The sequence below is a fragment of the Prinia subflava genome, chromosome 11 (genome assembly GCF_021018805.1).
Source record: "Prinia subflava isolate CZ2003 ecotype Zambia chromosome 11, Cam_Psub_1.2, whole genome shotgun sequence".
NCBI classification, from domain to species: domain Eukaryota; kingdom Metazoa; phylum Chordata; class Aves; order Passeriformes; family Cisticolidae; genus Prinia; species Prinia subflava.
In genome coordinates this window covers 4,640,957-4,696,828 of record NC_086257.1, presented here as the reverse complement: position 1 = coordinate 4,696,828, position 55,872 = coordinate 4,640,957, and the positions used below count along the sequence as shown (strand labels likewise).

The following is a 55,872-nucleotide window of genomic DNA, read 5'->3' as shown; positions in this document are numbered from 1 at the left end:
ACATCCCACACGTCCCCTGCCAGGCCTTCCCAAGGGAAGCAGGAGGCTGACACCTGAGCTCTCCACCTCCTCCTGGGATGGCCAGTGCAGCTGGATCACACCCAGCTGGGACAGGTCACGCTGAGGTGTCACCACCTTCTTCCCTGTGCTGTGGGGTTCCCATGAGCTCCTTGCTGTGGGGTGTGCCTCTGGACAGGAGCCTCCCTGGGCTGCTCAGGGTCTGATGTAGTCCCATGTCTCACCCCTCACACCCTTGAGTGAACAATCTCAACCCCAATCTCCCACCTCCTCCTTTAGCCAGCCAGAAGAGTTTCTCCTCTGGAATGTCTTGAGATAAAGGCCTCACATGTGACACCTTGGAGCTGGCATCTCCAAAAGTGCTTGGAGAGAAAGGAGAGGTGGGAAAGGGGTCACGGAGAGTGAAGAGTTGGCCCTCCCACCAAGTTAATCCACCCCTCAGCCCATCTCCAGTTCAGCTGAAGAGCCTCTGGTGCACCATGGCATTGACGTAACTGATGGTGCAGCTCTGCAGACCTGCAGGGATTTAGGACACTCCTACAGCCAGCAGCAGGTTTGGGTGCTGCTGGGTGCACCAGCTTTGCCTGCAACCCATTTTGAGGCAGAGGAGGGCCTGGAAAATCTGTGTCTCCAGGGTGTAAGTCCATGGAGGTGTAGAGGTTAGGGAACTTTACATAAATATTTGACTCTACCTTTCCAGGCAGCAGAATCCTTGCTTGGGGGCACTGTTCCTGAAATATTTACCATCTGCGCAGTTTATTGGCAGTGGGCAGAAGTAATTTAGATTGTCTCATCATGATCACTTGAAGCAATTTCAAGGAAACACAATCCTGCTTTGAATGGCTCTGTCAGATCCTTGTCTGCCTCCTTTAATTGCTTTTCCTACAGGATACTGATGCTTTAGATTGCAAATCCTCCCAGGCAAAGGCCGTCTCTTTGTTCTGGTGTGCAGAACACATCCTGCAGTGAAGACCGGGGCTCTGGCTTGGCTGCAGACATCTGGCTGCTTGAAACACCGTGCTCAGAGTGCCAGGAGAGTGGGAGGGCTGGGGGGGCCCTTGGGTGCTGGCTGACCCCTGGCATTCACGGCACCACACGTCACCGTCCGTGCTGGCAGCCGCCCGGGCGTGTGGCACAACGCAGACAGGCAGGGCGGGGAGCAAACAATCTCAACCTCAATCTCCCACCTCCTCCTTTAACCAGCCAGAAGAGTTTCTCCTCTGGAATGTCCTGAGATAAAGGCCTCACATGTGACACCTTGGGGCTGGCATCTCCAAAAGCGCTTGGGGAGAAAGGAGAGGTGGGAAAGGGGTCATGGAGAGTGGAGAGTTGGCCCTCCCACCAAGATAATCCACCCCTCAGGCCATCTCCAGTTTAACTGAAGAGCCTCTGGTGCACCATGGCATTGACGTAACTGATGGTGAAACACAAGGGGCCACAGAATGAACAGGAGTTACTTGAAACAGAAAAGGCAGAGGAAAAGAAAGTGGCTGTTTTAAGAGACACGAAGCACCACCAGGGCTCATTTAAGAGCATTTCCTCCATTCCCCTGTTAGCTCTTAAAAGTGGAGGAGATTCTGCTTTCCTCTCTGCTCTTCCTAAAGCATCAGCCTGCCAAAATTGCGACCTCCCAGCTTCCAGGCTCCACAGCCACCCTGCAGTCACAGCCTGGCAAAACCTGCCTTCCCATTTATTCCTCCAGAATGCACCTCGCTTCTGCTGCTGCCCTGCAAGAGGCTTGATTGCCTGGGTTTGGATTTGGGATGGAGTTGCTTGACGTATTTATTAGTCAGCATCATGGGAGGGAAAGTTTAAGGCTGGCACGCAGCTCTGCCCTCACCTCCCGCAGCAGCTCCCTGCCCCCCATCCCACCCCGACCTCACTCCTAATCCTGGGCGTAGCTCTGCGGGGCTGCTGGTGGCCTCGGATGGAGGGCAGGCAGTGTCACCTCCTGCTCTGGGGCTCAGCTGTGGCTTGTCCCAAAAGCCAGTCCCCTGTGGGCTTCTCCACCGAGGGGACAGCAGTGTCCCCTCCCTGGGGTGCTGCTGGATCTCCTGCCCCTCACTCTCCGTGCCCAGGACAGCCGGGCTGTGAGCCAGCCAAGCCTGTTCTTCAGGTACAGCTCTGCTTCCCCTGGGCAGTGTTCCTGCTCCAAATGCACACTGCTGGCAGGTCAAACCCAGCTCTGTAATTCCCAGCCACAGGCATTTGGCAGGAACCACCGGTGCCACTCCGGTCCTTGTTCCCCTCTGTGCCACACCACCAGCCCTGGAGAATAAATGAGGGCTCCAGGGAGGGGTTGGTGTGCTGCTCTGCACCCCCAGGGACTGGCTCAGGCAACTTGGAACCCTAAATCCACATTCCCAGTGCAATGTTTGTACTTGCAATTCTGAAACATCCTGGAGACCAGGGCCTTTGTGTTTGCTTCCCCAGCAAATTGATTTCCATTCAGTGGTGGCTGTCAGAGCACTCTGAGTTCTTCTAGAGGTGGCAGAACAGCTAAAGAAAATAATTTTCAAGTTTAAAGTTCAGAGAAGCTGTGGCTGCCCCATCCCTGGAAGTGTCCAAGGCCAGGCTGGACAGGGCTTGGAGCAGCCTGGGATAGTGGGAGGTGTGATGGTGAGGTGTGAGGGTATGGGACTGGATGAGTTTCAAGGTCCCTCCAACCCCATCCTTTCCATGATTTCTGTGTTTTTAAAGCCCAGTTAGCAACAAATAATTGAGCAGGACAGGTTGGCGATCCCGTGGAGGAAAAGTGAGCTGCTCCAGCCCCTGCCAGGTTGAAGGTAGGTGGTGAAGCAGAGTGAATCTTGTCCTCAGCCCAGGAAAGCATCAGCCCACGCGGTGGAAACTGAGAAGGGGGATGTGAGGAAAGAGTCTTCTCTTTACTTGTGCTCATGTTCAAGCAGCTTGACCCAAACACCTCCCCAGCAGAAGGGAAGTGGCTTCAGAGGGTTCTGGTGTTCTGAGAGTAGGCTGAGTACCCAAAGAGGGACTTGTCTTGGTTCCTGCACTGCTGCACCAGTGAGAGTTTGCTCTGGCCATTGGAAACGTGCAAGGTGGGCAGGTTTCATTGAAGACAAACCATTCCAGCAGTGGCTTGTTCTGGGGGAGGGAAAGGGCTGGGTTGGAGGATGAGCTGCTGGGCACATGGAGAGCTGTGGCCTGGCTCAGCCTTGCTCACTGAAGTTGCTGATTTCCTCAGCCAGCAGCGTGAGGGGTTCTCCTTCCCACTGATTCCTTGGCCAGGGGAGCGTCACTGCTGGAGGAGGAGCTCATTTCCAGGGCAGAGGGTGAAGCACAGCCCAGGAACGCTGTAAAATGAACCAAACCCTGCCAGTGTGGGATCTCTCCAGCCAGGCACTTTAACCCTATTGCCCTGACCAAGCATGATGAGAGGAACGTGAAACCCAACTCTCCTCCCCTTGCCAGGACCACCATAAATCACTTCCCTGCCTTGCATTCATCTTCAGGATGAAGAAAGTGAAATGCAGTAGAGAATCCTCAAAAAGAGGCAAGAGACCCCCATTTTCTCACGTGCAGCTCATTTTGTTAACTCCTGTTGCACAATCTGAAGCCCATGATTAAAAAGCAATGTTGCTGTAAGAGAGCTGGAGATGAACTCCTGTCCAAGGGCTGGAGTTTCTCCTCCATCAGGATAAAAGCTTGGGAGATGTCAGCAGTGCTCTCTGATGGTCGGAGATGACTGGACTTTAAATTGCCAGCTTTATTGTGTTACTGTGGCTATTTAAGCTGTCAGGGCTTGTGCAGTGCTCAATTCCATGGAAAAATGTTCCCTGGGAGCTCTTCCTGGAGCCCAGACCAGGATGTGGCGTGGGCTGGGTCAGCAGGGTGTGCAGCCCCTGGGGGTCCCAGTGCAATCCATGGCTCATGGCTGGGCATGACCCAGATGTTTTCTGGCCTTACCTATTGCAAGAGCTGCACATTGAGAAACACAACGGCAGCCTGGCTTGCCAGCATCATTTCTCCCTGCCCTGCAGCAAATCAGCCCCGCTGGGGCATCTCTCCGTGTCTGAGATCCAGCAGGGGCTTGCTGGGGTGGCCAGACCTGGGGAGGACAGGGGTGCCTGGGGGACAGGTCCTGTGCTGCTGAGCACGTCTGAGGCTGCTCCAGGCACTGAGTGGGGTGTGTTCCCACCAAGGACCTGCATCCATGAAGAGTCTGGAGCACCGGGAGCAGCAGAGGTATCTGGGAAAGGAGCTCAGCCTGGAGAAAAGGAGGCTCAGGGGGAACCTTCTGGCTCTGCTCAACTCCCTGACAGGAGGGGGCAGCCAGGTGGGGGTCAGGGAGCAGGGATAGGATGAGAGGGAATGGCCTCAAACTGTGCCAGGGGAGGTTTAGACTGGATATTGGGAAAATTCCTTCCCAGAAGGGGTGGCCAGGCTTTGGAAGGGGCTGCTAAGGGCAGTGGCGGAGTCCCTATTCCTGAAGGGATTTAACATAGGAGTGGATGTGGCACCTGGGGACACGGGTTAGTGCTGGACTTGGCAGTGCTGGGGGAACAGTTGAACTCCGTGGTCTTATAGGGCTTTTCCAATCTAAGCAATTTCAGTGGGGCAGCGACATCCAGCCCCCAGAGGTGTTCACCAGAGGCAGAAGCAGAGGATCCTGATTCTCTTTTGACCCACCAGAGCCTTTTGCCTCCCCTTGTGGGGCTCACCAGTCCCCCACTCATGGGGTGTCCAACTCCTTCCATGGCACAGGGCAGCAGGGCAGGGGAGTTTCCCTGCTGCCAGGCCGGGCTCAGGCTTGTCAGGCATCTTCCATGTTATGTTTTGCTGTAAGGAGACAAATCTGTAGGAAAAAGCTGGAGTCGGTGGCCAGAACAGCTGCCACGTGAGGAGGTTGTTATGACAAAGCTGCTGCAAAATAAAAGGGACGGGGAAGGTCAGACACTGCCTGGAAAATCAGGTCAGTGGCACGCTGGGCTCCCGGGGAGGATGGGAGAGGAGCAGGGATGTTGGTGTGCTTGAACTTTTCTCTTGGTGAGGCTGAAACTTCCACGTCTTGCCATAGAAGGATGGTGAAAAGGACTTGGCTAGCTCTGACAGGGAAGAAAAGGTCCCTTCATGCCCCAGATCTGGCAAATTCAGGGGTGGGAGCAGAAAAAGAAAGCTGGAGAAGAAGGATGCTTCTCCCAAAGCCAGTGATACCCACACGTCCTGGGACGGCGTTCAGAATCTGGGAAGCTGCACCCAAAACGAGCTCTTTTTATCTCAGCAGCGCTGTCACAGTGCCCTAGGCAGGGTCGGATCCCCGGGGTCCCCACCTGGGGGTCCCGCGGGTGGAGGGAGGATGGCAGCGCCCGGGAAGCGCTTCCCGCGGGTTCCAGGCACCCTCTCGTGGTGAGCGTCCACGGCCGGGGGTGCCACGGAGAGGGCTCGGTCCTCGGCACCACACACGGAGGAGCCGCCAGCCCTCCCAGGGGAAACCATCCCGGGCGCTGGGATTTATTTCCCCAGCCTCAGACAGCCCAGGGTGCGCCCCGCTGTTGGGGTGGGGTCCCCCAGCTCTCCCCACCTGCCTTACGCAGGGAAGGGGATGATGTGGGCTAAACAATTGAAGCTGGTTTCTCCTCCGGCTGGATCAACCTGCCCTTCTCCTTCTGACGCGTTTCCCGCTGAGAGGAGCTTGCAAAATAAATCAGCGCTTTGCATAAACACAGCCCCGAGAGGTGTCGGTGAGAAAACCAGTGCTCAGGAGCTTTACAAATGCAGCTTTTTCTCTGAAAACAAACACCGGAGGGTTTTTTTTCCCTCCAAACCCCCTCTGCCCGGGGAAGGATTTCTCCGTCTGGCCACGCAGTTTCCCCCTCCCACCACCTGAGAGCCAAATCCCAGTTGCTAAAGTTGCCTCCCCTTCCTCTCGCCCCTCCAGGGAGCCTTTGAATGAAAACCCCGCTCGTTTTCCCTGCGGGAAGGCTCCGCTGCCGGGGCCGTTCCCTTGTCCAGCCGCGTCCCGCAGCCTGGCACATGAGCACAGGGGCGGCCCGGGGCGCTGGGTGTCCCCAGGGGTGGGCAGGGCATTGTCACACCCCCACAGTCCCCGGTCCCCAAGGGTCCGGCTGGCCGAGCCCTCGCTCCCACCTGCCCCGTGCGCGCCGCCTCGGCTCCCTGCGACTTTAAAGTTCCCTCGGCGCACAAGGCAAAAGAGGGAGGAGAAAGCGTTTCATCATCGCTCCCGGGAGCCGACTTATAAAAACTTGACGCTCCCGCTGCCTGCCTCACTCGCAGCCTTGGAAGGATTTCAGCGCGGTCCGTGCGGGCCGGAGAGCGGCGGGAGCCCAAGAGCAGCCCGACAACCCCGGGCTCCCCGGGAAGCCCTCGCCATGGGAGTCCGCCCCGAGGTTGGCAAATCCCCGGTTGACATCCCCAAGAACTCCAGCACCTGCTCCAGGGGTATCTTCTGCAACATCAAGGTAAGGACGGGGCAGGGATGCTGGCGGGGAGGGAGGGGGATTCCTGCCTGGAGAGGGACCCCAGCCCGCCCCGCGCATCCCCGCGTCCCTCGCACGCCCCGCGGGGGAACGAGGGGTGTTGGATGATGCGGAATGCGAACACCGGGTCCTGGGGCAGGCCCGGGGAATCCTGCCCCGCTCGGTGCCCGCGGGTTCGGAGCGATGCCCTGCCCTCACCCCATGGAGCAGCTCTCCGTGAGCTTCCCCACGGCCTCTGGTACGCGGTGTGCTGCTGCTTGGGGAATGATTAACCACATCCTGGTGTGAAAAGAAAGCACTGCCCTGGAATAACACGCGCTTGCTTTAAAAACTCGGGCGAGCGGAGCTTTTGAGTACAGAAACAAAAGCTCGGTGGGTTGAGGTGGGTTTGCCGGGGCTGGCTGCCCCGTTCCTCACCTGCTGTCACCTGGGAGCCGGCCCCTGCCTCTGGAGCTCACTGCCACAGTGAGAACACCCCGCTCTCCCCGGCCGTGTGTCACATCTCACCCCCTGCGACCATCCTGGCTTCACACCACCCCTCATCCGGCTTTCCCCCCGCTCTTTGTCCCGTTTTTGGACGTGTACCGAGGCTGCTGCACATGCTGGTTCCCGTCCTGGGGATGTCCCTGGAACGGTGGCATTTCCACGCCTTACACACCGGCACCTGGAGCGGCCGGGTGCAGCTTTTGGGAAGGGCAGAGCAGCTCCGGGGCTGTGCCAGGGCACCGGCGGGCAGCAGCCCCTCCTGCCGGGCCGGGCTGTGTTTTCCCGGTGCTCCGGGTCCGAGCGTGCCTGCTGAGGTGTGTCAGCGCTTCCCAGCCCAGGCTGCTCGGGATGCGTGGCCGTGGATGAGGTGTCCTGGTCGGGATGGGTTTGGGGTTTGTTTGCCGCCGAGCTTCCCTCGCCCTGCGGGAAGGACCGCCCTCCCCGGGCTGTGCTGCGTTCTGTGGGGATGCTGTGGGGTGCCATGGGGCTGCTCCCCGGCGGCTGCTCCTCCTCAGAGCTCCCGGGGCTGGAGGCATGATCCCAGATGATGCCTCCCAGACCCCTACCCCTGAAGGTCTCCACTGCCCAGGCTGGGCTATTCCAGCAGGTGACTTGATGACACTTTTTGGCTGTGGGCTCCAGGAGAAAGGGCTTGAGATTACCCCGGGTGATTTGGGGCTGCCTCTGGGCTACACGGATGTTCCTCTGGAGGGGACTGCTGATCTGTCCCTGCTCTGCTGGAGGTGTCAAATGTGCCCCTAGTCCCCTCCAGGCTGCTGCAGTATTGACCCTGACTTGGGGTGAGTAAAGGCACCCAAAAACAGAGCCCTTCTTGCAGCACATGCTCCTTCCTGAAAACTGGCAGCAAGCAAAAATAGCCTGGGGTGAAAAAACATTGCCAAACCCTCTTGCAGGATGTCAAACTTGGGGATTAAAAAACAAAAGCCCCAACAAATAAATGCTACTCCATTTGTACACTCCACGGGCAGCTGCAGGGTGAGGGATGTGGGTGCCCCAGAGTCAGGCTGAGTGCTCAGCACCCCACATGCCCCGGGGCACTTGGATGGGACCTTCTGGGGGCATCTGGCCAAGGGCAGATGACTCAGGGGTGTCACTTTGCAAGGGGCAGGAAAATCATTGTCTGAAGAAAAGCTTTAAAACTGCTTTTTCTTTTAAAACTTCTAGTTTAAAATTGTGTCTGGTTTTAAAAGTCCATGGTCTGGCAGCAACACTTGCAAGCATGGGAAGGAATGGTTTGAGCTCTATCCAAAGGTGCTGGTTGGCATCAGAGGGATGATGTGCTCCACATCTGGGATGGTGGGCAGTCAGGACACCCATCCCGCAGAGAAATATTCCTGCTTTTAAGAGCAAATGTATAAATTGACAGGCAACAACGTCCCCCACCCTTTCCTGACCTATTCACTCTTCCTGTCCTGTGATATTTGCATTAAAAATGTATCCATTAACAAAAGAACTGCTTCAGGGTCAGAAAGCATTAGTGTGTGGTGTCAGCCCCCTCAGCCCCCAAAAAGGAGTAGGATGTCAAAGTGTCACAGTGGAATTTCCAGGTTTGGGGAGTTTTGGAGTGAATGCTCATCAGAGGGCAAGGCATGGTCAACATCTGGGTTTGAAAAGGTTTGTAGCTCTTATTTGTACAAGAAACCACTGGTGCTAAAAATGATAGATTATTACAAAAGCATCATACAGACCCAAATTTTATGGGAAGCTGAGGGCATCACCCTTCCCAGAGCCATCAGACACAACATCCTCATAGAGGCAATGGCACTTTCTGATGGGGATACTATTTCCAACACAACAAAATTCCCTGCTTTTAACAGGCTTGGAAGGACAGGATTAAAACTTGGAAGACTTAATCACGAAGCTCATATTTAATCCCCAAAGCCCATGTGATGGGATCATATTCAGGGTGTCTTTTGCAGGGTTGGGGCCAAAAAAATAAAGTGTTTTTCCATGTAAACCGTCTTGCCCCTCCGTGATCCCTGTGACAGGAACCAGACCCCATCTCTCTCAGGGTGTTTTCCAGAACTGGACCCATTGCCACTGAGGTTTGGAGGTGTGGGAACACAGTGGTGCCAGGGATGGGCGTCAGGGAGGGAGAAGTCCTGGTGGAAAGGGGCAGTTTGGGGGATTCTGTGGGGGTCTGAGGAGTGGGATGGGGTTGGAGTCATGGGGACACTGCTCGGGGTGCAGCAGGAAGCAATTCCCTGTGGACGTGGCCGTGGATCCATGCGGTTCCAGCTGCTCCCGTTCCCTCTGGAGCCCGGCTGTGACAGTTCCATGCGGAGCTGCGGAGTCACTGCCAGCCCCACGTGTGTGTTTGGTGGCGGTGGCCGTGGCTCTGGGCGGGCTGGCTCTGCTGATACTGCCGGCTCCGCCTGGCGCGGCTGCCGCCTGCCGTGCCTCGCACCTGGAACCAGCCCAGCCACCAGCTTTGGCTCTGAGGGCAGGGCTGCAGAGCCCTCTGCCTCTGCTGCCACCCTGAGCCCCCTGGAAGGGACAGAGCAGAACACAAAAGGCCTTCAGGTTCTGGGGCTGGGAGGTTTTGGGGCCGCTGAGCTCTGATCTCGGTCAGAAATTAGAGCAACCCCACAGCATTGGAGGGGATGGGGGTGATGATGAGACAATTTGATGGGATAGTGGGGAGAAATCCTTCCCTGTGAGGGTGGTGAGGCCCTGGCACAGGGTGCCCAGAGAAGCTGTGGCTGCCCCAACCCTGGAAGTGTCCAAGGCCAGGTTGGATGGGGTTTGGAACACCCTGGGATAGTGGGAGGTGACCCTGCCCATGGCAGGGGTGGGACTGGATGAGTTTTAAGGACCCTTCCCGCCCAAAACACTCTGCAGTTCTGTGATTTCTCTGATGAGCAGGGACACCCCCTGCTTGGACATTCCCCAGAGCTCCCGGGGCTGTGCTGGCTGGCACTGGGGTTTGGGGGATTTCCACCTGTGCTGCTCAGCAAATGCAGGATGAACCCAACCTTCAGGTGGCTGCCAGCTCCTGGTGGCACTGGGGATATCAAGAACCTCACAGCCTAAAGGATTAAAGCTGGTTTAAAAGGTGGAGAAGGTGGTTGGTCCTTTTCATACCCACCCATGGCCAAGGACCCCATCAGTGTCCCCCAGTCCAGAGCCCCAAACATGTGATTTAAGCTCATGTTGGGCTTGAGGATCTTGGAGGTCTTTTCCAGCCTTAATGATGCTATGATTCTATGTCCATTTTCTGCTCCCAGACAACCACTGGAAAAGGATTATTTCACAGGAATTCTCTGTTTACAGAGCTTGAGATATTTTGGCTTCTTCGCCTTTTCTGTCTCATTCGTGGTTTTCAACTATTTTAATTGATTTTGGGATCCCCAGAAAGATGACAAGGAGGAGAGCTTTATAAATATATTTTGATTTAGAGGAGCTGGAGTGGTTTCAGCTGGAAGCTGGAGAGCACAGAGGAGCAGTGTGAAAGTGTTGTGAGTGCAGGCAGGGAGAGGCTTTTTTTCCCCCATGCCTGCAGACTGCCTGGCATGAAAAAGGAAACAGGAGGACAACAGAGAATTATTCTCACTTATGTCAGCTGGAGGTGATCCAGGGAGAGATTTAAAAGCCTTAGGAGAGGTTTAAATTGGGTGTTGTACTGGGGCAAGGAGAGGGAGGAAATGGAATAGGGTAGGAGAGGGGACAACAAGGTCAGGAGGAGACTGGGGGCTCTCAGAGTGTGATAAGGCTTGAAAGCATCCCAGGGTGAAGGTGTTGGGAGCAGGGAGCTCTCCCTGGGCAGGCTGGATGTCTCCTGCAGAGGAAACGGAGCCTGGCCCTGGGGTCTGAGGTCCCAACAGCAGCAGGGCAAGTTTTTGGTCCCTTCCTTCCAAGGGACTGAAGGAATTTGCTGAGGAGTGTATTCCAGAAGCCTGGAGATGCATCAGTTGTGCTCTTATATCCTCTTAGAGAAGAATATGAATTGCTTTGTTTAGCCAGAACAGGAGATTCATCAAGTCACAGATCTGGAGGCAGAGTGGCTGTAGGTTTGGAGAGGGAAACACGAAAAGGAGAAAGTCATGGCTGATTAGAGCCATTGATTTAAGCAAGAAAATCAAAGCAATATTGCAATCCTGGGCACTGTGCAGGCAGGCATGAAGGGTTGGATGAGTGTTTGTGGCAAAGGAGGGTCCTTAGTGACACGAGGAGAAGGACCTGGGTCCTTCCAGCATTCGTGGTGGTGGTGCTGGCACCAGACAGGTTGAGTTTGGATGGTCCAGCACTGTGGCCACATCTACTTTTGGTGGGATCAGCCTCCAGAAGGGCAGAACCTCCCGGTCTTCACCAGCAACACCAGCAGTGGGATAAGGAAAAAGATGGGTTGCAAAGTTTAGTGGGATCAAGGTCTAGGAGGCCTGAGACAAGGTAATTTTATGAGGGGCGAGGTGGTTGGGTGCCCAAACAGAAGCAAGGAGTGGTCAGCGTAGATAAGATTATGGGGAGCAGGACGGGAGAGGAGTGACGCTGATAGGGAGCACGAGGCACGGCCGGCCGGGCGGGAGGAGTGTTTGCACACACTTCTGGGTCAGGCAAAGCCCAGCCTGGACCTGCCCTCAGGAAACCCTGAGAGGATCCTGATGCCCTGGAAAGAAATGAGACCTTCAGGAAAGAATGAAGGAAGAGCAACCACCCAACCTGCCGGAGGGAGGAAAGGCTGCGGGATGCTCGGCATCCTCTTTTGAAGGCGGAATTTTCCTGGGAAGATCTCATGCTGAGGGTCTGTCTCAGCAATCCTCTGCAGCCAAAAATCTTCATTCTGGGCAAAGCTGGGCCTTGCAAAGTCACTGGGATGGAGTGCCAGGAAATCCCAGTGTCTGTGTCTGTGTTTGTGTTGTGTTTGCAAAAAGAGCAAATATTGTCTTTGCACATGACAGCTGGGGGTGTAAAACGTGCATAGCTTGGCAGTAGACAGTCGTCATTCCATCATGCTTCAGGCAATCCCTGATCAGGTTGATTTTTGTAGTATTTTATTATTTGCAATAGAAACCCTACTTAGAAGTCAACTTCTGCCATAGGACCAGCCTCAGAGGTTCTATGCTAAAGGATGGGGTCTGTGCAGTGTATTTGGTTCCGTTTTTGTGGAAATGCTGTGCTTTTTTTCGTCTTTCATGGTACTTTTTGATCTACAAATCCAGGCAGCTGCCCATAGGAAAGTGATGCCAAGGAGAGATGTATTTCCCCACTCATCCTTACACTTTCCATATCCAGCTGAAATATTCCTTGTGGACTGAGTGACCTCAGCTGTCCTACTGCAGGGGGATCTCTAAGTGTAGTAAGAGTTGATCATATGAAAACTCTAAAATGAACACTCTGTTGTCTCCCTATTAATATTTTGGGGATATTCTTATTAATTAATTCCTACAGTTCCCCCCTCCCTTTCGTTTTTTTTGTTTGTTTGTTTGTTTGTTTGTTTTTGTTTTTTTTTTATTTTGCAAGCTCAGGAGATTAAAGTAGAGGGAGACTCCAGAGGTGGGCAGCTTGGAGTCTCCTGCTTTGGGAGGAATGTTCCCTGATTTTGGGAGGAAAGTCTTCTGACTTTCCACTCAGGTCAAACAATTTTGCCTTGGACTCAACTCCAATTGTACTCCGCATAGGGAAAGAACTAACAAAGCATCCTTACTCCTAGTCCTTTCCAAAGGTTTACTCCAGCCAGATTAATTTTGCTCTTGGCCATGTCCTACTTTTATCAATCACCTGGGAGCAATTGGACAAGTTCTGTGAGGGTCTCCAGCTCTCCAGGCAGTCCTTGTGTCCCTCTAATGAACAAAGCCCTGGCTCTTTCCATCCCCACTGCCATGGGAAAGGTGCCAGGCATGGAGACTAGCACAAGTGTCCTCAATATTTCCACCCTCTTTATCTCCAGCCAGGGCTGCCAAGGGGAAGACACTGAAAAATGAAGTGGGGGGATGACTTTGGACATGAGCTGTGGAAGCAGAGCAAGGAATTAACCCTTAACTCACTCCCCCAGGTGGAGGAATGGCCATGCCACACATAGCCAGATCCTCCCAAACCTGTGATCCCTGGAGGGCAGAGTTAGGCTCTTGCCTGGAAGAGTCTTATCCTGACTCCTGGAGATCCCTGGAGGCTCCATAGAGATGGTTCACTCCTATGAAATGAAACCTGAGTATTTGTTGGACACATCTCAGACAGAAGTTTAGGCTGGGGTTGGCCGAATCCTTGCCAGCTCCTGTTGTCCAGAGCATGGAAGGACCAGTCCTCCCCCTTCCCTGCGATGGGGTGGGTTTCACTTCCTTTGGAAAAAGCACTGCCCTGGGAGGTGCTGGTCTCCACGAGCTGGGTGGGGGCAGCAGCCTGCCTCCCCCAGGAGTTTGCTTCCCTTCTAAATGCAGCTCCTTTTGGAAGGGAGTCAAGTGCCTTGTATAAACAGTCTGGAGCCAGGACTGCTCTGAAAGAAGTACGGGGATGACTACAAGGGGATTTTGGGGGGTCCACGTGGGTGCACGCCTTTGGCCTTCCCATTCTGCTCCTGCCTGTCTGCAGTCACTCCTTGCCTCCAAAAATACCCCAGGCTCCCGTGGGAGCCTCTGCTCCGGAGGGTCAGCGCTCGGGAGTGCCCCCGGCTCCTCAACCTCCCACCGCGCCTTCGCCCCGGCGCGGCCTCAGCCAAACCTCCCTGCCAGGGAGCTCGGCTCCTCCTGAAGAACCCCTTCTTGTCAGGAGGGAAGATGGATTACGGCAGCTCCCTGCCCTCCCCGAGGGGCTGGGGCAGCACAGCACATCTGGCGCAGCTGGAAGGGCCCGGCCAGCGCTGGTTTCCGTGCACCAGCAGGTTGTGGGTGGTCAGCAGGAATGGGAACGCGTGGGAAGAGGGACGGGGATGGGAGAGACCCTTGAGGACCTGTGAGTCCTCAGTGGAGCCCCTCATGTCCGCCAGCCTCAAGGGTTGCATGAACTCCTCTTGGAGAGCCCTCCAAGTAAGGCCCTCTCCTAGTTTTTTGCACTCAGAGCCTTCAAGGTTAGGGATGTCCTTATTTTAATTAAAACGGAGGGGAAGTTTTGAATCAGGCCTCATCTCACCTCCAGGCACTTAGAGTGTGTCTGGAAAAGCCATGCACAAGTCCTGGAGCAAAGGCTGTTTTGCCTTTCTCCGGCTGCTTTGGGTGGCAGGCTCTTCCCAAGGAAAAAAATCACCCCTGCCCTTCCCCTCCCATCCTCTGGGCTCTGCACATCCGAGGGCTGAGGCTGCTGTGTGGTGTCAGGGTGGGATCACATCCCCAGAGCATCCGTCCGGCTTTGCTTTCCGGTTAATCCTGCAGATGAGAGCTGGATTAGAGGGACCCATGGGCAGGGGGAAGCAGTCACACCCCAAAGTTTTCCTCTCCCTTTGCTGGTGCTCTCCAGCTGCATTTCTCCCACCTCATCTTCCCTCCTGGCAGGAAGCCCCAGCTTGTTCCCAGGCATCTCTGGATCCAGGGCTCCATTTTGGCCATTCCAGGCTATCACCAAGGCATAAACACATCTCAGGCCACCTCCTGGCAGTTCTGTCTTTCCTTCCCTGCTCTCTCTACCCATGGCTTGTCCCTCTCCTCTCCTCTCCTCTCCTCTCCTCTCCTCTCCTCTCCTCTCCTCTCCTCTCCTCTCCTCTCCTCTCCTCTCCTCTCCTCTCCTCTCCTCTCCTCTCCTCTCCTCTCCTCTCCTCTCCTCTCCTCTCCTCTCCTCTCCTCTCCTCTCCTCTCCTCTCCTCTCCTCTCCTCTCCTCTCCTCTCCTCTCCTCTCCTCTCCTCTCCTCTCCTCTCCTCTCCTCTCCTCTCCTCTCCTCTCCTCTCCTCTCCTCTCCTCTCCTCTCCTCTCCTCTCCTCTCCTCTCCTCCCATGGTTCCCATTCTCCTTCCATGTCCATCTCCTGCCAACCAGGGTTGGCATTCCGGGGATCCAGGCTGCCTCTCCTCCCCATCTTCCCTCGGTGCCAGCATCCTCCCTGTCCTCGACACTCCGTGTCCCCATCTGCCCTGGGATGGGGCTGACATTTGCTGCGCTGATTTCTCCCTCAGTCATCCACCCTTTCCCCTCCCTGTTGGTAAACAGCTTTGCTCCTCGGGCTGGCGCCTGGCTCCAGGAGAGCTCCGTGTCCAGCTGCTCTGCAGCTCAGATGGTCCCAGGCTGCTGCTGCTCAGCCGGCTCCTCCTTGCTCCAGCGGCTTCAGTAGTGTCTGGTCAGAGCCACGCGAACAAAAATTGATGTTTTCTGGCAACCAGATGCCCTCTTCTGTTCCCATCCTCACAGGAGTCCCCCTCTGCTCCAGATCAGCCCACGATGAGTCCAGGTCAGCCTGGGGAAGGTGGTGGATCCAGCTTCCACCCACAGGATTTTGTCCTGGGATGGGATTTCGAGTGTGGGAGCTGATAGTGGGAGGGTGGAGAGATCACTCAGCTTCAAGAGTTTTACTGGCAGATATTTCACTTCCACTTTGGCCCTGTCTGGGAGGATTTCCCACGTTACACCCCGAATTCCTATTCTGCAGCTTTTTCTCAGGGCAAAGTCCCAGCTTGGGACTTTGTCCTCACCTGGTAATTGCAATGGCAACGCCAGCCTGATGCCAGCCTGATGCCAGCCTGATGCCAGCCTCTCTGCTCTCACCCCTCTGAGATGTGGGACTCTGTGATGGCAGCTTTTGCCTGTGATCCTTCATTCCTCATTTTTTGGGTGTTTGCCTTTCTCCTTTGTCTTCCCCATGGTCTCCACGTTTTTCCAAGCCTGCCCTCACACTGCCAGGGCTCCATTTTCTCCTTCTCCTTCATCTCCAGCCTCTTCTCTGCTGCTGTCTGTCAGCATCTCTCCCATCCCTTATGCTTTTAGATCCCCAGCCAGGTCTTTTGGCTGGATCTCTCCACCCTCGCAGAAAAGACTCCCAAGAAACCATTTTCTTGCCCATCTTCTTCCCAAATTCTGCTACAATTGCTGGGCCTGGCCCTGCATCATCCTCTGCTCCCAAAACACAGCTCCACCCACTCATGGAATTTGCATCCTCCAAGCTGGGTGGACAATTTTGGTCTTTTTTGATTTTTTTTAATCATTTAGTGGGTCAGGGCTACTGGTCACTACAGCCCTTCCAAAGAAATCCTCATCAGGACTATTGCTGCTCTCCTGGCCAAGGACACCAGGAATCTGTCAACCCTGCAGTACCTTTGTTCCCCCATCCATCATCCCGCACTTCCCAACGTTATCATGGAGGGACACTCTTCCGGTACTCAGCAAATATTTGATTTCCTGCGGATCTAAATAAAAAGACCTTCCCCCGTTTGTTTGGGTTTTTGGTTTTGGTTGGGTTTTTTTTTATTTTATTGATTTCAAAATAGTTTTGGCACCGTGTGGATGCATTCCATTCCAAGAAAAATAAAGGAAAGCTGTTCTGACTAAATATAGATCAAAAGACACTTGTGAGCTGCCTCTTGCATCCCTGGCTGAGAGCCTCTCCTCTCGCAGCCCACCCGGGCTCTTTCACCCAGATTTCTCCCTAAACTCTCTGTATTCCCTGCTCTGCCTTTGCCCAGCTTGGCTCCTGGCTTGGCTCACTGCCTGGCTCCAGGGAAGACACTGGGTTTGGAATATTATTTTGGAGTCTTCCAGCAGTGGGACCACGCTGTGCATATTTCATCCTCTCTCTCTGGGGCTTTTAACGCCCTTCTTCGACTTTTTCTAACAACACCCCTTGGAGCAGGTTGGGTTAATTGACTTTCCAGCTGAGTGAGCCCCAGGATGCTCCATGCCAGAGGAGCAGCCGTGGGCCAAGGCCAGCTGGAATAGGCTCATGCAGGATGTGGTCACCAGCAGTTACTCAGCAGCAGGGCTCTGTGGTCTCATATAGCCTCAAAGGGGGCATGGAGAGGCTCACATCGGATATCAGGGATAATTCTTCACTGGAAGAGTGGTTAATCATTGGAACAGGCTGCCCAGGGAAGTGGTGAGGTCACCATCCCTGGGGATTTCAAACAGCGAGTAGATGTGGCACTCCTCAATATGGTTTAGTGGGCATGGCGGTACTCGGCCAAAGGTTGGACCTGACGACCTTGGAGGTCTTTTCCAACCTTAATGAGTCTGCGATTCCAACTGGTCCTCACTGGGGTGGTGCTCTTTGTTTGCCCACAGGTGTTTGTGCTGTGCCATGGGCTCCTCCAGCTCTCCCAGCTCCTCTACAGCGCCAACTTCAAGAGCAGCCTCACCACCATCGAGAAGCGCTTTGGGCTCTCGAGCCTCTCTTCAGGTTTCATCTCCAGCTTGCACGAGGTAACTGGGAACACCCAAAGGCTGGCCTGAACCTGGGGGGCACCTTCCCAAAGCAGGGTCTTGGGGCTGTTCCCACCCAGGGCTTCCTCAGCCTCCGTGTGCTGGGGGGAGCAGCTGTAACCTTGTCACGCCTCATTCTGCTCTGACGTGTCCGGGGGGCACGGAGGGTCCTGTGTTGATGGCCCTTGGACAAGAGCAGACTTCCACTGGATGGAATTCCAGAATGGTTTGGGTTGAAAGGGACCTTAAAGTTCATCCCATCTCATTTCATCCCTTGCCATGGGCAGGGACACCTTCCATTATCCCAGGTTGCTCCAAGCCCTGTCCAACCTGGCCTGGAACACTTCCAGGGATGGGGCAGCCACAGCTTCTCTGGGCAGCCTGTCCCAGGGCCTCAGCACCCTCCCAGGGAAGAATTACTTCCCAATATCCCGTCTAACCATGCCCTCTGGCAGTTTAAGGCATATTACTGAGCTGGCTGAGGATTTTCTCACTTTCTTATTAAGAAATCCCTTGAAATAAGTTTTCTTGTTCACATCTTCAGGAATTCTGTCCTTCCTAGCAGCTCTCCAAGGCCTGGCAAAGGCCAGGAAGAGATCTGCTGGTGGAGACTTTTTTGCTGGCACCAAGTGGCCGCACACTTGTTCCTGAGCTCCCTGGTGAGCACATGGGATGCTCCATCAAGAAGCTGGACACTGGGAATCTTCCTGGATCCTTGGGGAAGTGGATGCCCAAGTCTTACCTCAACCAGCACGGACATTTGGGATTAAAAGGATGTCTCAGGGCCCTATGAGATTCCCTACTGTCTGTGACTGTGTGAGGTGCCCTGCCTGTCCAGGACACCAACCTTATTGCGTTGGTGCCTACAGCAATTCCAAGAACAAAACCCACAAAGAGACAAACAAGGGAGCCCACGCAAACACAAAGACAAAGTTTTCTTAGCCATACATAGAATCACAGAATGGTTTGGGTTGGAAGGGACCTTTAAAGGCCATCTTGCCCAACCCCCTGCAATAAGCAGGGGCAGCTTCAACATGCCACAGTTAAAATTATGTTTAGCTTGTCAAAGCCCATGTAATGGGAATTTTGTGGTGTTCACCCACTTGCCTGAGTGAGCTGAGTGGTTTCATGGCTTTCTAGCTGATGCTATCTTCAATTGCAAATGTCCAGGCTCATAAATATTTGCAGTGAGCTGGACTTTGTAGCAGGGCTCCTGTCTTAGTCACAGGGGCGGAGGAAATATGTTTCATTCCTTGCTGGTTTTGGAGGAATTGTCAGTTTATGCCACATTGGTTGATCTCTTCTCCCAGGGAACAAGGGACAGGATAAGAGGAAATGGCCTCAAGTTGTGCCAGGGGAGGTTTAGTTTGCGTATGAGAGAAAATTTCTTCACTGAAACAGCTATCCAGCCCTGGCACAGCTGCCCAGGGAAGTGTCCCCATCCCTGGAGGGGTTTCACAGATGTGTGGATGTGGCACTTGGGGACGTGGGTCAGTGGTGGCCTTGGCAGTGCTGGGGGAGCAGCTGGACTTGATGGTCTTGGAGGGTTTTTCCAGCCTGAATGATTCTGTGATGCCTGTGGGGTGGGGGGCAGGTGTGGGTGCTGAAAAAGCCCCAGCCAGATCACAGGGAGGCTGTGATATTGTTCATGCCAACAAGGGATGCCCAGAGGTGTCCGGGGCTGAGGAGCGACTCTCTGGCTGGAGATGAGAAGGGAGCACGCAGGGCGAGGGGATGAAACACCTCCTGATGAGAGACCTGTCCACCCACCCAGACACAGCCACGGGGTCTGGATGTCCTCCGTGACATCTTCTCACACTCCTCCTGCCTCTCTGTGCCTTCTCCAGATCAGCAACGTGGTGCTCATCATCTTTGTCAGCTACTTCGGCAGCCGCGTGCACCGCCCGCGCGTGATCGGCCTGGGGGGGCTCCTGCTGGCGCTGGGAGCCTTCCTGGTGACCCTGCCACACTTCCTCTCGGGCCCCTACGAGTACACTGCCCTCAGCACCGGTGAGTGCCACCCCTGTGCCCCACACACCCCGAGCCAGCTGCTCCGGGAGGGTTACCACAGCGTGACTGCCAAAAAAAGGGCACACATGGTTAAAGCAGTGCTTGAGGGCAGAGCCTTAAGGTGGGGGGTTGCTGGTTAAACCTGATGGCATCATAGCTTTGGAACCCCTTCTGAATGCAAATATTGCATGTGGGATTTCTTCTGCTTCTCCTGCACATGTTACTCCAGCTGTTGTTACAGAATCATGGAGTGGTTTGAGTTTGAAGGGGCCTTAAAGACCCAGAGAAGGCTTTGGGAACAACCTTGTGTGAATAATGACAGCTCTACTTTCTGTGCAGAATGGAATAAGCAGAAGAACCTGCATCACTTGCCACAAGACTGGCTTTGGTCTCTCCAAAGTGGTTTTGGTCCCTAAATCCTCAGAATGCTGATGAGCCTCAGGCTCCGTAGGGATTGCCACCTCTGAAACCCAGATCTCTGCTCTGACTTTTGACTTTGGATAGTAAATCAGGCATCAGATGCCAAGTTTTCCAGCAGCTTAAATTCATGCGTCAGGCTATGGACAGGTCAGAATTTGGGATGGGGGCTGCTCTTACTGCAAAGGAAATGAGGAAGGAGCAGGTATCACCCTGCTCCCTGCCCAGAGCCTGGCTCCCCGTGTGGGTGGATAGGTGAAGCAGTAAGGAAACTGGACAGGAATTGTGCACTGGTGAAGTAATGCTAATGCCCCAATTGCTCAGTGTTGTACTTGTGTGCAATCATGGAAGTATAACCAGAAATCACTGAAAAGGTTAAAAGAAAGTACCAAGAACTGTGTTTGACTCAGAAGTTCTGTACAGAGCACAATTCTTGCAGAACACCTTTGTTAAGCTGAGCGGGGTTAGAGGATGGACTGCAAAAACAGATGGACAGGGCTGAGATATTGACATAATGAGGATGGAAAAGGACACATCCATTCTGTGAACAGCCCTTGATACTTCAGTCCTGGCTGGAGTCTGGAGCAGGTGGAGACCCCCAGTGTCTGGGCTGTATGAAGAATCAAGGGCCATGCTCTGGAAGGAGCTGAGCTACTCCTGAGCCATGGGGGCAGCAAAGATTCAGGGCAGGGTGTCCTGAGGACACCACTCCCTATTCCTGCCCGGGTACCACAAGGGAACAGAGACCACAGACAGCAAAAATGGGTTAGGTCTGCCCTCATTAAACCCAGAGCGCCTTCATTCCATGGTGTGAACCCTTTAAAAGTTTGATTAAAATCACAGTCTGGTTGTTTGCTACTCTGACCTCAGTGTAATACTCCAAAGGAAGGGCAGGGTGACGAGCACTGCTGAATAAAATGAGAAATCCATCCAAAATCCAGCAGCTTGTGCCTATTCAGGGGGGTTGGGAGATTCCTGCTATTTGGGGATTTAGTGTGGGAAGAGGCAGGGGTTGTACCCAGTGTTGAAACGCTCATTTTTCCCCCTTCCAGGCAACAAAAGCCAGGGGCAGGTCGAGCTGTGCTATGCAGAGAGCAGATTTGTGTGCCCAAACACCACCCGGGACCCGCAGAAGGAGGCCAGCAGCATGTGGGCCATGATGGTCATCGCCCAGCTGCTGGCCGGCATCGGCACCGTGCCCATCCAGCCCTTCGGGATATCCTACGTGGATGACTTCGCAGAGGCCAACAATTCCCCACTGTATGTTGGTAAGTGCATTGTTCTGTCTCACAGGATCCCAGGACTGGGCTGGAAGGGACCTGAAAGCTCACCCAGTTCCACCCCCTGCCATGGGCAGGGACACCTTCCACCAGACCAGGTTGCTCCAAGCTCCAGCAGCCTTGTCTTCCCTCGGTAGTGAGGAATCACTGTTCCAATGAATTGTCCCCCTAATCCCTTAGAATTCTCAAATGTGCAAGGAAAATGAAGGAAAGAGGACTGAAGGAACCTGAAAGGCTCTGAAGAGGAAGGAAAGTGGGGCTGGTGTGTTGTTTGTAATACAAGTGCTCCCTTTAGGGTTGTGGGAATGTCTGACCGGGTGAATGGCTCCGGGGGGTCTGGGTTGCCTCAATATAGCAGAAATTTCATCTCTCCAAGTCCTGTTTCATTTTATGTCTGATGCAGCTCAAGCTCAGCTCAAGCTCTCCTTTTAAACATCTTGAGAAGGTTGTGTAGAGAGTTTCTCTCAAGGAGGGAACTTGGATCCTGTCATTGCAAACAAGTCAAAAGAAAATGTTCTGACCTTATGAGTTATCTGTTTCAGAATGGGAGGGTTCAGCTGCACCCAGGGTGGTCTGGTGGCCTTTTTGCCCTCAGAATCTTTCACTTCTCCTGGTGTTTGTACCAAATGTTTTTTCTTGGATCTGGGGATTAGGATGTGTTTGTTTCCTTGGCATCCTAGAGGCAATGAAGGTCTCAATCCCCTGTGTGAGCCCAGGATGTCACTGCCCCGCTGCTCCCTGCGGTTCATGAATGTCATGGATATTCATGGTGTAGCTGACAACTTGTATCATGTCAGCAAAGCCTTGGTGGCAGCAGAGCAGAGGGACTTTTTCCACAGGCAGCTGCCTTCCCCCTCCTGTTCCTGTCAGGTAAACACCGCCATCAGTGTCAGGGCAGTGGGGACCTTCTCCCCATTCAAAGCGTGATGAAGGTGGTTCCTCCCCTCTGTGTGTTGTGGCCGCAATTCCTGCGTCTCCTGGGCAGACAGAAGCCATATAAAATTACCATTCCCTGCTCACAGGGCTCTCTGCTCCCTTTCCCAGCCATCCTCTTTGCCATTGCTGTGTTTGGCCCTGCCTTTGGATACTTGCTGGGCTCCGTGGTGCTGCGGCTCTTCGTGGACATCGGCAGGGTTGACTCTGGTGAGTATTGCTCAGGGAGCAGTGGTCCTAAAGACCCTCTGTGGGCCAGAAGGTCACTGAGATGGAAGGTGACAGAAGCCACCACTCCTGTGACCCATAAAACACACAGCCCTGGAAATATCCAACCTGGAAAAGCACCCCCAGCATACTCCTCCACTCCGTAAGGACAGATACAGGTGATCCTGAGACCACCCCTGAAGCAGAGCCCTGGGGTCATTGGAATTGGACATTCCAATGCCCAAATCATGGTGCTGCTCTGGAGGTCATGGCTGGGGTCTGCCCACTGCCACCACACTGAGGAGTATCCCACAACCCCAGCATGGTGGTGGAGAGGAACAGGGAAATCTGAGGAACCCAGGGATGGAGAAGACAACCACAGAGCAGCCACTGCCCTATAGATACACATAGAGCTTGAGTCTGCTCATCCTCCTCCCCAGCACCCGCCACCAGCACGCGCAGGGAGAGGGGCTGAGCTGACGCCAGCGCAGGGATAATTTGCTTTATCCATGGCATGTGCTTATTATTTCTGGTAACTTAATCACTAAAGAATTCTCCCCAGCTCCATCATTAACATGGCTCTTCCTGTGTTTCCTTAGAGAGATCAGAGCCTGCCTGACATTTTTGTCCGGTGCCTGATAAGAATAATAAATGAACGTGGGCAGGAAACACCAAAAAGCCTTGGCCCGCTCCCCGCGGCGGCAGACGGATTTAGCAGCCTCTGCCTGGTCGCTCCATGATGAAGTCCAAGCTCCCAAGTGGAGTGGTCCTGTTTGGGAAGTGGGATGATTGTTTCAGCGGGGTGTGGGCTCCTCTCCTGTCACACCCTGGCATGGAGCTCCCACCTGGAGCTGGCCTCTGGTTCCTTCCCAGCCACCACATCCCGGCAGTGGGCAGCTGGGTCCCCACGCCAGGCAATCTGTCAAACCTCCCGTGAGCATCCCTTGGCCCGGGCAGAGGATGTGTGTGAGGAGACAGAGTGGCTCTCACCTTCTCCTCCTTTTTCCGGAGAAAGCGCCCGGAGTTTGGGCCACTCGGAAACCAGGAGCTTCTGCCAGCACAGGGCCGCCCCTCAGTCCCTGCAAGCAGAAGGTGACCAAGCCTGGAACAATGGGAGAGCAGCTTTTTCCAGGAAAGCAGCGTGCCCTTTCCCAGTCCCTGTCAGGCAGCATGGTCCAACCCGCTGTGTTCTCCAGGGAGAGGATGGAGTGGGGCCCCCGTAATCTCTGCCTCACTGGTTGGCTCAGGGGATGGAGTTGAACCTGTGCCACCCCCATGCTTCCATGCTGACCAAATCCATCCTGCAGTCCCCTGGGAGGCTCAGCACAGCTGGGATGAGTGGCAGTACAGGGCCCTGGCCAGGGGAAACACAGCTCAAACACAACCAGGGCTGCTCTTGCTGCCAGTGCTGGTGGGACCTCCCACCTCCATCCATTTGCTCTTACATGCCAGTGGAGAGACCCTTGGGCTGTGCCCACAGGGACTTTTCATACTCCCCCAGTCCATATTTTCATGGAGATTTGTCCCTTCCACCCTTGGAGCCCTTAGAGTGTGTCCTTGTGTCTTGCAATGCCAGTGGACCTGACGCCGAGTGACCAGCGGTGGATCGGAGCCTGGTGGCTGGGGCTGCTCATCTCCTCGGGCTGCTTGGTGCTCACCTCCATCCCTTACTTCTTCTTCCCTCGGTACATGCTGAAAGGAGAGGTGAGACCTCATCTCCAGAGGCTGGAACGTCCTGGAGCCAGGAGTGTGCTCAGGGAGGGAATACCTGTCCCCAGAGGAGAGGGGTGGGAGGGAGGAAGGCAGTCCAGCAACCCTTTCCCATTAAAACAAAACTTAAAAGATGGAAAATCATCAACATGAATCATTTTGGTGTTTTCAAAGCCAATCCCTGCTGGTTTTGTTACAAAAATGCTTTAGTTCTGTTTTGAAATTGTTTACTCATTGATTCTTTAAGGTAAAATCAAACCCAAAATATTTTACAGTTATGCCTAAAGATCTCCCCAGACCTGAGCTGAACTATCTCTATCTTTCATTTTCAGACTTTTTGTTGATTTAAAAGGGAGGTGTTTTGTCAGAGTTCAGGGGAGGAAGGATTTCCAGGTTCTTAAAACCTCCCAACATCAAGCTGTTGTCTTGCTGCTCTGCTCAGGGGCTGCAGTGATATTTGAGATAATTCACCCCTTTAATCACAGAATTCAGGACTGGTTTGGGTTGGAAGGACCTTAAAGCTCATCCAGTCCCACCCCTGCCATGGCAGGGACACCTTCCACTATCCGAGGTTGCTCCAAGCCCTGTCCAAGCTGGCCTTGGACACTTCAGGGATGGGGCAGCCACAGCTTCTCTGGATTCCCTGTGCCAATTCACCACCTCAAGAATTTATTTCCAAGATCCCATCTAACGTTAGTGTAAAGCCATTCCTCCTTGTCCTGACACTCCAGGCCCTTGTCCAAAGTCCCTCTCTGGTTCTCTTGGAGCTCCTTTAGGCCCTGGAAGGGGCTGTCCCCAGAGCCTTCTCTTCTCCAGGTGAACACTCCCAGCTCTCCCAGCCTGGAGAAGTGCTCAGGGCATGTGGGATGGGGCTCTGCTGAAATTCTCAGGCTTGGCTGGGGGTCAAAGGCCCCTGGGACAGACCCTGGCCCTCCCGAGGCTTCCTGTGCCAGCACAGTGCCAGCCCCTCTCAGCACAGGCTGCTCCTCTCTCCCCTCCCAGGAGCGGAACACGGAGGCCGGGATGCTCAGGAAGATGGAGACAGGCGCTGCTGAGGAGACCTCCCTGCTGGAGTTTGTAAAAAGTAAACTCCTGGCGGGTCCAGGCGAGGGTGGACGGGCATGCTGGGCAGTGCTGGGTGGGCACATCCACTCCAAGGGGGCTTGCTGGGAGTCCTTGGGAGCCCAGCTCTGTGTGTGGACCAGCTCCAGCACCATGAGGACCCACGGGAAGGTGGGCACAGCCTCCCCCTGACTACAGACCTCTCCTCTGTGGGGCCTGATCTGTTTCCAAATTTTGCACTGAGGACTTTAAAGTGGTACCAGTGTGTCAGAAAAGGGTCACTGGGAGGTTTAACCCCAGCTCCAGGAGTGGGCACGGGGCTGCCGGCGCCACCAACTCCTCTATGAGGTCACCCCACTGCTGCTGACACTGTTTATGTGGAGCCAAAACAGGCTTGAGAAGGATGTCACCGCTGAGGGACCAGATTAATGACTCTTAGCTCCAGGGGGACTTCTTCCCAGATAAAGCCCCTCCCTCCTTGCCTCTTCCTCCACTGCAGTCCTGTCCTGGAGCTGCCAGTTCCCTCTTCTCCTCTCTTTGGGCTTTAATGGATGCTGGCTCTCCACCACTCTCAGCTGTTTAGAAAACTCATAAGAGACCAAATAAACAGAGTTACTCCTAGGGCCCATCTGCCTCTGTTGACGGGGCCAGAGGACACAGTGTCCCACCAGGAAAACACATCCATGTCCTGCCAGCTGCTGGGATGCATTAGGGTGTCTTCCCTCCTGCTTTCCCATGCCCGCAGTAGATCATCATCATCATCTCACAGACATCCTCACTGGGAACAGGCTAAGGGTGGGGGTTTCTTCCCAGTACAGATTGCTGGCGTGAGGGTCACACAACTAAAAGACATTTTTCCTATGATTTTCCTGTAGGATTCCCAAAGATCTTCCTCAGGCTGCTGCTCAACCCCCTCTTCATCCTCCTGGTGCTGGCTCAGTGCAGCTTCTCCTCCGTCATTGCGGGTCTGGCCACCTTCCTCAACAAATTCCTGGAGAAGCAGTACGGTGCCTCCCCCTCCCAGGCCAACTTCCTCATAGGTGAGCATGGATGGAGGCAAAAAATATCCATCAGCAGGGAGCCAGCTGCCCATATTCCCCAGGCTTTTTAAACCATGGAGAAGAAGTCACTGAAAGTCACATTTTTGGATGAGACCTGGGGTTCACCTTAGGGTGGTTGGTGATTTTCCAGCTGCCTTGGGTTTGGGCTGTCTCGGACAAGAGTTGGATCTGCGGGTTCTCCCAGCTCCTGTGAGGTTCAGAGAGCTGCCCCCTGCCCGTGGAGGGGTTCTGGGCAGGCAGGACCCCCCTGAAGGCTCTGTTCCTCTGCAGGAGCTGTGAACCTGCCGGCAGCAGCCCTGGGGATGCTGCTGGGAGGGATCATCATGAAGCGCTTCTCCTTCTCCCTGCGGGCCATCCCGCGCTTCGCCGTGGTGGTGCTCGTCTTCTCCATCCTCATCTGCCTGCCCATTTTCTTCATGGGCTGCTCCACAGGGCACATCGAGGGCATCTACCACCCCAGGTAATATGCACGTGCTGCTCCCAGCTCCTTGTTTCTCCAGCTCTTATCCGTGGGGAGGGATGCACATTGGTGGAGAGGCAGAAGACATCACCATGCTGCTTCTTGCTCCTTGATCCCCACTGCATGGAGGAGATTGAGGTTCTTTACAGCCCAGAGAGCTTGGGAGGGTGTTTATCCATGATCTTCTGGGCCAAAGAAGCAGGGTGTAGTTTTTCACTCTGGATTTTTAGGGGAAAAATAGTCATATTGTGTCCACATCCCTTCACAAGCTCCCAGTGTTACAGCTGGACATCATCGTTCCCCTCACCTCAGCGGATATTTTTGGCTCTTACTGTGACTTCTTAAGATAAAAATGACATTTATATACAACCAAGGCTTGATGTCAAGTGCATTGAGCTCATTTCCCAGTGCCCTGCCAGCAAGGAAGAGATTTCTGATGCCATCTTCCCACAGGAGGTGGAGCAGGCCCCATCCCACCCTGCCCAAGGGCAGCTCCCCAGTACCACATTTCTGCAGGATTCAGGCTGTGTGACTCCAGCAGACGCACTCCTTGGCAGAGTGAGGGAAGACAGGGCAGATTTAGGTTTGTCCTCTTCGATTCCAAAGCCATCAGGCTTGTTTGGGAACATGCCCACTTTCAGTTTGTGTTCGTGTGGTGTTTCCAGCTGTGGCTGTTCACACATCTGCTTGTGCAGCTCTGGATGGAGCCCAGATCCCTTTCTCCAGGCTTTTGGCAGAATAATTTTCAGCTGGAAGAAAAAAAAAAAGTACAAAAGAGCAAAGAAGTGTGTATTTGTTTGTAGACATAACATAATTCCTGTGACATCCACTGCACGCTTCCAGAGGTACCTGCAGGGATCAGGGGCTGGCAGAAGGCCAGGCTGCTGCTGGCAGTGTCCCAGCCCAAACAGGAACAGGAAAACTGCTCAGCTAGTAAAAGGATTTTTTTTTTTTTAATTCCTCCTGTCCTATGTCTTAATTTTTTACCATTTTTCCCCCCTCCTTTCTGGCAGTACACCCAATTCCCAGCAGCAGCTTAAGGCACGAGTTGGGTGCCAGTGCTCTAAGCAGATCTTCCACCCTGTGTGTTGGAAAAACACCACGGAATACATCTCACCCTGCTTTGCTGGCTGCACCAACAGCACCACCAACCCTTCCAATCCCAGACAGCTGGTGAGTAAAGCAAGAGGTTAGCAAAGTTGTTATTCCTTGCTAGGAATGGTGGAGTGATGCTGCAGGAACCCAACAAATGCAATAAGGGGGTGGAACACTTTGTGCTGAGCCCTGGGAAGGGGCCGTGGAGAATTGTTGTAATGCCCTGGGAACCTGCTTGGAGGAACAGGGATGGTGGCAAATCCCATTACAGGCTGTGCCTTAAAACTGGAGCTGGTGCTCTTGTTGGAGTCCTGCACAGGGATGTGGGATGGTGGCTCACGAGAAACCTGCTCCTGGCACTGGGAGTCTGACGTCTGTTCTGTTCCAAACGTGTCCAACAGATCTACCACAACTGTTCCCTGAATGGGAACGAGCTGTTCTCCACCTACACGGGCTCCTGTCCAGTCAGCTGCTCCCATATGCTCCTGCCTGCCATATTCCTCATCTCCTTTGCTGCCCTGGTGGCCTGCCTGTCCCACAACCCCCTCTACATGATGGTGTTACGGTGAGCGGGGCTGAGGGGAGTCCTGGGTCCCGGGGGGGCTGATGTGATGGTTCCCCGTGTTGGGACCAAAGGCATGTCACAAACGTGTGACCAGCCCAAGCCTTGGCCAAATCCAGCGCCAGCAGCTCTGATCTCCTGTGGCTTCTCCCCTGCAGGGTGGTGAACCAGGATGAGAAATCATTCGCCATCGGAGTGCAGTTCTTGCTCATGAGACTGCTGGGTGAGTGCTCATCTCTGGATGAGGCCGGGGGTTTGCTGGAGACGCGGGAGGCGCTGAACCTCCCCGGGATCAGCACCTGACTCCATCCTCTCTTCCCTTTCAGCCTGGCTACCCGCCCCGGCCATGTTCGGAGCCCTCATCGACTCCTCCTGCATCTACTGGCAGCAGCAGTGCACCCAGCGCCGCTTCTGCGCCTACTACAACAACGATTTCCTCCGGAACAGGTACCCTGCGCCCCGGGCCGGGCAGGGGAGGGCTCCCGGGGCTCCTGGGGCCGGCTGGATGTGCCAGCTCCGGACGTGGCATGTCCCTGCTCTTCTCCCGGCAGATACCTGGGGCTGCAGGTGGGCTACAAGGTGGTGGGCACCGTGCTGCTCGCCCTCATCAGCTGGAAGGTGAAGAGGAGCAAGGAGTACAACGTGCAGGAGAAGGCGGCGGGGCTGGTGTAGCCCCCGAGGACTGACTGGCACCCCCAGCACACACTGCCACTACTTTGTCTTGTTTGGGTTTGTTTGACTTTCCGCGGGAGCGGCTCCGAGCTCCTCTCCCGCAGCCCGGGTGCTCCCGGCGAGGGGCGCTCCGGGCCAGCCCCATCCCGGGAACGGCATCTCCGGGATCCCTCTGCGAGGGACAGCCCCATCCCGGGAACGGCATCTCCGGGTGTCCCTGCGAGGGACAGCCCCATCCCGGGAACGGCATCTCCGGGATCCCTCTGCGAGGGACAGCCCCATCCCGGGAACGGCATCTCCGGGATCCCTCTGCGAGGGACAGCCCCATCCCGGGAACGGCATCTCCGGGGTGTCCCTGCGAGGGACAGCCCCATCCCGGGAACGGCATCTCCGGGTGTCCCTGCGAGGGACAGCCCCATCCCGGGAACGGCATCTCCGGGATCCCTCTGCGAGGGACAGCCCCATCCCGGGAACGGCATCTCCGGGATCCCTCTGCGAGGGACAGCTCCATCCTGGGAACGGCATCTCCAGGGTGTTCCTGCGAGGGACAGCTCCATCCTGGGAACGGCATCTCCAGGGTGTTCCTCTGCGAGGGACAGCCCCATCCCGGGAACGGCATCTCCGGGGTGTCCCTGCGAGGGACAGCCCCATCCCGGGAACGGCATCTCCGGGGTGTCCCTGCGAGGGACAGCCCCATCCCGGGAACGGCATCTCCGGGGTGTCCCTGCGAGGGACAGCCCCATCCTGGGAACGGCATCTCCGGGGGTCCCTGCCAGGGGCAGCCCCCGGCCCGCTGGAGCAGGAGGCAGAGCGGGCTGGAACACACGGACCCGGAGAAGCGCCTGCCGTGGGCGATGGCCCCGCTCCGGTGTGACATTCTCGGCTGGGACAGGAGCAGGGGAGGTGGCTGCCAGCCCGGGACACCCCACACGTGTTGGGACAAGTCAGCACAAGGGGTTTATCGCAGAACATCTGGGGTTTGATGCTCTTTTTATTTTTTAAATAAAGGTCACTTTTCCAAATGTGGTGCTTGCTTGGTCTCCCCCCAGCAGCAAGACGAGCCCTGGGGAGGCTGCAGGTCATGCCCGGCCCACGCTGAGCACATTCCAGCCGGGAAAGGGGACGAAATGGTGCCAGAGGGGGACATTCTTCTGCAGCTCCATCGGTGATGGGGGAGCTCAGGGCCGGGCAGAGAAGCCCTGCCTGCAGTCCCTTGGAAGCTGCCCAGCCCTGCCCGCACCTCCCTGATGGGCAGGGTCTCTGGGCAGGGGACTGCAGGCACAGCAGGTTTTGACCTGAGGTTCTCATCCCCCATAGGTTTGTTGGCACAGATCAATGCTGCTATTTGGCTGGCACTTCAGCGGAGGGACCATGAACAAAGAAATGTCTTGCAATTAATAAGTTTCATTCTCCCCCACCTCACATCACAGCACCATATCAGAGTCTGGGATCCTTCTCACTCCCTGTGAGTGAGAAGTGTGACTCACAGGGAGTGAGAAGGACCAGTATGAGGTCCAACACTCTCCCTGTGTTGCTGTTTTGGTTGTTTCACACCCCTCCGGTGGGTTTCGGTGGGTTCTGTTAGTCCATTCTGTGATGGGGTTGTTACAGAACACAGACCACAACCCGCTCCAGCATTTTAAAGTAATATTTTAACTTCGCTTTGCCTATTGCAATTATTAATGATCTTTACTATTAGTGATCAGATTGTCAGCTCCACGTTTCCTTCTGATCCATCTCTGCCTGGCACAGCACAGCCTTAGGGTTCACATCAAGTTCAACCCATGGCCCAACAAGTCCAGCTACTTATGTCAAGCAGAGAGCTACTTTAAAATCCTGCAATTCTTTCAATGCAGTGGGCTCTGGGCAGGGTACAGTGGGTCTGGGGCTTTCTTTCAGGGTTTTTTGGGTTGGATGTATTCAGGCCCTGCTGTCCTTACCCCATGGCTTTTCCCTGGGAGGAAAAGGAGGGGTTCATGAAGTCAAAGGAAAGGAGAGGACAGGAGGGGACCTGCCCTGGATTTGCTCTGGATCACCAAAGTTTTCACAAAAAAGAGATCCCTCCATGTTATCCCTATTCCTGTTCCACCTCCACCTGGCAGATCTTCTCTGAACACTTACCTAACATTCTCTAAGTTTTGCACCAGGCCAAGCCCCAAGAGGTGCTGTCCTTACTGCAGGACAAGCCCTAGGAGGGGCTGGTCACAAAGAGCACGAGGTGGCCCAAATGGGACCAACAGAAGCTCCCGGCCCTGAAGGTGCCAGGGTCGTGGCTCTGTGCACAGGGAAGGTCACAGCTGGAACACCTGCTTCAGGGAGCCTTGGAAACCACCCTTCAGGATGCTGATGTCCAGGCATTGTTATTTTTTTCTTTGCCTTTCAGCAATCTCTCCTCCTCTTTCAGGTTTGCTGCTATCCTGGTTATCACTGTGCTCATCATTCTCCTCCAAAAGCATCTGCCTTTTCCAGGGGAACAATTCAGAGTACAAGCCACAGGAAAAATCCTTGACCAGAAAAGCTTCAGCACAGTGAGGGCTCAGTCCCTGGGGATGTGTGAAGGCAGTGGGTTCCCAACTCAGGGTCAGGCAGCTGGAGCAAGAAGGGGCTGAGTTTATCACTTCCCACTGTCCTGCCAAAGCCATCCCCACACTGCCCTGCTGAGCTGCAGCCTCAGGAGCAGCACTCCTGGCCAGCAGAGCCACAGGCTGGGAACAAGGTCAGAAGAGCAAAGAACAAAGCACAGAACTGACTGGGGAATAAAGAAAAACAAGAAAACAACACTCAGAGTTTCCAGTTCTGCTCTTTCCCCTCAGCCACAGGGGAAAAACATCCACGAATATATAAATATTTAAAAAATCATGGAGTGAGGCCCAAGAAACTCCTGGAGTTCTGCTCTGTGCTCCAGCACGAGCAGCTCTGGGCACAGCCCCAGCTCGGCCGTGGCTGTGCAGCCACTCCCCAGCCTGGGACAGCTGAGGCTTCTCATCTCCATCCAGCAAAGCCACAGGGTGCCCAAGCCACCTCCAGGACAGAGCAGCACTGCTGTGTCACCACAGCCACCACAGCTGGCTGCAGCTTTCCTGTGCACATCACCAAAGAGCCTTTCAATTATCATTTGTGGGCATTTTCTGCTGTGGGATTATCAATTTCTCAATTAATCAGAGTAAATAAAAAGCCAAAAAAACCCAACCCCAAAGCCCTCTGTGTGCAGAAAACAATGTTTTTTGACAACACAGACCTGGCCACAGAGCAGGAAGGTGATCCCCAACACTGCTGAGCAGGAGCAGAGCCCCATCCATGGGGATCTGACACTGTTGGGAAGAGCCAAGGCAAACACACAGACTGAAACAAGACTTGACTACAAACAGTTAAGCAAAAAAGAATTTACTTAAGGAATACTTTTAAAAAGAATAACTTAAAACCCACCACAACCTCATGGTACCTTCCCCCCTTTAAGATGAGGCTGGTGCTTGGCTTCTGTGTCTTTGCAAGAACAATCACCCAAAGAAACAGCATTTTTTGCCCAAAATCACTTCAGCATTATGGATTCAAAGCAGGCAGCCCAAGACCCCCAGCTAGAGCAGTTCAAAGCATGACAAACATGTCCCAACAGGACTCTGTCTGCAGGAAACAGAAGAATATGACATGTTTGGTAAATATAACCCTCCCCACCTCTGGCAGGGATGGTTCCTGAGGGTGGAAATGCAAGGACCAGTTTCACTGCAGGCACAGGGCTTTGCTGAAGGCTGTTCCTGCTCTTCCCAACACTTGGCAATGCTGCAGGGAGGTAGGAAAAGCTCCAGAGAAGGAAAAGAACACAACAGATGAGTTGAGTGGTGAAGGAGGCATCAAACCACAGCGGGGAGGGGGCTACAAACTACAAAAAGGGTTTGCCAGGAGCCACCCACCCCCTCAACCCTAAAACAACAGGGGAAGCACAAAGGAAGGGAAAATGTCACTGCATGAGGACTCTGCAATGTGCACTGAAACACTCAGTGGGAAAATCTCCCATTTCTTTCCCCTCTTCCTCGAGCATCTCTGCCATGAGGAAGAAGCACACCCACGTGCTGGCAGCTCCTCGACTTTCCCTCTCACTTTGCCTCAAGTGCTGACTAATTAACTCCACACAAAGCAAGACCTTCCTGCAGCCACTGGAGCAGGAGGCAGCAGGAGATGCACAGCAAATGCCTGGCACGACAGCCCCAGAGGCAGGGACAGATCTGAAACTGTGCCCATGTCACAGGTTCATGCCATGACCCCCTGTAGCTCTGCCACTCTTTGAGTGTTTGCTCCTGGCTGTGGGAGGAGAGCCTGGAAGGAGAAGCAGAGTGAAGCTTTCAGGACACAGCCCTCAGCTGAAGAAAACCTCCCAGGAGCTGGTCAAGTGAGGAAATCACCAGACATGGGCACAGAGTACAGGGAGTAAAGCAGGGCAGGCAGTCTGGTTTGGGCATTTCACTCCTCCAGCCCCACAGAAATTGGGCTGCACCAGTTTGGAGCAATGGGAAGGCAGACACAAAGAGGAAACCACCTTTTACACTCTCTCAATGCCTGCCCAACTTAAGCAGCTTTGTGCAGTGCTCCCCAGCAGCCCCAACCATGAGGTGGTCAGTGGCTCTGAGAGGCAACAGGGGTCTAAACCACTGCAGGAAATGACAGGCACACTCCAGGCTCTAAAAATCTCCTGCCAGTGCATTCCTCCCTAATTTGCTTGGAAACTATTGAATGAAAAGCCTAAAGATTAAGGAAAAAGAAAAGCCCAGAGGAGGGCAAGGGAAGAGGGGAGAGGACAAAACCATTGCAGCATGAAGGAACAGTCAGAGGGAATCACACCAGCAATTCTCACATCACTCCCAAGCCCATGAGCAGCAGAGGAAGACACTACAGTGCTGACTTCCAGCTGAAGTTCCTTCTATTTACATCACGATGAGATTTGAGTGCTCCACACCATCTTTTCCCCTTCAGCCCCCCAGCCCTGTCCATCCCTGTTCAGGCCACCTTCACCAGCCACTTCTCCAGGCCCTCCAAGTCAGCCTCTCCCTCCTCTCCCTTGCTGCCTCGAGCACTGCACTCCACAAACTCCACCTTCATGGGCAGCTGGGAGAAGTCGAAGTCCTTTCCCTTCTTGCCCAGCTGGGCAGGGCCCCCGGTGGCCTCCAGGCTGGTGGGGGCTGCAGAGCGTGTCACCCGCAGAGTATTGCTGCAGGGAGAGAAGGGAAAGGGTCAGGAATGAGGGCCAGGAAACATCACCTGCACCACGGCTCTGGCATCTGGCACAAATCTGTTTGGGACCCTGCCAGCAGCATGCCAGCCACACCAGGGACACAAGGCCCAGCACTGCCCTGGGGGGCTCAGCCAGGCCCTTTGGCCACCACGGGCAGGGACAAGTGCAGCAGCTCAGGGGAGCAGGAGGGCACTCGAGGTGTTCAAACTGGTTTGGTTTTGTAATAAAGGACAGCACAAGTCAGATGATGATGATGATGTCCTGATCCCAATTTTCCCACAGTAAACACTGGGATAACAATGCCTAACAGGGCACAGTAACTACCCAGAAATCCAACACCAACACACAGGTAGTGGGCAAATGTTCAATATCAGAACAAGCAACCCTTATTTTCTTGGAGAATGTGAATATGTGGCAGCTAACTCGTCTGCTAAAAACCAGAAGGTTGGGTCTTCAGCCTGGAAGAGGCACAGCACAAACACCCCTGCTGCTGTCTGCTGGCCAAAGGGATTATAGATCCAGGGAATCATCCAGCTTGGAAAAGCCCTCTGAGACCAACTGTAAACCCAGCACTGCCAAGCCCCAGACTGAGCAGAGTGTTCCCAGCTCCACAGGGAACTCAGACACGGCTCCAGGGAGCTCACTGAGCACTGTAAGAGAGAAAGGGCAAGAGGAAAAGCTCAGAGGGATTGAGATCCCATCCATACTTACAGCTCTTTCTCCAGCTGTTGCTGGATGAGTTTTGCTGATTTTGCCATTGTGACATCTAGAGAGAAAAGAACATGCAATCAGCTCTCTGGTTGTCTGTCAGAATTCAGAACCTGGTTCCTCTCCCTACAGTAAGGCCAGTTCACACTGTGCAGCCACTGGAGTTACCAGGACAAGGACAGCTGTGCCTGCAGTAGGATGAGGGATGCTGGAGCTTTGGGATGGCAGGCATGAATGGGAACAACCCAACAGTCTGATACAAAGCAGGGAATTAATTTCTTCTTGCTGGGCAGGAGGATGCTCCAGAGGATGGGTTTGATGCAGCAGCACTCCCTCCTGTTCTGTGCTTTCCACCATGGGATGCAGAGCCATGAAGGCTCAGGCAGCTCCTGAGTTAGTGCAGGAAATAACTATAAAACCTAAATCTGATGCTGCCCCAAAACATCCAACTGCTAGAGGGACCCACACTTTCACTGCAGAATTTGTAGGGATCTGAAAATTGACTCTTTTCCTGTAGCTGGATGCTCCTGCTGCTCCAAACCAGTGAAAACATAGAACCTTGGCAGCTGAAAAACTCATTTTAACTTTGAAGCTGCAGTGTAGGGATAGTTCATTATGCTCCAGCTGATCCTATTTCCTGCTGCCTGGAGACTGGGGAACAGCTCTGCACAAAGCAAGCAGAAACAAAAAGCCACACAAAAGCCACCTGCCTTACACCCACCCCTAGAGCTGCAGCTCCCCCAAGCGGTCCTCCAAACACTCCAAAGTTTAAACCTAAATTCCAGCCTTATTTTGCTGAAATCCCAACAAGCTCAGCAGCCATGGCACAAAGCCTGGCCCTGGCAGGCGTGGCCAGCCCCAGTCCCGGGGTACCTTGCTTGTTGCAGGCGATGAGCAGCGCGGGCGCGTTCCGGAGCACGGTGCTGTCCACCAGCACCTGGTACAGGAATTCCGCCACGTCCTTCACCTCCCGCTGGAAGGCCACGCTGTCCACCACGAACACGATGGCTCTGGGGCAAGAGGGAAGCACAGGGGCTGGGCAGGAAGTTCTGCAGTCACCTTCTGCTGCAGGTATTCCAGCCTGGGCTGAGATTTCCACGGCTGGTCTCACCCAGCCCAGGCGCAGGTTCGCAGAATGTCCTGGCTGAAATAACAGCCAGCTACAGCAGGAATTCTTCCCCTGTCTGCCCCACATCCCCCAGACCTCCCTGCTGCAGTGGCTTTGCCTCCTGGTGCACTACAAGCACGGGTAAGTGGGGAATTCATGGTGTGATTTTTGGGATTGTCCTGTGCAGGGTCAGGAGCTGGACTCAATGATCCTTGTGGGTCCCTTCCTACTCAGGCTATTCTATGAAGGCAAAGCAAAAATTAATCAGCACCACCCCACAGCAGAGTTCTGACTCTCGGGGCACCACCAGCCCACCCCACAGCATTCCCAGCACAATTATTTGGTTTCTGCCTTCCCAAAGGGTCACCCTATCCTCCCCTGCTGAGCCCCCCCACGTTACCTGGCTGCGGCCTTGAACCTCTCCAGGAACTGCAGCCTCAGGCTCTCATGGCCTGGAAGGTCGATCAAGGTCACACTGGTGCTCTGGAACACAGGCAAGAAGGAATGAACAACCCCTCATCCAGGGGTTCCTGTGATCACAGACTGGGGAAAACCAGTCTGGCCCTGGATTTGTGTCCTGAAGGCACAATCCCATCTGCCCCCGACACAGAATATAAACCTACAGCCTATTCACACCCACCAAAGTCTCCCTAAATACACCAAACCGTGCTGGGAATAACACAAAAATGCCTTTTTTAACTGAAAGCTGCAAAGGTTTCCCTGCCCAGGAAAGGGAACAAGCAAAAGCAGGACCTGGGAGAGAACAAACAGCCCAGCAAGGCCACGTCACTGCTCTCAAGATAAGGCTGCAGCAGCCCCTTCCTGCCCACTGCTCTTGGCTTTCATTAAAAACCTTGGCTATGATTAAAAAAAAAGGATCAAAAAAGCAGCAATCTGCCTTGCAGCCTCACCCCTTCCAAATACCTGTCTGCTCAATTAAAGAGACACAAAAATGGGAAAAAAATTTTAAAAACCGTGCTTGTCCCTTTACCAAGTTTGTAACCTTATTATCACTGTTGTTAATAATGACTGAGAAGGTGAAGCCACAAAACCACCCTCCACTTTCACAATTCACCAGCAGTTCGAGTGCTGCCACCATTCTGCTCTCCCTGCCACGTGTGCATCCAGCACAAGAAAGAGATTTCCAGAATGAAAGAACTGGCAAAAGCTGAAAATAACCAGGTCTGTGGCAGCTCAGGACCTAAAAATAACAAAATTCTTTCTGAGACCATATAAAGTGCAGCTGGAGCCTCTGCTTAAACCTGATAAAGCTTTTTTATTTCAGGTTTTCTTGGAAGAAACAGAAATTACTGCCAAGTAAATAAACCAATGCAAGAGAACAGTGAAACCCCCAAATCTCCCTCCTGCTCCAACCCACAGGCGTGGTTTTCAGTCAGAAAGGTTTCACTATTTTAAAAGCAAAGGAAAAAGAACCTGTGGAGTCCAGCAGGATCTAACACATCCCAGTATCTCCCAACTTTCTCAGCATGGATAAATCCTGTCCTGCACTCGGACCAAACTGGGGCCTGAGCAGCACAAAAAAATCAGAGGTTTAGCACAAAGAGCGGGAAAAGGCTGCAGCCAGAGGTGAGTCAGGGCTGAGACTGTTGTCTTGGGTTATGTAACAAAAAAAAATGTGTATTCTATCTCACCTATTGAAAGCAGTTGGGGGATGGTTTTTTTCTTTATCTCTTGTAACTCCAGGGGGAGGAGGGCGGATGCCTTCTGATAACAGCCCAGCTGTTAAACCAGGTGGGGCAGGGTTTGTGATCTCTGTCACCACTGCCCACCCTCGGGGATATCTTCTGTTCATGGGCCATTGAGGCTCACCAGTGACTGACACATTCCATCATCCATTGGGAGATGCTGCACCCAGTGGGGAGGAGCCAAACATTCCCTACCCAGATAAAAACTGAGCTGTAGGAACACCAGGCAGCCTGTTTGTCACTGAATTCCTGGAGAAAGACCAGACCCATCTCTCCATCACTGGACCCTTTTCTACAGGATCATCTCTACTGCACAGAACATCTGTTACTCCAGGAGGATTTATTTGGACTGCTTCTAACACCCTGACAACAGAGTGTCAGGTTGTATTCCTGACTCTGTCAGGGTTTTCTAGGACTTCTGTTTGTTTGTTTTTCTGTACTACTGCATTTGTGTTTTTTAATATTCCTAGTAAAGAACTGTTATTCCCATATTTTAGCCTGAAAGCTCCTAATTTCAAAATCACAATAATTTGGAGGGAGGGGGTTTTACATCCTCCATTCCCAGGGGGGCTCCAGCTTTCCCTGACAGACACCTGTCTTTCCAACCCAATACTAACATTTACAGCTACCTGTGTGCAGGTGTTGGATTCCCGGGTAGCTGCTGTGCCCTGTCAGGCACTGTCACTGCAGAGCTCCCTGTGCACTCACCTTGTCCTGGCTGAGCCTGTACACGGCGGAGCTGTCGGTGATGGAGGTCTGGGTGTGGCGGTAGCGCCCCGACAGCAGCTGGGGGAACAGGCACAGCTTCAGCACACACAGCCCCAGGGGCCCACCCTCACCACCTGCAGCCTGCTCACAGACTGGAATGGTCTCACAGGAGTGATCGGAGAGCTGAGCTCAGCGTCCTGCAGGAAATCATGGCTGGGGTTGCTCTCCCTTATTAATTAAAAAATGGTCACTAGGAAAGTAAGTATATATTTATGTTGTGAATCTCTACTAAAAGGAGAAGAGGGTGTGCCTGCAACTCCTTTGGAGTTTTCCATAAGCATGGCCGTGCCCCTTTCCTTTTCAGACTTAACAGTAACAGAATATCCAGGGTTGGAAGGGACCCACCAGGATCATCAGCCCAACTCCTGGCCCTGCACGGACACTCCAACAATCCTCCCCAGTGCCCGAGAGAATTGTCCAAACACTCCTGGAGCTGTGGCAGCCTTGGGGCTGTGCCCATTCCCTGGGGAGCCTGGGCAGTGCCCCACCACCCTCTGGGGAAGAATCTTTCCCTGGTATCCAACCTAAACTTCCTTGGCACAGCTCCAGCCGTCCCCTCGGTGCTGTCCCTGGTCCCGGAGAGCAGAGACTGGAGCTGCCCCTCGGCAGGAGGTCAAGTGTCCCTAAACCTTTCACTATGACAAATCCAAACCAAAATGCAATTGCTTCGGACACTCCGTGGTAGACAAAACTCGGTCTCCATCCCTCCTTATATCTATAAACCCCACCTGTCAAGTTTCACTAAAAGATTAAAAACCGAACTAAAGGGAACTCCTTCACCTCCGTGAGGAGCCCCAGCGCCGCTCCCCGCTCACCCGCGCGAAAAGCAGCGTCTTCCCCGCGTCGCAGAGGCCCAGCAGCAGCACGGCCTTGCGGCTGCTCCTCCTGCCCTGCACGAACCGCCAGATCACTGCGGGAGAGAGGAGGATGAGGAGGGAAGGGGACACCCGAGCCCGCGGCGGGCGGCACCGCCGCCCCCTCAGCGAGCGCTGTCCGCCAGCAGGCCGCGGGGCGGGGGGAAAGGCAGGTTCCCGCAACTCACGGAAGGTGATGGCGACGGCGATTAGCGCGACGAGCACGGAGAGCACGGCGGGGCCGTGCAGCTCCCGCCGCAGCGCCTCCAGGTGCGGCTCCAGCCCGCCCGCCATGGCCCGCACACGTGGCCACAACACACTTCCGCTTCCGGCCGCGCGGCACGCCGGGAAGGGCGGAGCGCGGGGGCCGATGGGAGCTGTAGTTCTCCCTGAGGAGCTGGAGCGGGAGGGACCCGCCGGGGGAGCCTGCAGAAACATGGAATGGTTTAGGCTGGAAAGGCTCTCCGACCCCAGCGCTGCCAAGGTCACCAGTTAGCCATGTCCCGAACGGGCACATACACAGGGCTTTAAATCCCAGGCAGATGTGCCAGGGCTGGACAGCTCATTCTGGAAAGAAACTTTCCTGATGCTCAACCTGAACCCACCTTGGCACAGCTCGAGGCCGTTTCCCCTTGTCCTGTCCCTGTTCCCTGGAGCAGAGCCCGACCCCTCCAAGCTGCCCCCTCCTGTCAGGAGTTGTGCAGAGCCAGAAGGTTCCCCCTGAGCCTCCTTTTCTCCAGGCTGAGCTCCTTTCCCAGCTCCCTCAGCCACTCCTGGTGCTCCAGCCCTTCCCCAGCTCCATTCCCTTCCCTGGCTCGCTCCAGCCCCTCGATGTCTCTCTTGCTGTGAGGGCCCAGAAGTGTCCCCAGGGCTGGAGGTGCCTCAGAGGTGCCAGCACAGAGGGACAGTCACTGCCCTGGGCCTGCTGGACACACCGTGGCTGGCACAGCCCAGGGGCCATTGGCCTCCTGCCCACCTGGGCACACCTGGGCTCCTGTCCAGCCACTGTCACCAGCACCTCCAGGACCTGTCCCAGCTTTCCAGCCACTCCGCCCCACTCCCTGAGCATTCCATGGGGCTGTCCTGTCCCAGGCAGGTCTGTCTGTTTGTACCAGGCATCAGGAAGAATAGGCAGGCTGCCCACAGTGGTGCAGGGTGAGGAGTAACAGGAATACATTGAAATGATACAGGTTCCAAGAGGATATGAGAGGAATGTTCTCCTTTGGGGGCTGCCAGGAGCAGGAGAGCCTGCCCAGGGAGGTTGTGGAGTTGCCATCATTGGAGGTCAAGCCCTTAGCACCCTGGTTGATCCCTTTCCTTGAGCAGGAGATTGGACCAGAGACCCCCAGAGGTCATTTCCAGCTTGAGTGATCCTGTAGTGAGGTTCCTTTTATCCACACCTTTTACTTATGGGACAAGGGCTTACACCTGACAAGAAATGCTGATGGTGCAGCTTTTTGGGGAGAAAGTTTTCTATCTGTAGCCATACTGAGTCTGAGAAACAGCCTGTTAGAGGCACCAATTCTCTTTCTTTGCTAGTTTTGAAGAATGGATTAAAAAAACCACCTATCCAGTGTATTCATCCTATATAAACTGAGGGACTACATTTCATCTTTTCCTGTCATACTCTGCCAGGCTGGTGGACTTCTCACCACACTTACCATATGCATCTAAAAATCATCAAAATATTCATTCCCTCAAAGCCAGGAGCTTTGTGCTCTCAGCAGCTCCTCCATGCCTGCCTTGACAGCAGGATTGGGACACCCTGGATGAGCCCAGGCTGTTCCTCTGGAGCAGAGAGCTTCAGCAGCCCTTTTTGTCTCGCCTTTTTATTTTCACTGTGGCTCAGAATCAGGCAAAACAAACTACATTTTGTTATCAGGTCAGCAGTACAAAATCAGCCAGACTGCCAAAAGAACCACGTTTCTGAGCAAATCCTAGATTTTTCCAGAAAGGAAGCCTAAGCCTGGACTCCCCCCATCAATACCTGTATGTGTTCAATGAGTCCTGCCTAGTGGAAGGGACTCAGACCCAGCCAGCTGAGATCTGAGACACAGCATTTGCTGTTCACACCTCCCATTTTACTCCCATTATATTATTTTGGTTTGGAGTGGTTTCTATTCCTTCTTCATCCGTCTGCTTCCCCAACACAAACATTTTCCCTCTTCCTGTGTCCCAACCACCCAGGGGAACCCTCACCTGCCAGGGAGACAGTGGGATAATGTAGGCAAAGCAAAAGCATTTGTTAATTAGGCTCCAGAGTATATTCAGTCCATTTTGCTTTGGCAAATGGTGCAAGAAATTTTCCTCAGGGGCAGCAGTCAGTGACAACAGCCATGCTGGTACCTGTCGCTGTCCTGTGGTGAGAGATGTGAGGAAGGGATGGGCTTAAGGACCATTTGGAAAAACCTCAGGACACCTGTTTAGATTTGAGATTTTATTTTTTGCTGTTCTGGCAGCAGAGAATTGTAAAGTCTCAAAGAGCTACTTTCAGAGTGATGAGGGAGGGCAGAGAAAGCAGCGAAGGCAGAGGGCCCTCTGCGGGTCAGTGTTCGTGCTGAGGGCACGAGAGGAGTCATGGCTTGAGGTTTTCTCCCTCACTTTGAGGATCCTTCCCATCTCACTACTTGTCCTCAAGGAAGGTGCACACCTGGAGAAGATCTGGAAAGGGAAAAGACAGGGAGAAGTTCAGATCCTGTTTTTAAACACTCCTGTCCCACCAGCACACACCCAGCCATGCCAACAATGTCACGCCATGGAAAATCCACAGTGTGCCACAAAAAAAGGGCTTTAACCACAAATCCCACACTGATGTGTCTTGGGGAGTTCTCTGTGCCATTTCTCAAAGTCCCTGTATTCCAAAGGTGAGGAAAAGTCATTTATTCACATTGCTGCCAGAGCAGCAGATTTGAAGTCTGTTCTCAGTTCACTCAGGGAACTTTGAGAAAAGAATATTGGCATCCTCTTCCTTTAAAAGAATTGAATGAACAGTTCCAGAAAGAAACTGCTCATGCCTGCAAGGTAAGGACTGCAATCCAAGACTTCCTCTGGGGCTGTTCCACTTACCTGATGGATTGCAGGTGTTGAGGCTGGCAAGTGAAGCATAGTATTTCTCTCCGAGGAATTCCTTGTATGATGTTCCATCTTGGAGCTTGATCAGGCACTTTGTCCGGTCTTTAAACAGAAGATCCTTGGTTTCATATGCAAACATATTGAAATCTTTATTCCTGGTTCCTTTTGCTCCAAACAGCCTCTGAAATAAAAGCACGTAGAGGAGAGAAGTAGAAAGTTGGCCTTCTTCTTGTTCCTGGTTCTTCATCACCAGCCTGGGGAGCCCCAAGCCAGGCTCCAGAAATTTAGGATTGAACCTTCTGTCTGTATAACTAGAGGAGGGATTGCTCACTGGCAGGGACATTTTCTCCCCAATTTTAACATGTCCCTATGTGCAGAGATGCTGGCAGCAGGTCCTGTGACTTAACCATGAGTAGAAGAAAAAGACCCCAAATGCCTCTCACCAGACCCTGATGATGGAGCTGATATTAACGTTTGCAGGGAGAAAGAGAAGGTTTAGCCTAGTTCTGGTCAGCCCAGTATCAGTAGGACTGTGTGTGCGGGGAGGCTGCTGCTGGGCTGACCCTGACCCAGCTGTGGCACAGACCAGGCACCACAAAAGAGTTTCTGAAACACCCCAGCAAGAGCAGAGGCTGGAAAGGAGGTGCTAAACTCCTGTCACACAAGCGTAGTGTGACAGCAGCAACAACTGCAATCCCACTGCTACCTAAACGTGTGTTTGCTAAGGTGGCAGAGGAGAAAGAGCACTTGGGAGGGGATGGAGGAAGGGGGAGGCCAAGGGACAAGGCTGTCACCCCAAAGCAGTGAGGTAAAAGTTTCCACCTTACGTTGACTTGGGGAAAATCAGAGCAACCCGACAATATTTCTGCTGCTCTCAGCACTACAAACCTCTTGGTTCTCCAGCATCTCACGGACTTGCTGTGCCTTCTCAGGACGTGCCATCACAGCGTGGGTAGGGACTCTGGCCAGGTTGCATCTCCTGTAGTCCATGACATTTGCCCGCTGCCCATCAGTGCACAGCAACTCAAATTGGTTCATTTTCAGATCTTTGGCCCAGCTTTCTGTATTTTTGCCTTTAAAGAGAATGGGTTTGGAGATTCAGAGGTCTTGTGTAGCAGGAGAACATCAGCCTCAATACCACCTAAGCAATCATGCAGATGGGGAAGGCAACCGTGACCACATACCATCAGTGTTCTCCTCAACAGTGGTGTGCCTGATAAAGGCCACATCCCCCTGCTCAACCAGACACCTGGGAAGTAGAAAAGGAGGCCAGTGAAGTAAATGCTTGAATCCTGTCCCTTTCCCACAGATTTGTTTTAGACTTGAGTCTTATTCTGTACAATTAATCTCCAAGGACATCCAGGTCTAGGAGCCCTACCACAAAATTTTTAGATATATCTGAAACATAGTCTTTACACTCCTTATTTATGTTGAAAGAGGGGCACTTGTGCCATTCTGGGAGGGCTTGTGCCTCTCCAGGTTTGCCTGGAGGCACCAGGACATGAGTTTTACAGAACGGGGGTATTTTTCCTCCAGTTTCAGAAAGCAACAGAAAAGCATGCGGCGTATGCATAGTATGACTGAGATATAATTTCAGTGGTGTAATGGAGAAAAAGGACAGCTCAGCCAATTAGTGTCGACATGAGGCTGTACTTGAGCTGTGGCCTACCCTCTGTGGCAGCCCCAGGAGCCTGGGGCAGCCCGGGTGTCCCCAGCACGTACCGTAGAGCTCCGGTGTAGCCGTAGTACTGCTCGTGGCTGCTGGCCACGCACTTCTCCGGAGGGACCCCCCCGGAGCCCTTGCACAGCTGGCACAGCCGGGAGGTGGGAGGAGACCCGGGAGCACAGCCCTGGCTGAAGTATTCATCTGGAGGCAGGAATAGGAGAAATTCACTTTTCCTGCCCTGGGAAGTTAGGTTTTATTTTAATGACGCGTTCTCGCCCTGAGGTTGCGTTAGCGCTCACTGGGGAGATGGAAACGGGCTGGGAGAAGGAGCATGACTGAGTGGGCAGCAAATCACGTGCATCCAGCTTTGACCATGGAACTTGGGTCCTGTTATTGGTGATAAGTATTGGGATTGTTGCCCAGAGAAGCTGTGGCTGCCCCTGGATCCCTGGAAGTGTCCAAGGCCAGGTTGGACAGGGCTTAGAGCTACCTGGACTAGTAGAAGTTGTCCCTGCCCATGGCAGGGATGGAATGGGATGAGCTTTAAGGTCCATTTCCACCCAAACCATTCCATGATTCTGTGATTCTGTGATGAAGCAGGGCCTAAGGCTCAAGTGCAGTAGGCACTATCTTGACATGAAAAGAGAAATGTTTGCCCTGCAAACCATTCCCAGCTCCCAGCCCAAGGCTCCACAACCTTTATGGGTCAGCAGAGGTGCATTTGGCAGCAGTGTCAGAGCTCCTGGGGTAGAAGGGACAGTGGGAAAGGAAGGCAGGAGGATAGAGAAGCCAAGAATAAAATTTACTAACACTAATATCTTCATGTGGTTAGAGATTTCCTTTCAATATTTATATGCTTACTTTGTCTTGGTTGATAACATTGATAACATTTCCAAATTATTTTTGTTGGGCCATAACTCTCAGTGAATTCTCAGGCAGTCAGATCAGACTCTTAAAGTTTCTTGAAGATCAGCCTCTGTCCCTTATTCTCAGCCCTTCTCCTCCCTTTGAATTTCATCCTTTATCCCCACTCCACACCCTGCACAAGCACCAGGCCCATGTGAGGCAGCCCATATTCCCTTTTTGGGAATACCTCTTGGGCTGCTGCAAAAGGGAGGGGAGAGATGTGAAAAGAAAGCAAAGACCCCCAAAGTAGATGGTGTGCCATATCTTACTCTGAAGCAGACACCAAAAGCCTAAAATTTTGCTCAGTGAAACCTTAAATGACAGAGTCTTCTCCTTTTCCTCCCTCTAGGAGGGAATCTTTGAGGCACAAGAAACTTTGAAAACCTGATGAAGGATGGTAAAACACTTTTTTGTGAGCAGATTCCAAGCTCAAAGAAATGGATTCCAAACTGGACTCACCGAAGTTGCAGTTGCCTGTCCTGTTGTGGATCAGGCCCATGGGGATGTTCCAGCCAGCAGTTCTCCCCACGGCGGTGTGGCACGACTTCTTACCCTGCAGGTTGTTCCAGCTGATATCCTTGTCAGACTTCTTCACAACAGCCACAGCAAAGTAGGTTGCTTTCAGAAAATAAAATAGAGAAGAACTGAAACCTGACCCAAGGATCCCACTGTGATCCCTTAGGAGAGAGCACTGCCTTCACTTGGGAAAGGGCACCTACAAACAGCACGGAATTACTTTGTGCTTATAAATACTTGGCCAGGCAGCAACAATGGAAGGGTTTGTAGATGTGATGGATCTACTTCCACCACACTCCTGGGAAATTATTATACCTGACATTTCCCTGCCCTCCAAAACTCCAAGGTATATGAGAAGGCTGTGAGAAGGCAGGATACATGAAGATTTCATAGCCACTCCTGATTTATTATTCTCTCCTTAGCAAAGGACAAAACCCTCCCCTCCTCTCCCCCCTTTCCATTTCTAGAAAGAACAATTTCCTAATGCTGCAGCCCAGCCTCTTTCTCTGTTCACAGGCCTGCCACTGTTACGGTATGACCACACCAGTCTCTGCCAATATCAAATGACTCACCTTGATCTTATTGCAGTCCCTAATTTTCCCTCCAACTGCTAAACCTATCTCCTAAAATTCTAATATCTACACTGGACACTCTTTGGGTGGAGACTGGCCATTTATTGTCCACTGATGACTCATGTCTACTTTTCTGCTTATATCCCTCTGGACTGTTTTCTGTCCCTCTGTTGGCAGTAATTACCTGGTTCTTCTTGTGACCCGCAGTGATTTTCTGTGGGAGGGGAGAAGAAGAAGATGTTAACTTAAAGACATCTCAAATCCAAAAGAATCGAGCTCCCTAATTTCTGGAGAAACTCTCTTGTAGAAGTGACCATTTCAAGTAACACCTTGTGCATCAGCAAAACAAAGCCCAGCCTCCTGCTGCTCCTCTGAGCTAAAATAAGCAGTTTTACCAAGGCTGGTGCTAAAGGACCAGGGCATCCTAATTAAAAAACCAGAAGAGTTCCTGACTATCCATGCCTGCTCCACCAGGGCTGTTCACTTTTCATGGAAAGATAAGGCGTGCAGTGGTGAGCAGAGTTGCCTCACAGTGTGTTAGGTTGGATATCAGGAAAAGCTTCCTCCCTCAGAGGGTGGTCAGGCACTGACCTGGCTCCCCAGGGAATGGGCACGGCCCCAAGGCTGCCAGAGCTCCAGGAGCCTTTGGACAATTCTCTCAGGCACTGGCTGGGATTGTTGGAATGTCTGTGCAGGCCCATGAGTGAGACTGATGATCCTGGTGGGTCCCTTCCAACCCTGAATATTCTGTGCTTTCTGCAGGATGCAGCACTGCAGCTGCTTTGTAAGATTTCAGAATAAAACTGGCACTTTGGCACCAGCCCAGTCCCCACCACCTGGACCCTGAGACAGAGCTGTGCTTACCCTCGTAGCTCTCTGCCATCACTGGCACCAAGCCACACACGCCGGCAGTGTAGACAAAGCCTCCATCTAAGCTGATGGCATCTGCTTCACCTTTCTGCAAGAGAAAGGTGCAGAAATTAAAAGCTGTGCGTCCCCAGGACAGCACCTTCCAGAGCTCAGATGGTAAAAGAAGCACCTGAGAAGTTCACAGTGAGAAGGAAAAAAACAAAAGCTGTACCATGATCTTCGTGATGCATTCCTTGGTGTCCTCTGCCACAACGCACTCCACATCCCCGTTGCTCATCACGCTCCAGACATCACACTTCTTCTTCTCATCCCTGCCAATGGCACACCACTGGACCTTGCTGCCCCTGCGGCTGGGGGTCAGGCGATCTGCAGGGAAAACAGGGATCAGCCCTGCTCAGCCACGGCCTGGGAGTGAGGGACAAACCACAAACCACCTGTGCACACCAGCCTGCTGCTGCTGCCCAGGGCAAGGAGCTCTTGTTCATTAGGGCAAGAGTAGAAAAGGTGATTCTTGAGCTGAAGCAGGCTCAGAAATCAGATTCCAGGTCAGGAAAGTGAATTGCTGCATAACACAAGGCATAATCCAGGCAGATTTCTGTTAGCTGAAACAGCACAGCCACTAAACACTCCTGTAATAACAGCATTTTGAATTGCTGCCTGTATTATATCCCACATTTCTGCACTTCTCACAGCCCAGACAGCCATGAGACTCAGACCAGACTGAGCTCAAAAATGACAACCCAGTTATGTTTCTGTAAAACAGCACTTGAATTATCTGGTTCAGTGCTATGTGAAGTCCATTCACCCCCTTCCATAAATGCCACTTAACAGAAGTGAAGTACTTTAAATTGCACTGAATGAATTCTAAGTGGGTTTCAGAGATAATTTGTGGGGTGTTTGACTCTCTGAAAGCTACCAGAAAATGCTTGATGACTAAATGGAAATCAAGGACATTGTTTCCCTCAAGTGTCTGAACCTGGTGTCCTGAGATGTTCCTTCTTTTTACATCCCAGAAATGACTTTTCTAAGCAGCAGTATTGACCATGCTGAATAACTGGTGTAGAGTTTGTGTAGATTTTCCCTATTTGTCAGTGTCGTGATTTGGGGTTGAATACAACAAATTCCTTTGCTGATGTAAGTGAAGTTAGTGAAGGTTCTGTGATTTCACAAGAAATATTCTGCAGATGATAGTGTCTGTGTCTGAAAAGATCATGTTCCTCTTGCCTGGCTGTATTTGCCAATGCCAACTCTTCCACACAGCCCGTGCTGACATGACACTGGTGTTTGATGTCCTGCCTACCTTCCTGGAGGCTCTGGACAGCACTGTAATACTCAAAGCCCAGGTAGAGCTGAGCATCCATCAGTGACGGGATTTGCTTCAGCTGTACTGCAGAGTCTTTGAAAAGCAAGTCTTTGAGGGCTGGGTCCTTCTTGCCAGGTGGCCCAAAGAGGTGGAAGGTGCTGGTTGTGCCCACGCCATATTTTTCCTGCCAACAAAGGAAAAATAATGAGCAAATAACCACACCAAAACTCCTGGAATGCTGGAAAAAGCAAAAAAACCAGAGGGCAGGGCAGGTTAGAGGAAGGAAAGGAGAGCTTGGTGATACCTGTGCTTTGGAGAGGAAGTTCCAGATGTCATTGACCTTGCTGTCATCTCGAGCCACAACGGCGTGAGCAGGGACCCTGGCCCAGTGACAGGCCTTGTAGTTGTCCACGGGCTGGCGGGTGCCATCCAGACACAGCAGCTCGTACTCGTCCTTCTCAGCTGGGGCATTTTCTGAAGGAAGGGAGCAACCAGGAGTCATATCACCATGAAAACAGAAAGAAAGGCCAGTTTGGGAAGCTTTGTAATTAATTTATTTCTCCTGAAGCTCTGGCAGGAATTCTTTGCAGAAGACAGGCTGCAGGCACCCCCCTTACAAAATGGGCTTATGAAGGCATTTGAAGGCAATGCCTTTGGAAGACAGATCACCTCAACTTCTGCTGTAACTAACCCAACAGTACAAGGATTTATGCACAAAGGGATACAAATAGGTTTAAAAATCCCATACAGATGGATTGAGCAGGTCACGAGCTGCACATGGTCTGTGAAAGCCAGTAGGTGACTAATGTCAAGGCTGAAGACAAAACCCAGGACTGAGATCACAAGGTTACAGGAGAATTCAGGTGTGAAGGGACTTTTGAAGATCCCTGGTCAAGGCAGGGACAGAGCAGGATGTTCCAGGTAGATCTTGAAACCCTTCAAGGATGGAGAGTGCACAGCTGTCCTAGGCAGCCTGTTCCAGTACCTCACTGTCCTCAAGGGGAAAAACAATTCCCCTTGTATCCAGTCGCCAGGCTGATCAAGCCCATCCCACAGAGCACCTCCTTGCAGGACACTTATCCCTGCCCCACGACCACCTTGGTGAGCCTCCACAGAGCTCACTGCAGGTCCTGGGTGTGCCAGGCCATCCCTGGCCTCCACAGAGTTGGTGAACTCTTGCTGTGGGCTGAATTCCCTCCAAAATCCCTTCCAGAGGGAGAGGTGACCCGCTCAATTGCTCACATTACAGCTGGCTCTGAGATATGGCACCAAGCAAGTTTTCCAACTACAAAGAAGAACCTCAGAGAGGAAAAGGTGGATCCACTGTAAGCCCATTTCTCAATAACAGGGATGAGTCAGTTAACAATGTGCAAAACTTTTTTCAGGAGATGAAAGAAGCATTTGGGCCTGGAGAGGAATGAAAGCTGCATAGTGTAGACAAACTGCAGGATGTTGAGGCAGCAAGAGGTGAGACCAGAAAGAGGAGAAAGATCTTGCAGGTGTACCTTGAACAGTTGTGTGTTTCACGAAAGCCACTTCTCCTTTCCCATCTTTCAGACAGCTGCAGGTGGGAGGAACAGAAGGGAAGTTAGAAAAACTGATATTGTGACTCCCTATCTCCCATTTCAACAAATTATTTTTGGGATATATTGCAGCCATAGAGGAATGGTCTTCCCCAAAAAAGCTGTGCTGAAAAGGAAGAAACTAATGGCAGAGAAGTACTTCTGTCTCCTCAGGACATCTGATTCCAACACAGCCCTCCTTGGCATAAGAGAAACTTGCATGTGTCAAGGCTAGAATGTTTCCCCAAAGGAAAAATATCTCTCACTCACTGAAAAGCTCCAGAATATCCAGAATAAGGTCCTGTGCGGGACATTTTGGTCTTGGCATCGCCCTTGCACTGACGGTACAGTTTGGGTTCAGTGGTGGCACCGGGAACACAGCTGGCAGAGAAGAAATTGGCCACGGCTATGGACGAGAAGGAAGCAGTAATTGGTCAAAAATTCACTTTTAGGAGGACTGGGAAGGGAGAGGATCCACAAGAAATGCCAGAGGCCCCCAGAGAAGACTGGGCAACACCCCTTTCCCTGTGACACTCAGCTCCCACCACCCATCTCCCCGTGGCCAGCTCACCCTGCTCGATGGAGCCCGAGTCCTTGCCGTCCCACTCGATGTCGCCGCGGTGGGTGAGGATCCCGATGGGGATGACCCAGCCCGCAGACCGGCCCAGCCCCGTGTGGCACGAGGTCTTGCCCCGCAGCTCGTCTATGGAGAAGCCCGTTCCTTTCTTCACAACGGCCACCGCGTAGTAGCTGGTGGTGGAGCCTGCAGTGCAGGGTAAAGGAACAAAGCAATGAGAAGAGAGGACTTAGGAACATCTCAAATCCTGCTGAAGGCCCAGGTTCATGGAGCAAAGTGCTGGACTTCCAAACCATCAGTGAATTTGGTTGGACACTTGTGGTTTTCTCATTTTCTTGGGGGCGAGCTAATGCTGCCCATATTGAACTAATGCTGCACATTACAACTTACAGGAAGTGACCTGAAAATGCTATCACATTCAAGGTGCCATCGTTTTGTAAGGAGCTTCAACTAATCTTTTTGCACTGGCAAGTCTCTTCTCAAATGCCACTGCCCACTTGTGAGACTGGAACTCCATATTTAGTCTTTAGAATTTTACCCAGTCTGTCACATGCTGTATATGGATACAATGACTGAGTTTTGGGGGTGGTAGAGACATCAGCCTTTAAGGTTTAAGATCTTTTTCTTAGCTGCCACATTGGGAATGACTCGGCCACATTGCTTTGATCCTGAATAATGTGTACAAACAGGCTGAACTCCAGGGAAGAGGTCAAAAGAGATTGGGAGCTTTGGATGTGGTGGGGAAATAGCATCTGTTTGGCTCCCAGGAAAAAGATGGGAGAGATGAAGGATGGTACAATGAGTAAACAGGGATGGAGCCATGGATCTCACTCTGATCAGAAGGGATTGTTGTAGAGCCCTTTTTAAGCTTTTCTTTTTTCTTTTTTTTTCTTTTTTTTTCTTTTCTTTTTCTTTTTTTTTTTTTTTCCCTGGGGACTGCCTGCATTTCTTGCCTCAGTGATCTCAGCTGGGTGTCCCTCCCAACCACTACTAATGCTGTTGCCTCTCCAATAATTTTATTTTTTGTCTTGATGGCTGCACAGGGAATCACAGAACTTATCTGTGCCTCCCAGCTCCATGCTTTACCCACAGAGTTCAAGGGCACTGAAAGCAGAAGATCTCTGGGACCAGCATAATTTTTATGCCATGTTTCAGGAGGACCATGATTTCTGCTCATGGGATCAGAGACCTTCACTGCAGCAAATGACAAGAAATGGGGCACTGGACCCTGTGACCATGGGTGATGATTCTGAACTGCTCCCCCAGCACCTTCCCCTCTGGGAGCTGGAAACCAGGGGCAATATCTTGGACCCCCACCCAAAATATGTGGGAACTCTGCATGGAAAAGATGGCACTCTCAGGTTGTTAGCACCACTTGCCTTAAAAATATTGCATGGAAATTTACCTTCACTGTGTTCATAGACCTCAGCAGCAATGGGCTTCAGCTTGTAGGGAGCAAGGCCTGCCTCAAAAATTTGACCTCCATCCAAGCTAATGGCATCTGCTTCAGTATTCTAAACAACAAAGAGATTTCATCAATTAACAAAGAGCAGGAAAAGCGCTTCCCAGAGTCTCTCCAGGATCCTTGTGTGCAACAGGGGGATCACAGGTAACAATGAGTGACTGAAAGGAAACCCCATCTCCAGGTGTAACAGGCTGCTGAAACATCCCAGCAGAGGAATTTGCTGCCCACTCACCGAAATGGCTTTTATGCAGTCGAGGTACGATGCTTTCTGCAGGCAACTGAAAGCAAAGTTCTCCTGTTGCATGTGGTCCTTCAGGTTATTGCATTTTTTCTCTTCTGCTGAGGATATTGTGCACCACCTGATGCTTGGCTTTTGGGGAGCAGCAAAACACAGAGCTGTGGAAAGAACCAGAAGTAAATAGTCTCAGAGGGGTAGAAAGGCGTTGATTGGAGAGAAACAGCATCTCTGTGAGCACAAGGTCAATGGTTGCCTGTGAGCACAAGGTCACTGCTTCCCTGTGGTCACAGCTTTGGGTAATAGCCACATGCAGGATCTCCCAGGATCCTTTCTTGCTTTCTTTCTTGCCTGCCATGTGCACCATCAGGAACATCTGGGACAATCATTCCTGTCCCTGGACTATTGTGATTTAAGCAGCCTGGACTCACAGCAACATCCACAGGATTAGGAGAACAAATCCACACACTTCAATAGAAATCAAGCTCAAGCCTTTGCAAAAACGGAGAGGAAAGTTGGAACACTGAAGCAGTGCCTGTGCCAATAGCCCAGAGGGGGAGCAGCTCTGACCTGGCCAGGCTGTGTGCAGTGCACTGCCACTCTCACCTCCTTGGCAGCTCAATGATCTGATGTATTGAACTGTCTGTGTCTCACCTGCTCCACTGCACCCCGTGAGAGATGCCACAGCACCACCACAGTCCTTCCATGAGTCCCTGACCAGTAAAGGCAGCTGAGGGGGACCAGAACAAATCAAAAGCCCCAGGTGGATGCAGATTCAGTCCTCCTCCAGAAACCTGAACCCAGAAATGCTGGAAACCTGCAGTTCAAGGATGTGGCCAGCCTGTGCTGACACTTCACCTTCACTCTGCCCCTTCCTGGCAGGGCTGTGCAGACCAAGAGGCCACTTGCACCCCCGTCTCCCTCCAAACCATCGACGGCACATTTCATCCAAACACCTCCAGATTAACCTGTGTCATTTCCATTTTCTCTTTCATCTCAGAAATAGCCTGTCTACTTGATTTCTGAGCCTCCCAGTGGAGGTGCTGAATTTGACCATAGGGAGAATCCTTAGCCTCAATTCCTGTGGCCACCACCTCTTTTTTCATATATTTTTCAAGTTCATCATACATTTTTCAAGTCTTGGCTGCACAAAGGCATGGTCACCTTAATCTAATGCTGGCAAGCATCCTGCCTGGGGCAGAGGCTGGGTGGGGACCTCCTGGGGGAGTCAACCCAGCTGCACTGGTGACACTGGGAAGGGAATGGCAGCCTGAGTGACCCAGCCACTGTCACAGACCTTTTGGGTGACCTCTTGTCTCTTTCTGTGCCGGGGAGGAAGAGGAAGAACCATTAAAAAACATCTTTGCATGCTAATATTCAGCAGAGGTGCTGAAGGACTTCCAGAGGCACGGGGAGCACTTCCTACCAGAGGACATTAATCACCACCACACTTCATGGGGGGTCAGAAGGGACCTGCTGCCTACTCCAGGAAGGAGATCCCTCTTTCCCTGTCCTGGCATCAGTCCCCAGGCCAGGAGCAGCCACGGCTACCTGCCCATTGCCTGCCAGAGCTGTGAGCAGAGCAAGAGGAAAGAACGGCTCCAAGCAGAGCCAGCCCTGCAGCAGCACAAATTTGGCATAAAATAGGCAGGAGCCTGAGCGAAGTGCAGCTGCAGCAGCAGGATAGAGCAGAGAGGGAAGCACAGCACATCTTTCATTATTTGAGCTCTATTTTATTGTCACTGCCCTCAGGTTTAACCAAACACGTACAAGCTTGGCAGGCAGGTCTTGCAATAATTTCTTGCCCCTGGCTGAGCCCGTGCTCCTCTCCCAGCACAGCAGTTTGGCCGGAGGATGATTTTTCCCTTCACCCCGGACAGCGGGAGCGCGGAACCTGTCCCAGGCATTCTCCTCCGTGGCGGTGGGAGCGGAGCATCCTCCTCCTCACGGGCACTGTGGGGAGCTGCAACCCTCCCTGCACCCCACGGGCTGGCCAAAGCTGCCGACAGTAACTCTAAACACCGTCCTCCTTGACACATCCACGGCTGCCAAAGGGGGCACAGCTTCGTGTCCCCCCGGCTTCTCCTTAACAGGGCTGGCGAATGCCGCAGCTCCAGAACAGCCTTGCCTGGGGGAAGCCTGGGGTCCGCGGAGGTTTTGACCTCCTTCCCCCGAGGGCTGCTTGCAGCAGACACTTACCCACTATCCCGAAGGACAGCACAGCGAGGAGAGCGGGTTTCATGCTTGAGCAGGGGGTCGGGTGCCGAGGGAGGGGTGCAGCAGCCTTGGTCACAGACCGTCCCCTCCAGGTCTGTGATGGCTCTGGAACCGCTTTCCGCCCCTTTTATAGAGGAACAGCCTTGGCTGTGTTTGCAGAAGCAATGACCTAACACTGTTTGTCCTTCCTTGTTTCTCAATAGCTCCTAAATCGCCCCCCTCCCTGGATCAGCCCCTTTTTAGGAAGCCTTTCACTTTGGCACTGAACCCTTCCGCAGGCAGGAGTCAGAGCAGGGCGCAGCGCTTTGCATTTTACAAGGGGCTTCAGATGGAAAATTCCCAAGTTGTGACATTTGAATTCTCCTGCGGGCTGAAACGCCGCAGGAGGGGCGATTTTCTTTGTGCTGCCCACCCCCTGCCTTGCCCAGAACTAATCTCAGAAAGTCCTGTTGGATCCAGAGCCGAGTTTTGTGTGTTAGCCAGCAGCTGCTGCTGAGGTGCCCATCACAGAATGCCTGCCCGCTCCCTTGAGTGCTCCTGGCAATGGCAGCGGGGTTGAGAGGCAGTAAATGATTGTTACACATGATCTGGCCAAAAAAAATAAAAATAAATAAAAGCCAACAGCAGTGAGCAGACAGCTCGGTAAGTGCCCTGCAGACAGAAGAAAGCATCACGCTGCACTTTCAGTAAATTTTTGGGATGAAGCTGGGAAGAAATGCTGAGATTAGCAGTCAGCCTCCTTCCACTTCCTCTGCAAACCTTCTCCATCCGATTGTGCCACTCCTGGCTTGTCCCCCTGGGGCCAGTGGGGCACGGCTTGGTTTATGAGGGGCACCCTCTGTGATGCTGTCCCAGCCTTCATGTCCCCATCTGTGCTGCCAGGTACAGGACCAGCTCCAGCCTTTGGCACATGCACACAAACTGAGAATTCCCAGAGCACGTCAGCCAGCCCTTGAGCCCAAACAGCATCCCTAGACCACTGCCAGGGCTGGGCCACTCGTCATGTCCACCCCACAGAAGTTAGAGGTTTGCTGTTGCAAGCCCAGCCAGGAGGTCCAGCTCCCAGGCTTGCTTTCATGAGCACGAGCCTCCCTTGGAGGGAGGGAGCATCTCCTGCATCCCCTGCACAGGTCCTCCCTCCCCTGCAGCCTCCACTCTCTACACAGCTGGAGGCTGACTGGAAGCACCTGGGTTGGCTCTTGTCCCTTCTCCCAGCAGGCTCAGGGCAGAGTGACCTGCAGGTGGTGGTGGTGCCCAGCACAGGTGGGAGCCCAGAGCCAGGCCAAGGGTTTGGCTCTAGGGTGACCCAGGGAGGGTGGAGGCCCTCAGGCAGTGCCCACCTCCACCGTGTACCGGGAGCCCACCCTGCCTGTGACTGGGTGAGAGGCACTCCTGGCCACCCTGGTTATTTCAGCATCATCTGCAGCCCTTCCTTCAGCATGGCTGGTTCCTATTTCTCACCCCTTCATACCCTGCTTTCCCAGAAGAGCAGGATTTCTTGTGTCCAGAGTGTCTCCAAATACACTGCAGCTGGAGGGGGACTGACTTTCACCCACCTCAAGCCTCTCCTTTTAAAAGATCTCCCATCCATATTTACTCCAGCAATCTGTGGCCTTCCAAGGTCTTTTTCCACCAACACAAATAGATGCCACTGAAATCCACCCCCAGCTTCCTGTGGGTCTCACTGGTCCCTGCCTCACCCATGCAGCCTTAGCAACATCCCCATGCATGGCAAGAAGAGGCACAAGGGCTTGCAGGAGACTGTCCCACGTGGTTCCTCCAGAGCCTTTTGCTGATTTGTTCCAAAAGGCCTCTTCTAACAG

General features: G+C 53.1%; 2 protein-coding genes across 2 annotated transcripts; one reads left to right on the top strand and one right to left on the bottom strand.

Annotated features, from left to right (window-relative positions):
* The first annotated feature begins 6,027 nt into the window (after positions 1–6,027).
* SLCO2A1 (solute carrier organic anion transporter family member 2A1) lies at positions 6,028–32,533 on the top strand. Its single transcript, XM_063408592.1, has 14 exons — positions 6,028–6,458; positions 17,114–17,251; positions 19,099–19,261; positions 20,731–20,946; positions 22,003–22,101; positions 23,675–23,802; positions 24,811–24,892; positions 25,746–25,910; positions 26,202–26,391; positions 27,405–27,564; positions 27,888–28,051; positions 28,207–28,271; positions 28,375–28,495; positions 28,600–32,533. The coding sequence occupies exons 1-14, from the start codon at positions 6,369–6,371 to the stop codon at positions 28,718–28,720; spliced, it is 1,902 nt and encodes a 633-aa protein (XP_063264662.1). The 5' UTR covers positions 6,028–6,368; the 3' UTR covers positions 28,721–32,533.
* On the bottom strand, positions 32,089–54,188 carry LOC134556310 (ovotransferrin-like). The gene is made up of 25 exons (XM_063408709.1): positions 54,032–54,188; positions 51,830–51,993; positions 51,538–51,646; positions 50,127–50,318; positions 49,826–49,961; positions 49,499–49,554; positions 48,298–48,467; positions 47,991–48,177; positions 46,902–47,056; positions 46,685–46,778; positions 46,005–46,034; positions 45,192–45,350; positions 43,883–44,027; positions 43,345–43,409; positions 43,049–43,233; positions 42,155–42,341; positions 41,716–41,749; positions 41,435–41,445; positions 39,277–39,582; positions 39,050–39,144; positions 38,175–38,252; positions 36,161–36,243; positions 35,526–35,662; positions 34,656–34,710; positions 32,089–33,920 (listed from the first exon to the last, which is right to left on the bottom strand). The coding sequence occupies exons 1-25, from the start codon at positions 54,072–54,074 to the stop codon at positions 33,710–33,712; spliced, it is 3,087 nt and encodes a 1,028-aa protein (XP_063264779.1). The 5' UTR covers positions 54,075–54,188; the 3' UTR covers positions 32,089–33,709.
* Positions 54,189–55,872: the final 1,684 nt, after the last annotated feature.

Excerpts from the sequence above, each read along its gene's own strand:
- SLCO2A1 (XM_063408592.1), top strand. The coding sequence starts at position 6,369 with ATGGGAGTCCGCCCCGAGGTTGGCAAATCCCCGGTTGACATCCCCAAG. Across the intron at positions 24,893-25,745 it reads CCTGCTGGAGTTTGTAAAAA|GATTCCCAAAGATCTTCCTC; the intron begins GTAAACTCCTGG and ends ATTTTCCTGTAG. Across the intron at positions 25,911-26,201 it reads CCAGGCCAACTTCCTCATAG|GAGCTGTGAACCTGCCGGCA; the intron begins GTGAGCATGGAT and ends GTTCCTCTGCAG.
- LOC134556310 (XM_063408709.1), bottom strand. The coding sequence starts at position 54,074 with ATGAAACCCGCTCTCCTCGCTGTGCTGTCCTTCGGGATAGTGG. Across the intron at positions 51,994-54,031 it reads GCTGTCCTTCGGGATAGTGG|CTCTGTGTTTTGCTGCTCCC; the intron begins GTAAGTGTCTGC and ends TTCTTTCCACAG. Across the intron at positions 42,342-43,048 it reads AGATGCTGGAGAACCAAGAG|AGGCTGTTTGGAGCAAAAGG; the intron begins GTTTGTAGTGCT and ends CTTTTATTTCAG.